At 39.0% G+C, this 69,643-nt stretch overlaps 2 protein-coding genes across 2 annotated transcripts; one reads left to right on the forward strand and one right to left on the reverse strand.

The window, feature by feature from the left end:
• Positions 1-7,533: 7,533 nt before the first annotated feature.
• Positions 7,534-8,853, forward strand: rnf223 (ring finger protein 223; the record flags this gene model as incomplete). The annotated part of the gene is made up of 2 exons (XM_083895416.1): positions 7,534-7,578; positions 8,107-8,853. The coding sequence occupies 2 exons, from the start codon at positions 7,534-7,536 to the stop codon at positions 8,851-8,853; spliced, it is 792 nt and encodes a 263-aa protein (XP_083751542.1).
• Positions 8,854-14,229: 5,376 nt separating this feature from the next.
• On the reverse strand, positions 14,230-33,662 carry ptpn11b (protein tyrosine phosphatase non-receptor type 11b; the record flags this gene model as incomplete). Its single annotated transcript, XM_083895417.1, has 16 exons — positions 14,230-14,347; positions 15,661-15,784; positions 16,454-16,554; positions 17,751-17,902; positions 18,005-18,072; positions 18,932-19,086; positions 19,786-19,917; positions 20,492-20,647; positions 20,950-21,029; positions 21,235-21,331; positions 22,191-22,304; positions 22,417-22,536; positions 22,721-22,913; positions 25,702-25,896; positions 32,861-32,983; positions 33,640-33,662. The coding sequence occupies 15 exons, from the start codon at positions 33,660-33,662 to the stop codon at positions 15,697-15,699; spliced, it is 1,797 nt and encodes a 598-aa protein (XP_083751543.1). The 3' UTR covers positions 14,230-14,347; positions 15,661-15,696.
• Between the last annotated feature and the right edge of the window lie 35,981 nt (positions 33,663-69,643).

The following is a 69,643-nucleotide window of genomic DNA, read 5'->3' on the forward strand; positions in this document are numbered from 1 at the left end:
TCATACTTGATTTTGTCGTCCAAAATTTGACAAAAAACAAGTCATAGGTTAGCATGTTGTCCAAATTGGCAAAAAAGTTTTTTTTAAATAATACGTCCAAAGAATGACAAAAAAGTCATACGTTAGTATGTCATCCAAAATTTTACAAAAAAGTCATACTTTAGTATGTTTTTGTATGTCCTCCAAAAATTTGACAAAAAGTCAAAGGTTAGTATGTCGTCCAAAATTTAACAAATAAATCAAAGGTTAGTATGTCGTCCAAAATTTGACAAAAAAGTTATACTTCAATATGTCGTCCAAAATTTAACAAAAAAAATCAAAGGTTAGTATGTCGTCCAAAGTTTGACAAAAAAGTCATACTTTAGTATATCGTCCAAAATGTGAGAAAAAAGCCACACTCTAGTATGTGGTCCAAAATGTGACAAAAAAGTCAAAGGTTAGTAAGGTGTCCAAAATTTGACAAAAAAGTTTTTTTAATAAATAATACGTTCAACATGACAAAAAAGTCATACTTTAGTATGTTGTCCAAAATTTGACAAAAAAGTCATACCTTAGTATGTCGTCCAAAATTTAACAAAAAAATCATACTTCAATATGTCGTCCAAATTTTGACCAAAAAGTCAAAGGCTAGTATGTCCTCCAAAAATTTGACAAAAAGTCAAAGGTTAGTATGTCGTCCAAAATTTGACAAAAAAAATCAAAGGTTAGTATGTCGTCCAAAATTTGACAAAAAAGTTATACTTAGGTATGTCGTCCAAAATTGCACAAAAGAGTCATACTTTAGTATGTTGTCCAAAATTTGACAAAAAAGTCATACCTTAGTATGTCGTCCAAAATTTGAAAAAAAAAGTCATACTTTAGTATGTCGTTTAAAATTTGACAAAAAAGTCATACTTTAATGTCGTCCAAAATTTGACAAAAAAGTCATACTTTAGTATGTCGTTTAAAATTTGACAAAAAAGTCATACTTTAGTATGTAGTCCAAAATTTTGACAGAAAAGTCATACTTTAGTATGTCGTCCAAAATTTGACAAAAAAGTCATACTTTAGTATGTCGTTTAAAATTTGACAAAAAAGTCCTACTTTAGTATGTCGTTTAAAATTGGACAAAAAAGTCATACTTTAGTATGTCGTTTAAAATTGGACAAAAAAGTCATACTTTAGTATGTCGTTTAAAATTTGACAAAAAAGTCATAGGTTAGTATGTCGTCCGAAATTTGACAAAAAGTCATAGGTAAGTATGTCGTCCAAAATTTTGACAAAAAAGTTTTAGAAAAAATTATACATCCAAGATGTGACAAAAAAGTCATACTTTAGTATGTCGTCCAAAATTTGACAAAAAAGTCATAGGTTAGTATGTTATCCAAATTTTGACGGAAAAGTTTTTTCTTAAATAATATGTCCAAAATATGACAAAAAAGTCATTCTTTAGTATGTCTTACAAAATTTGACAAAAAAGTTATACTTTAGTACAGGGGTGTCAAACTCAAATACAGAGTGGGCCAAAATTTAAAACTGAACAAAGTCGCAGGCCAAGGTTGAACAAATTAACCTTTTAATAGGGACCCAAACAAGTTTTGCATTGAATATTGAACAAGAAAGGCTTATATAACTTTATACTGACATGCAAAATCTAGTTTCAAATAATAATAATAATAATTAAAAAATATCAATGGCATATCAAATAAAATTTAAATAAAAATTGAATGCACCCTAAATACAGGATAAGCGGTAGATAATGGATAGATAAAAATTGAATGCCTCTTTTCTATTTGCAGCCTTCTGAGGTAAATATCAAAATAAACTTTTTCCACAGGCTAATAATAAATTTGAAAATAAATTTACAATAATGAATGAATCAAACATTCAAGCCTTGAAGTAGCAAGAGAAAGTGCATGAATAAAACGTTAATTGAGTTTGCTACACTGATTTGCTTTAACACTGAATATGGAACAAGCAACGCTTATATAACTTAATCGTGCAAAATCAACTTTGAAAAAACTAACGAAAAAACATCAATGGCATATTAAATAAAATTTAAATAAAAAATTGAATGCCTCTTTTCTATTTGCAGCCTTCTGAGGTAAATATCAACATTAACTTTTTCCACAAGCTAATAAATTTGAAAATAAAATAACAATGAATACAAAACAACAGCAGAGCATTATGGGATTTGTAGTATTAGCGGTGAATGCGGTGTTACAACAGCGGTGCCGCTGTATATTACCGGCGGGCCAGCTCTAATGTTAATTTGATATTGCCTCAAGGGCCAAATGAAATTACACGGCGGGCCAAATTTGGCCCGCGGGCCAGAGTTTGACACCCATGCTTTAGTATGTCGTCCAAAATGTGACAAAAAAGTCATACTTTTCTATGTCGTCCATAATATGACAAAAAAAGTCAAAGGTTAGTATGTTGTTTAAAATTTGACAAATAAAATCATACTTTAGTATGTTGTCGGTATTCCTAATGTTGTGGGGACCTAAACCTTTTTAAAGTACTATATTTTAAGGTGAATATATGTTTTAAGGTTAGTAGTAGTAATTATGGTTAAGGTTAGAGTAAGTATCCAGGAAATTAATGTAAGTCAATGTAATGTCCTCTGAATTTATGGAAACTGTGTGTGTGTGTGCGTGTGTGTGCGTGTGTGTGTGTGTGTGTGTGTGTGTGTGTGTGTGTGTGTGTGTGTGTGTGTGTGTGTGTGTGTGTGTGTGTGTGTGTGTGTGTGTGTGTGTGTGTGTTATAGCTGTGGTTTAGACACTTAACTGGTAGAAGGAGGTGAAGAGGGAAAAAAGAGAAATATATCTGTATAAAGGGAAACAGGGAGTGGTGGTGTGTAGTCAGGTGTTTGTATTACTTTCCTTGAAGTGCCCCTCCACACACACACACACACACACACAGTTCCAAGACACTGTTTAAACTCATTTGCATGAAGTGCTAAAAAGGGAGCTGACAGAGCAGAGCAGGTGATACCAACCAACGGATACTGAGGAAGGAGGATCCAGAGAGAGCTAAAACTCAGCCTCTGAGCACACACCCTCCTACACAAACACACACACACACACACACCTGTAACTCCAGCACATTGTTCAGACCAGTCTAGAGAAGGACTTCAGTCTGGGCAGAGACATAATTAAACACCAAAATATCCACATCTTCCCTGTTGGGATCTCAGAAGTCAGTTGGCTTTGACTTCAGAAGACAACAAAATGCATTTCTGACTGGGAGTGAACTGAGTGCTGGGTCCTGCAGAGATACAGAGAAGATCATCTTCTTCACTTACCAGGTAAATTTAACCTTGCTTAATTATCCTGCTTACTTCTTCAAGACATTCAGATCTTTAATTACAACTTATTTAATTTTATTGTGAATAGGCCCTGACAAACACCATATAAGAACGCATACAAACTCACAGAGTGATTCTTGTGAGTTTGTGATAAATGGTGCACTGTCTATACTCTATGTGCCAAACACCTGTAACAGGACAGCCCTGCTGGGTGAGCTCACCATGAGCTGGACAATTGAGCAGCTGCAGCAGCCATGAGCACCTGTCTTTATATTCAGTTAGGACTCTTGAGTGTGTGTGTGTGCGTGTGTGTGTGTGTGTGTGTGTGTGTGTGTGTGTCTGTATAATGTTTCCTGCATTGTCTGCAGTATTTACACATGCTTTCCCTACATGATCAGGTTCAGTTCAGTTAAACCCCCATTACCTGTTCTTTCACACTGAGAACAGGAAGGGCAGCATTGTGCCCGACGGTTGAGTCCAACATATGCTTCATGAAACTCAAATAAACAAAGCGACTGTGGGTAGAAAACTACACCAGAAGGTTTAAAAAAAAAAAAAAAAAAGGCTGTCTAACTGATTAATGATGTCTTGTGAGTGACAAAGTGATATTTGTATGTAGGTCAGTGGTAGAGGTGAAGAAATACATGTGCCGCTGATAACAATAAGAGGACGTAAAGTGGCCCCTGAAGCAAAAAATATTGCAGTCTTAGATAAGATCTCACATTTGAATGCAACTAGTTAATGTTTGTTAATCTGACTTAATCTGCTGTACAGTCTATTCTCCCTCAGGATCCCAAAGCCCTATTGATTTGACTTCCTCACCTGGACTCTGGAGTTACAGAACTTTACATTTTCACATGACAGACTATATATACTGTCATGATGCATAAGTGAATGGCTAATGATTAATACACGAGCAGCCTGTCTGGGTAAACTATGTAAAGCCACAGCAACAAAAACACCAGTACTTAAGGAATCATAAGGACCCATAAGGACCCATAAGGACTCATAGGGACAAGTTGTTTCTTCTTTCTTCGCAACTTTCATTCTATTTTAAGTGTCTTCATCTAGACGAGGGACCAGTTTCACTTTGCACCACAAAAACAATCTCCTCACTAGAGGATTTCTGTTTTTTCATTGTGACGATTTTCCAGAAAGGGAACTCTTTTGCGCACTTATTAACTTGTTCCCAGCACAGTCATGGAGATTAATAGTATCCACTTTACTGCAGGAATAGATCATGTACTTGATGTACAGTAATAAGCATATTTCTTTGCATTTTTAAGCAAGAAAGGGAGCTGTGGGGTGTATCTGTTGTTGATGATGTTCAGTGCACAACCGGTTCCTGTTAAAGTGAGCGTCTGAACTACAGGCAAACGCAGCCTGAGGCCTCAGAAAACTCTCTCCTTCTTGAAGACTTTGAGGTTGATCTGTGTGAACGACACATAACATACACTGATTAACCTATTCATTACCTTGATGTGTGTGATGACTTCACACCTTGTGTAACATGCTAATATGCTAACAGCCACATGACTGTATCAGTAGAGAACAAAAGGCAAATCTAGTCCTGACTGGATGCTGTTTCATTACCCACCTCCCTGCAGTAGCTACATGCTTTGTTTAAACGGTTTTGGCACTAGATATTTGTCGATTGTGTGTTTGTTTGTCGTTTGTGTGGCAATAAGCACACTCCAGCAGCCCCCGTCTGACGCTGAGAAACAACTGTGCAAATATTTGAATGTTTAAGGGACCGCCATGATTTTTTTAGTCACTTGACACAGGTGTTTTTTTTTTTTTTGCCTTCTCTCTTAGTGTTTGAGGACGGTTTGTCACTGTGTCCACACCTGATAACACAACTTTGAGCAATGGGTAAATTGAGCCAGGGATGACACACGAGGGAGCCTTTAAGCTGATAAGACACAGTGTAATAATACAGTCATCATCCCCCTAAAGCATGTTTGAATTCAGCTGAGACTGAGACGGAGCGAGTGTGCGAGTCGGTGTGTGTTGGCGGCGCAAGAATTTCAAGGGCAGATGGAGCGATTAAAACGGAGAACAAGCGTGGACTTTGTGTGGATGAGTGGGCTGGGGGGGGAGAGGGAGGGGGGGCAGCCCCACGGGCACAGAGAGAACACCTGTGCTCTGACCATCCTTCATCCCTGACACACACACACACACAAGGACACACACTTTTCTTCACATTAGTGCCCTTTAATACCTGAACACCAACACCAGCATGCAGGTCATTACCATGTAATATTCTCATCACCCTTAAAGACAAAAACAGAGGAGATGAGAGGCAAGGAGACCTGGTCCTCAGTGTCCTCCTGCATATTTTATACTTTCTAAACCTGGTCTATTAGCTTCTGTGATGTCTAACTTATAATTAACATTAATGAAGAGTGTATAGCCACATACTCACAAAAAAATCATAATCTAAGAATTTTTTTTTTTTTTTTTTTTAAAGCAACCAAAGGCTGCAAAGAAAAGATTCCATAAAAATAGATACACATGCAGCAGACTGTGTGTGTTCCAGAGAGCAGGATCATCATGACTTGACTTGGTTTTGATTCCAGGAGTTTTTATGAGACATGAGTCTGATGAACTAAGGGATCATCTAAGGGTTAGTGACTGTTTCAGGTATGTACAGATTTGTAAACAAGCAGCCATACTTTAAAATGAACCCTGTACTCTTCTGGGAGTCAGTGTGTGTGTCTGTTACCAGCTTTGTGATGTAAGTTTCTTCCAGTACGTTTCAGCTTTTAGCACTTTTTTACTTTTTCATATTTTTACTAGAGCCAAGGATGTCATAAACCACCACTATACACTTTAAATTCACAGAGATGGAACAATTTAGCTCAGACCCTCACAGACTATAATATACAGCACTGCACAAAAGTCTTAATAGACCTTTTTCACAGCAGACATGAAATAGAACAAGCACCAGGTTTGACATTAATTAGGGTTCCACCCTAGGTTGTGTAAGTGTAAAATGCATTACGTCTACCCGTATTCTCTGGATGTGTTCTAATCAAAAGAAATAATTATACTGTATGGTTATTATAGCATTGCTAAAACAGTGGCCTTATACTTTTGTACAGTAATTGTATGTCACCTCTATAATTCCCCAGGGTGCTTTTCATGAAAATGGAAACAGTTGGAGCAGGCATTATTACTGATTTTTAGTATTCAGAGAACTTTATGATGAACTTTTCCTCATCTCACTCCAGAGAACGCTTAGACATTGCAGTAAAAGCATTTAAAATAAACAAGATATTGGCACTAGATACCGGTTCCTATAGATTCCCATCGCTCTGTCATCTCTGCTCCCTTTGATCATGTTTAATGGCAGTGATCCAACTCTGCTGTCTCTGAGGATCTTTAGGAATCCAGCAAAATATTCTAACTTTTGCTTGTCCACGACTGTTTTGGCATCCTGTGGCTGACCATAATCTTCATTTTTTTATGAATACATAGTGGTGACTGCTACGGCTTGATATACGTATGTGGTGTGGTATATGAATCTGTGATGTCAGGTCTATAGCTTCAACAAGAGGACCATAATACACACTTGAGCAAAGTTTGACTGATGTTTGTTTACCTTACATACTTTGACTGTATTTACTTTAGAGCAGGTCTGGCAGAGGGAGCTTCAAATGTCGAAAATGTCCTTTTATCATTGTCTTCACAATGGAGTTCAATTCCATGCCCATGTGTGGGGCCAGCAGAAAAACAGAATCCTTCAGCATGCTTCACATTTACAACCACTGGCTAATTATTAATGGACCCAGTAAGGAAATCAGGTGATCCATTTTACAGCAACTATGACCCTCAGTGAATAACTAGAACACTATGTCATTCACTAATCACATATACAGCTGCTCCAACAGGGGCTTGTCTTCCTGGTCAGATGGAATTAAAGCTGCAGTGTGTAACATTTGATCATTTTTGTTGTTGTTGTTGATGTTATTATAACAATATATAACATCATTTATTGTATTATGCTGCATCCTTTATCTGGAAAAATGGGCTTTGTCAAGCAATACTATCAGATCTGACTGAGGGAGCGTTTGTGCGTATACACTGGCAACCCGAGGGCGGGCGGGGACAAAAGGTGTTAATCCCGTCAAACTCCTGAATGTACTGAGCAGGAGAATTCACTTCTGAAGATTCACATTGTTGTGTTTTCAGTCATAAACAGCCAATCACTTCCTGTGTGCAGCCCAGAAATGTCACCTGGCAATATGCTATCCAAACCCTGCTTTACTGAGAAACACAGAGAGAGCCAGGTAGAGCTGATAGACTTCTTTGCATTATATGAAGTCATTTAACAATGTTTTTAATATGACGCACATTTGTTAATATCCAAAAGCTACGCATTACATTTTTAAGTTTCTGAAGTGCAGCTTGTTATACTGAGCTTGAGTCTTGATTTAAATAACTACAATTCAGTTTTGTGTGTCTGTGTCCCTTCAGAACACTGTGTGTCTGTGTCAATTCAAACAAAAACACTCATCTATCCTGTAAGTGCTTACACACATACGGGGGTGGACAATTTTCTTTTTCAGTTCCCTACTAGCATCACACTGAATCTTTTTTTGTTTATATTACTCAGTGTTTTTCCGCACACCCATGACTTTTTATTGACTGACCAATAGCTCAGCTTTGTATATTTGTATGTGCTCTCTACGTGCAGGTTAAAAAAGCTCAAAGGTCAACAATCAGCTGGACTGTATGACTTCACTGACTTTTAATCATGTGCTTTGTCATCTCAGCCTGAGAATAAAACTCATTTTTAAATGTTTGCCTTATTTCAGAGTGGAGAGTCCAAAGGAGGCTGGACAAAGCAGAGGGAAGGCTCGATTCTGAAAATGGAACACACCGCGCAGATTTGGCGTGTGCAGGAAACAGCTGGCGAGCTCCAGAAGAAGGTGTCGGTGGTGGGCCAGCCAGAGTGCTCCATCTGCTACAACACTTATGACAATGTCTTTAAAACACCAAAGCTGCTGGAGTGCACCCACACCTTCTGCCTGGAGTGCCTCTCCCGCCTCATGGTTGTCTCACAGGACGACAGTGACAGCAGCAGTGGCAGCATGCGCCTCTCCTGCCCCTTCTGCCGCCACCCCACCATCCTCTCCGAGGAGGGACCCCCGGCCTTGGCCACCAGCCGCGAGGTCCTGTGCAAACTTCCCAACCACCAGCAGCAAGAGGAGCCGGTGTGGCTGGAGGGGGAGAAGCTGTGCTACAAAAGCTCCAGGCACAGCACTGGTTTGGACCCTCCTGACAGTCCCACAGGTTTCTGCATCTGCATTGACATTGGAACCGTCAAGACAGCGGACGCACCAATCCAGACACAGTCTAACACGTATGGCCTGCCGGGTCGGCTGACAGAATGGAAGAGGCTGGTGCTCTTCATTGTGCTCATTGTTCTGCTCATTGTCATTGTGCTGTGGCCTATTCAGTGTGCTTTTACCACAGGAAACATGCGCTGTAAACGAGACCCCGTCAACCCCACTATGACGACAACCACCGCGACTTACAACCATTTCACCAGACCGATTTGATACTATATTTGGCTGCATGCTTTTTGAAAGGGCACCTGATTATTACTACACACAGCAGTAATCCATACAACCATTTTTATATACAGTCCTTGAAATCAACAAAGACTATAAACTTTCATCAAAGTTCTATGTTAAAGCCACTATGTGGTGTTTTTTTGTTTTTTTAATGTCTGACTTTATTGCCCCCTAGTGGTAGTTATAGTAACATACAACATACACTCACCAAACATATAAACGCACAAAGAAAAACTTGTAGTTATTGTTATGTGACAAAACAGAGTAACTATCCAAAAATAACATACAACTTTATCAATAAAGTGGCTTTAATTTTAGAGCATTAGGATCAATTTCAAAACTAAAGTCCTGGAGTAATGGCAGGAAGAACACAATGGGGGTCAATGATCCAAGTTCACAAACTTCAATAACGTGTGTCCATCATTAGCCTCACGCAGAGCGGTACCCCAGCGAAGCATGGACATCACCAGGTTGTTGAACGTGGCCTGGAATGATCGTGGAATGATGCACATTCAGTTGTGTTGCCACAGCTGTAACGCTCAACCCAGCACTCAGCATGCCAATGGCACGCTCCCTCATGATTTGTGACATTTGTGGCATAATTGACAATTGACAAAAGTCCACATTTTGGTGTGCCCTTTTATTGACCAGACCATAAGGAGTGTCGCTGTACTAGTCACACATATTGACCACAACTCTGCCATGCTCCATGACTCTCATGAGTTGAAATACTCAATCTGAGATTATAGTCAATAGGAGTGGCCAAGTGACACTGGACTACTGGGTTTGAGCAAAACAAATCATTCCATAAACAAATGCATCAAGAATCTGAGCAAATGTCATGACATTCTATTTTTGTTCACCATTTCAAGTTGTGCGTTTATATTTGTGTTGAGTATATATGGAGACAGCACCAATGATCAGAGGACATGTGTTATATTGTTTGGATAATCACAAACGCTGACACAAGCCAAATGTTTGCACTATAGCCAACACCTGTAGTTTAAAGTTAGAAAACAGGGTTTTAGATCTGTTGGCTGGTGTCATGGAATTTGCTGTATTTTAACATTCATAAAGAAGATCAGTTTTTTTTCTTCTTCTCACGTTTAAAAGTTTAAAATACTGACATTCATTAATGATGTTGTAAATAAGTGGTCAAGGGCTAGTCATGTTTTTAGTGATTACCAAGTAGATCACAAAAGAAAATGTATGTGATCAAAATGTGCCAACCTTTTTTTTGTATTTTTTTTATGACTATGTCCTTGTTTACAGAACTGTAAAGTAAGTTTCCACAACTCAGATCATGTTTTTGAGAAATGAAATCCTTGTGCATGACAACCTCATTACAGTATTTAGAATGACGTACTTCAAAATAAATTTAATCTCATGACGACTGATTGACCGAAAAACAGTCAAGTCATTCCTTGTGTCATTTCCTTCTAATCTGAACCTTGAACCTTGACAGGAAATAGTTTTTATGTATTCCTGGATTAGACTATGATGTTTGCAGTCTGAATTACTCACGTATGACATGGTTGATAAGACCACACTTGAAAGCCAAGCCTTTGTTTAGGAGTAGACATAATAAAAGTAGAACTTCCTGGATATTCTAGTAAACACAGTTAACCATGACATACAGAGTGAATCAGATAAGATTTACACAGTCATGCTTCTGTTGAAATAATAAATTAGTTTAAGTTTAGTTTATTTCATATGATTGAGCAGTTTTGAATATAGCAGAAATAATTTATAAAGACTAAAGAATGGGATCAGAGGAAGAGAAAACACAATGCCTCTTCACCAACAGTGAAGGGAAATGACAAATATTGACGTCTTGTCAGTTTTTTCGTGTCTCGTTAGTTGGTATGATTTTCTGCAGCTTATTCTAACTCAAAACTGTCCGTGTGTTTTATTCAGCGTTGAATTAACAGTCTGTTTTCTTGCAGATAGCAGCTACATGAAACTGTAGACAAATTAATTGCATTTTGTTTGATTTTCTTTCTTCTTTATTATATTGTGAGGAATTATGCACAATATTTAACCATGAAAGCTGTTATTGCTGGTGAAATTAGTTTTTTTTTCTTCTTGAATGCCTTGCTTTTTAACATCAATAGCCTAATTGAAAACTTCAACTGGTGTTTGTTGATATATTTTTGTTTTATTATTCAGTGGAGGACACGTTACTATACAAAGACTCAAGTCGTCCGGGAAGGGCCACACACACACACACACACACACACACACACACACACACACACACACACACACACACACACACACACACACACACACACACACACACACACACACACACACACACACACACACACACACACACACACACACACGTGAGGTTTTCATGACTTAAGGGGACATTGCATTGACTTACATTCATTTCCTTGAGACTTACTCTAAACTTAATCATAATTACTACTGACCTAAGCCTAACCCTAACCGTGACCCTAACCTTACCCTCACTCTAACCTTAAAACATTTCTTCACCTTAAAATAAGGTCATTTACATTATGGCATCCTTTTGTCCCCACAAGGAAGACAAGTCCCCATAATGTGACTGTATAAACTGTTTTAAGTCCCCACAACATTAGTAATACATGGGCACACACGCCCCTTCATATTTTCTGCTGCTACTACACCACAGGAACTATGACAACACAAAACACTACACACAACAGAAAACAACAAGCAATGTTACATACAGTAGTTTTTTATTTATTTATTAAACTATATAATAAACCATTTGATGTCATTTTCTGGCAGCTCATTGCATCAGCAGTTGCCAAAAGCCTGTATAGCATAAAGGCGTTTGTGCAGAGACAGTGCAAGAGAAAGGGGAAGGGGGAAAGGGGAAGATCCTCCACTGAACAACACTGGGAGCAGTCAGTACATCATCACTCACTTCGGCCACACTGCCAACAACAGACTAACAAGGAATTAAAAACAAAACGCTATCAATGTCATGTTCAAGTTAATGTATAATGTAAATGAATATTTGCATGTTACTACTGCACACCTCCAGGTGCACTGGTTCAACTCAGAGCAACAAGGTAACTCATCAACAGTGACATAACAATGATTATAATCATAATCTAAATAATACAAAATGAAATAATGGAACAATCAATCAGAAAAAAACAATAAAAAAAATAATAATCCAACAACACTGATGGCAAAAAATAACTGCACTAACAAAAACACTCCCACAGCCAGTGGACATCCAAACAGCCTGAAGCCAAGTTCACACTTTCAAGTATTGATGTTTCACCAAATCACAACAAAGGCAAAGTGAAATACAAAACAAAAAAAAGAGAATTATTATATCCACAGTGCAAGACAGCTCAGAAACACAGAAACAATACCACTGAACTCATTTATCATTGATCATGATCACAGATCAAACTGGAAAAAAACCAAAGGGATTCACACAGTGTTCAAATTGAGTTCATCAAGATGCGCCGCACGGTACACACACGCACGCACAGACACACACGCACACACACACACACGGGATATACATTAAATAAAACATAGCTCATTCACATGAAGAATCATCCATTAAAATCAAAACCAACTTTTAACAGGGAAAGTTTGAAACCAGGCATAAAACCAAGATAAATCAGAAATTATGAGAAAAAACAGCCTAATAATCAGTTACAGAGTCAAATTAAAGTATTGGTTGGATTTTAAATGACGTCTCTTAAGAGTGCTGAGCTGCAGCAGGAAACTGGCAAATGCATGTCTAAAGAAAACAAGCCAGTCCGGCCTGTGGATGTCCTTGACCAGGTGGGCTGGACACTTATGCTCGTGAAAAAGAGGAATGGTCAGAGCACAAACACCACCAGGGGTCACTCACTGGTCGGTTTTCCTTGATGATCACACATTATCATTATTACAGTATCCTACTGTGAGACAAAATACTTTTTTTTAAACAAGCTGGGCCAGAATTCATCAACCTATCTGCACAGTCAAATATTTTGTTGCTGAATCTGGAGGCTAAAAATAGTGAACAATCTAACAGACAGCAGCAGCAAGCCAAGCGCAACACCGCTGTCTTCCTTATCACATCAATGACGTGGGCTTGCTCCCACCACTATCATCAGGCTTGGATTATGGCCATCTTCTAAATTACTTTTTGGAGACAAATCTATTCTTCAATCTCAGGCAGATGGCCATCTGGCCCACTGTAATCGGCCCCTTTGCCTTATCTCCTTGTGACGATCTTTCCCCCCGACAGATGTTGAACCACATCAGACCTGCTGATTAACAAGAAGAGCCAGACAAATGAAGCCGAGAGACGGCGGTCAGCTAAGCTCACCTCCAACCAAGCCATTCAAGAATCCTCTCAACCTCGTTTCCTGGACTTCAAAATACACACAAATCAAAGACAGTGCTGCGATGGCGATTGTGCTAAAACATGGATATTTTCCACTATTATGCTCTTTTATAAATATAGATATATTTAAAAAATATACATTTCATATGCTACATAACCATGACGCCAACAGCATAAAAAAAACAAAAAAAACACGATATACGAAATAACGATAAGAAGCCCACTAAAGGGAAAATGTGAGACTAGCGGAGGCAAAGATGAGACTGTGACCATGAGGAATGAGTCCAAATGTTCTCATGTTCCATTAAAGAACAAAGACAGAACAGATGTTTGCAACAGAACAGGGGATGACGTTCAACTCATTCACAACCACTCACATCTGCAGAAAACAAGAGTTCATATTTAGACCAAAATATAAAATGAGGAGCAGAAGTGGCTCGCTTGCCCTGCTGCACTTCTGGATCCTGAAGCTGTTATGAAATCGTCCTTACGATCACTCAGGGGTCAAATTAATAACCACCACAGCTGGAGAGAGGGAGAATGGCAAACACAGTCTTAGGTTTTATGTCCAAATGATAGCCAGACAAGACAGAGGAGGAGGGGGGGGGGGAGATATTTCAATAAGCAGACAAAGAACTTAACTTTGACCTCTGCTTCTGTCCTGTTCAGCTCTGTTCATTTCAGGTCAGGAGTAGAATCTGTGTTCAATATTTGCCAGCCCAAAGATAAGTCATACGTTTTTCATTTCATAAGTCATCTTGGGATTCCAGGGATTGAAAAATAGTAACAGTGCAACAGCAGGTTTTGGAAGGGCAGATTACAGACACGTTCTGTGAGAAGGCACTTTCACTGGTTTAAAAGAGAGGCAGAGAGAGGGGGGGGCTGGGGCACAGTGGAGAGAAAGTTGGGGGGACAGAGGCCCTGAGCGCAGACACTATGCTGCAGAGTCCTCGTCTCCATGGAGGTAGAAGTTTTACTCCAGACAGAGAGGATCAGCTGAGCAGGAGTGAGCTTGCCATCTTCACGCCATCCGCTGTGGTGAGGTGCGGTCAGAGCACCACTCCCCACACGGCTCCTCCCCCCTCCAAGAGATTTTCAGGTGATGACGATGCAGCACTTTCACTGAAACTGAAGCAAAGATGCAGACAGGTTGAATTGGACAATAGAGCCTGATGTAGTTCATCATGTGGACACATAGTATGTTAAGAGTTTGTCCGTGTGTTCTCTATTCTTCTGTTGTTCAGTGACTGAAAATAATTTTCAGAAATTCACTTACATTTATAATATCAGTGCATGTTTAAAACAGGGAAAAGGAACTTTGACCAATGATTCATTGAGCAGGGCGTTTGACAGCCTGATTCTGAAGACGATAATGTGTGAAGATGAATGTGCAAATTTCAAAATACACAACAATTATACTGAAACATTAAATCCTTATTTATTCAAGTGTACATTGAGAATTACCGAGTCACACTTGAATACCAAGCAGACAATTTACTGATATGTAAGTGATGACTGAAGATCATCATTGTTCCAAAAATGTGCTTTCTGGAAGCACAGCAACCTTCATCTGTGATATCAAGAATTTAAACCGTTCATTCTTTAGTCTGACGGAAACAAATCATAACAACAATGGTCGTCTGCACAGAGGCATAAAACTTAAACTGGAGCTAAGAAATCTCTTGTCTGTTCTATTAATCACTGTGAGCAAGAAATGAAAGAGAATGTAAGAAGCGGAGTTTCATAAATGGAACCTAAATTAAATCTTTTGATGCTTAAGGGGGAGGCCAGGTTTTCTTTTAAGGAAGCGCAGATACTCCTGGCAACCCTGTAATTCAAACCTTGAAAATAAGAGAACTGTACTCTTGTACGTTCATGAGCAAAATTAATTGGATTTAGTAGAAGAAACTGAACTGTTCTCTCTAACAGTAGAGAAGTTTCAACAGCACAGTGAGAACTGATTTAGCGGCAGATTCAGTTACTATGATACGACCATAAAAACCTCAAGTTTAGAGCTAAATTATGGCTCATATTTTTCAGAAGCTGCACATTTAATCCCAATGGGTTCTGATGTGTAATACCAAACTCTGCAAATAAAGTACTGCTCATTAAAAAAAAGAAAAGAAAAATATATATGGAGAAAGCACCCAGAGAGATAATCTCCACCAAGGCAGAACATTTACCAACAGTGTCAAATTGGATTTCGACCAAGGTACAAAATAACCAACACCTGCACAATATGTGGTACTATAACATGTTTTTCTCTTTCTAAGAAATAATGATTATTTAGCAGAGTTATCATTGAAAATCTGACTTCTTTTGTTCACCTACAGTACATTCACAAATATATCTGCCAATATCAGATGCTGCTTTTAAATCAGAGAGGGTGGTTTGTATTCACACAGAGCAGAGAGAGAAATTAAAACAATTGAAGTACTTACTAAGAGGCAAACAGAAACGTGGCGCTCATGATGGTTTTACCTCCTGGAGTTACTGCTAAAAGACGCCTGCGGGCTTTTAAAGTGTATGTTCTCGTATACACTCGACGAATCGTCGTTTGTCAACCTACGACAACACAGAAAATAATTAGTGACAAAACATCATGACTTCATCAGGGAGACTCACCAAGTTTAACTTTAAGCCTAAAATGTAATTTAATACCACTTTCATGATCAGACTAGTAAAAGAATAACATTTTGATGGCGAATCAGAAAGGATTATTGTCTTATATCAGTGACCAAGCAGTGTTTAAAAATAATTTGTACTGATATCATTGATAAAATGAATGCACCCTGGATCTAGGTGAGCAACAGAAAGTGGATTAAAGGATGAATCAGTACAAATTGATTTATTTATTTTATTTGTCTTATTTAGTTTGTCTTTTGTTAAAGTAGTATTGCCCATGATGAAACAACAAGCTTTCTTCCAATAACACAATACATGTTCATTATCAGCACTCACAGTGTTTGCTGTAGGTCTGACACAAACCACTGATGCATCAGATCTGCTTTACATTTATACACAGTACTAACAATTCCTAATATCCTGCAATCGCATACAATACTACAGAACAATGTTCAAGACTTTTATAATCACAACCTCATAGCTTTAAGGTCTTTTAAAAGTCGACAGATGCCCTGCACTAACCTCATGTCTGCCACGGTTCTGTGATTTTGTGTTTATATATCAGATTAATGATTACTTCACCTTGCCCACAGTACGTGTTGTACTTACACAGAAGAAGAGCGTGAGGATGCAATGCTGGGTTTGGATCGCGAGTTGGTCATCTGGGGATATTTGATATTGGAATATTCCCTTTCCTTCATCTTATTCCGCTGCAAAGTGTGCACATAAATCAGTCAGGTTGAGTTTAAAAGCAGAGATCCTTCATGGAGTTCTCGCACAATGCGCCATGTCAAGGCCTGAATTAAACTTTAAACGGTGCCAGATGGTGTTCACATACAGCAGAGCAGCACTATGGAAACTTGGTGCGATGGTTGCTGTACTGTTGATTGCCTCACTGCTCTAGCTGTTTTAAGACACTGAAGGTTACTGGCTACTGTTTCTGAGGTCAAACCAGAGCTTTTAATTGATTAAAATATTTATTCATTAATGTTTGTACCTCATATAGATATTTTTCAATCTTCTTAAAAAAAAAAATATATATATATATATTATTAACATGAGAGTGGACAAATATGCTTGCTGTACTATGATATTTAAAAAATATTGTTATTGTTATTGTTACATTTCAAATCAATACAAAACTGTCCCAAATATTCTCCAGAATAACAACATTAGTCAATAGCACTGCGTGATCAAAAAAAAATATTCTGACAACATAACGCAAGCCTAACAAACAACAGATGGAAACCCTGACCTGAATGGAACATTACATAGTAACAATAACACTTCTTCAATTACCTAATTACTTCCAAATTAGTGGTAGAGTTATTACCACAAGGTGGCAGCAGCAACACGCACTTGGTTATTGGACTGCGTGTGTGTTTGCAGAAGTGATGAAAGTTATGAGGGTCCCTGAATGCATCTTTTAGCCACTTCTCTAAACTCAACACTGTGGACGCCGCCACATTACTCACACTACCTCTCATGCATAGGTGTTTGTTGTTGTTAGTTTTATTGGAGAAGAGAATTCCTCTCTGACAAAAGTATGTCTGATGTTGAAACATAATTTAACCCCCAGAGGTCAAGGTTAAGCTCTTTGACTTTGACCTCTGCTTCTATCCTGTTCAGCTCTGTTCATTTCAGGTCAGGAGTAGAATCTGTGTTCTGTAAAACAGTCAGCCCAAATAAGAGTTTGAAGGCCATTTCACTGTGTCTTAAAACAGCTGCTTTGGTTTTCAATCATCAGAAGAATTTTCTAATCATGCAACATAAAAGGAATTTCTATTATCGCATTTAACTTGACATCCCTATTATTAAGACTTCATTAATTTGTCAGAGAGTTTTCTTTTTTTATCCCGCCGTTTGAAGCCACACTGACATTTTCAATGAGAGAGCAGTGGAGTACCTGTTCCTCCTCCAGTCTCTTCTGAGCTGTGTCTATGTGCTGCTGCACAGCCATGTAGATGAACTTATACTGGGCCTCTGTTTGCACCATGCCTGATCTCTGCTGCCGTACCTTCTGGATCGTCTTTGGGATGTCAATGTCACAATCTAGACCTAGAACACACACATTGGGACCATTAGCACAGGCACAGTGCAACCATATGAAGGAATATAAAACATCCACTTGGTCAATTTCACATTTCTGTTGTCCTATACCTTGGCGATTAATGATATCGATGAGAATGTCTACGACGATAATGGTTCCTGTCCTGCCAATGCCTGCGCTGTGGGAGAAACAGAGTTGAAAAAGTCAAATAATGTATACATTTAACACATCTGTGCTAGCAAAAAACGTATTTACTCAGTGCATGCCTGATTGATGTAGTTTTTTCAAGTTTTTAAAACATGGAAACAGTGATAGATCTGCAGTCACAGTAGATCACTCTAAGGACTCGATATCATTCTGCCCACAAAAAATTTATTTATCACCAGCCTTCACTCATCACTGAAATAATAAGTCAGTTTGTTTGTGTATAAGTCGCTGGGTATTTTGAAAGATGTGAAGGTAAAATGTGGTTCAAAGTTCAGTTTGTATTCAAAAACTCTCTCAGAGGTGACTACCACCCTGTGTTTTGTTTGGGGTGAAGAATAATTTGTTTTTCTTTTTTCTCTTATTTTCTTTTCTTGGTGTAGATGTTGTTGTGCTCAGGAAGATGATTTTTGTGGCACCACGTGAGTCCTCTTTCATTTTGGTTTTTGTCTAACAAAAATGTGCAGACATAACTTTTGGGGAAAAAAAATGTAACCTCTAAAAAGCTGCACCTGAAGCAAGATTTTATAGAAATTCCTTTGTTAAATAAAAGCATTCACTACATCTATGCACTTGGTGTGCGCAAGTGTGTACACACACAAGGATTTAAGGAACTGTTGATATGTGCTGATGATCTGTGTTGGCAGATCACAGAGCCTTTATTATCAACCTGACCAAGCCAGAGACTCCATCAAATACTTTTTTTGTCTCAACTCTAAGAATTCTAATGTTAAAAAAAGTGTCTCCATCTCTCCTGAACTGAGGGAAAGATAGCGATGTGAGTGGAAAAAAATCTCAATACTTTTTGCCCTCCATTATGCTCCTGATTGTACCTGCAATGGACGACAATAGGACCACTGTCTGGAATGGTGCTTTGTGTGCGATTGACCTCCTCTAGGAACCAGAGCACACCTCCAGGCTCATTGGGGACACCGTGGTCCGGCCAGCTCAGGTACTGATAGTGCCAGATATACCTCAGAGGCTCCTTCTGTCAAGAAGATACAACAAAAAAACAAAAAACAGTGTAATACACAAATATGCATCTGAGAATAATGAGGCTAGTGGATTATGTTCCTCAGTGGTTACAGGAGATTCAGGAATTGGAAACAGTGTGGAGAATTACAGTCGGCAACCATGATCCATTGCCATGTTTATGTCCAATTTAGTCTTTTACTTTTTATTATTTACTTTCTTAAATGTAGCTGTAATTATTTAACTTACACACATTTAGTATCATTTGGAGACAGTCTATTGAAAAAAGTGCCAAGTTGTTTTACAAGGGAGTTTTGAAAAGAATAGAAGAAGATGCAGGAAAGAAGACTTTACCAACAACAAGACTGGATATCCAAAAGTTATGCACCAATTTTAATTTCTCCCGAGTAAAGCATATTGTTTTTAGTGTAAATTTACAACATAAGTGTTGCTTTTATTGAAGGCTTTAGTGCAAGGAAACCCACTGCAAAAAATGTGTGTGAAATTCAGAATCTGCTTATAGTTTTTTTCAGATCGATGTTTTTAAACCTTTTCAATCCTCCTGCAAGCTTGAACACGTGCCAGGGGATTGTGTGTGTGTGTGTGTGTGTGTGTGTGTGTGTGTGTGTGTGTGTGTGTGTGTGTGTGTGAGGTGTTAGATAATCTGACCCCAGGTTAGTGGGTCAGCTCTGACTGAGTACACATCTCTTCCTACCCGGTCCAGACGTGTCACCTCCAGCTTCCTCAGGATATAGTCTTGTGCTGGCCGTTCATCCATGTTCCTCACTAACACCTTCCCAAACTCCTTGGTGGCGTGAAGGTCTGGCCAATAACGAACACATTTGTTCTAAATCAGAGGAAACAGACAGAGAGCGAGAGCGAGAGATAGTATGTGAGAGAGGGAGGGGGGGCATTACACAATCTAAAGAAGCAGCTCATCTCAAGCAGCTTTCAAATCATCTTAACTGTCATTCAATCCTTGTCAGCCGTCTCTCACTGCTCCCCCCCCCCACACACCCACACCCACAACATAAACACACACCATCATCTACAATGCATATCCAATCATCTTCTCTGTGAAAAGTCAGCAAAGGACTTCTTGAAAACACAGAACAAAATGTTTGATGAAACAAGCTAAAGCTGTTTGAGACACATGTTCTCTCAAGGATTTTAAACATGTAATGTCATAGTTTTGTTGTATTGTGTGCTTACTCCAGCAATCTGCTCAAAGCAATGGAACAGTAAAACATGAACAAATTCTACAGAAAACAAATGAAAAAATGCTCTGAAAAAATACATAGATGAATGTATACTTCATCTATGTATGGCATACAGAAGCAACCACTACAATCTACAGTCTTTACTGTACTGTACAGTCTGTACTGCTGAATATTTGCTCAACAGTTGATCCAAATGCTCACCCGTCCTCTCTCTACTTCCTTTGTGGTCATGACGATTACATGTGTGTTCTCCTGATACACCATTTTCCAGAAGTCATTGACTGTGTTCTGAAGGCATCCCTGGGTGGCGATGAAAACTTTGCCCTCGTCCATATGGCGCCCCTCTTCAGGCTTACTCTGTACAGCACAAAACGTTACACAATAAACAAAGGTTATAACATATTTTGAGGTCAAATATCTACAGTATGTATCTCATAAGAAAATGTTTATTGCTGGTTAAAAAGAACAGAAAATATGAGACATATTTTAATAAATGTGTTTCCCTTTGAAGCAAAACGACTAAAAATAATATTATGTCAAGGTGAACTTTCCCTGAAATTTCACTTGCCTTGATTGTTTGCTGAATACAGTGTACCGTAGTGTTATTAATCAAGCATAGATGTTGATGAAAGCTCTTGTATGAAGCTGAAAAGACTCACTCTGATGTAGTTGGCATTCATGTAGTCTGAACCAGGGACATCTGGATCACTTTCCCTGATTTCAACACGAGTTGTGTCAACTGAAAATAACAAACATGCATTAGTGCAACACAAAATGTCAAAAAAATGTCATGTCAAAATGTTCACATGCCAACTGACGGGCTGTGCGTTATCAAACATAAATCTGGAGGCTGTGCTGTGGCCTCAACATTGCCTGTCTAATTGTGTCACAGTTTCCACAGGAAGTTGGAGAGACAGGAAATGGCAGGTTGCTGCACGACTCACAGGGGAGGATATTCTTGTATCTGTTTTTACTCTTGTTTTCTGGCTTCTGGCCTTCTTTCCGGGGATACAGCAGTTTGCACTCCTGTTGCTGAAGTACCTGATATTCAACGATATGAGGAAAATAAGAACAGATCAAAAATAACACATTCTCCAGGCAGATTCAAATGATACAACATCCACTATAGTGTGACCGCTGCGTCTGTGGCTGCAGATAGAGATAAAAATGTAAGTGTTATTAATTACAGTGTGGTACATTTGAGGAAGAAGTTCTTCAAATTCAAATCAGGATATAAAAATCCATCATTAATGGCTAGGATCATATCTGATCTCGAGTTTACAGTTTTCTTGCTGTGATAATTAAAAATGTTGTATGGCATAAATGCAATAAATACAAGGCCAGATAAATGTGTTAATAACTTTGCCCATTAAAATTAATTCAATTTTTTTGAGTGACAAAACACAAACACAGGGAAGTTCCAGTCAAATAATTTAAATTAATTTAAAATATGATCATCAATAAAAGTCAGTAAATCCTGATCCAGTTATTGAAATTTTCAAGGACAGAAATGAAAGAGTGAAACAAAATGAAACAAAATAACTCACCAGAAACACATATAAAAGTTAAGACACCAGGGGACAAAGAGCCTCAGTCATTTAAGATGACTCAATAATTAAACTTGTAAAAACACTGAGCAATGAAACGGTAATCTGTTCTGCAACAGAGTTAATGAAACTGTCATAAATAGAACACTTCTCAGTGACAAAAAATCACCATCTGGGGAAAGAGCATGAATCAAAAAGTTATTGCTTTGACATGTGACTTGAATCATCCAGCTTTTAACCGAGGCATACTTTCATAAAAATGTTAAAAAACGTTGACAAAGAGTATAAGCAGAAATATAAAAACACTAATATTTTACTAATTTTCTGGTGTTCGCAGTTTTGAAGTCACATACCTCAAATTCTTCCCAGAATCCTTGTTTTGGCTTCTCAGAGTTGTCTGCTACTTTGTTGAGCTCCCGCACTCTATTCTCAATGTTTGCAGCATTAATCCTTGTGGCATTAAATGGCTGTCGTTGTTGTGTTGGGACAGAGAAACATTTTTAATTCAAAACCACAAGCAAAAACTACACAATATGTTATTACATTATCATCATTATATTATTATTATCAGCCCAAGACCTGTTTTAGGTGCACTACAATGCCACTCTTCTCCACCATGGGGTTCTTCTTGTAGTGATCCACCAGGTCAGCAAGGGTATCAAACCTCTCTCCTCCACCCACATCATATTTGCCGTCCTGCTGGAGACAAACATCAAAATTCTACTGTGTATCTTAGTCCAGGTAAGTGTTTTAGCTTCATATAAGAATCCATTGAAGTAGACTGGGCTGATGTGCGTTGGCTATTTATTAACTTACTAATCCAACTGAATACAACTGATTAAATGTATGTGCATGGCAAAAGGTCTGAAATCAGTTAGCTCACCTGGTAGCGTATCATAACATGTGTGACCTTGGTCTTGCGATCCAAATTTTCATGTTTCTCTTCATTGGTAAGAACTGAAAGGACAAAGTCGCCTGGTTTACTCTGACTCTCACGTACCAGGAAACTGCCAGCCTTGCCTTTGTCTGTGAGCAGTTTCTCTGCATCTCGCCCAGAGAGGTGCCCGTGGTACCACCTGGAAATGAGTGAAAAAACTGTGATGAATAAATCATTGAATAACAATAATCCAGAAATTTTTTTACAACTTTTTCTCAGAGGGAATTTGAGTCTTCATATTAACTACATAATAATCTACTGTGACTACTAAGGTTAAGCCACAGTACTTAAGGGGCAAGAAAAAAACAAAAAATGCAACTGACAGGACTTGTTGAAAAACACAGAAAATATCAATGTCCATTATTTCAGACTGGCTGCGTACACCATCTGCTTCTCAAACTCCGGTGGGGATGGAGAAGTTCAGCCTCAGGCTAGATGTGGTTTAAGGTAGATGAATTATCAGGGCAAGTGAGAGGAACTGAGGCAGAAACTTGGCCAAATGAGTGGGAGGATAAGAATTATGCTTTCTGCCTCAAGGGGAAAAGTTTTCGATTGGAGGGTGATAGGTTAACATAATGTCTATCTGTATGTGCATTGTGAGAAAGACGTACTCATGAATAAAAGTCTCTTTTGCATTGCTGAATCCTCACAAATGAAAACCTCTATGCCTGCATATTTTTTTTCCTGTGTGGTGAGCAAGAGTGTGTAGGAGGAGGCTCTGACAACAGATGTATGTAGAATGGAAAAACCACATAAACCACAGCCATAGATCACAAGTTGTTTTTAGACCTAAACAGAAACTGACTGAGATACACACGATCTGCAATGTACAGATGTGTAGAAGTGACTGTTTACAGTCCAACACTTTCAGCATGAGAAACGCAGCTGAAAAGTGAGTTGATTTCTGTCTTTTTCACTGCAAATGAATATAGGTTTCCAAAATACTTCCTGTGTGAGTGAGTGCAGACAGATTCCAGGACAACACACCAGCTGTTAGTCTCACATTTCGAATGAGTTGTGTAGGTGTGATGACGTGTTTATCTGCGTCCAACCTGTGTTTATAAGGATGTGTAGCAGTTGAGCAACTAGTGAGCATAAACAAAAACAGCAGTGCCACCCACCTACTTTTTTTTAAGATGCACAAAGGAATATGCCACAATGTATGCATGTTAATGTGAAGTGCACTTAAAGTGAATGTGTGGGTGTGTCATGTGTGTGCACAGAATAAAGTGTCCTCTACATATAGTATGTGTTAACACATCAGAGCAAGTTTTGTTGCATAATTTTTTTATTTTTTTTATATAAATAAATCTGCTTGTGTATGCCAGCCTTTCCCAAACTTGAGTACCAGGGCCCACTTTGAAATATGAAAATCCTCTGATGTCCATCCAAACCTGGAATCACAGCTCGCACGAGACTAGGATCAATAACGCACATACTGTACATATATTTTTGTTTTCATGTGAACATGGGGATACAAACATTCAGTGCAGATTAATAATTTGTCCACTTCCCTTTATATATGCCTATATCATTTAGTGGAAATAGTGTGACTATACCATAGCACAATTGAACATTTTTCAAAATATATGTGAAAGAGATTACCGTATGTCAAATTCTTCCAGCATTGCAATCAAAAATGTATCGATGATCATTTTAAAAGTGTGGATTTCTGTTGTGTTTCTATAGATCTAGGTTTAGTTTAATGTTATAACAGGTATTAACTGTCTGATAATGAAATTGTTGTTTTTAATCTTCATACTGTGACATACACATGGTTCACAAATAATACAAATAAAAGCGGGTGTTACTTTTTTAACATGCTTTGTTTGGAAACACCACATTAAAAGTTAACATCATGTTGCTCATCACAGCCAACTGTCTAACTGTTAAGTAAAACATGGGGAGCTTGAGGTGTTTCATAGACAAAACTTGTTGTTTTGAATGGAGGCATGTGGGGAGAATAAAATAATGGAATGGTTATATCACTGTGTCAAGTGCTCCACATGGTTGTTGATTTGTACGGAAGGAATAATACATAACAACATGTTTATCTGGATGTGTTAACAGTTGTTTACATAGGTACTTTGCAGTAGTTTAGTGCTAATGCTTGCACACTCATAATTGGGTGGCTGGTTAGTGGTAGTTGGCATTCATAATGTCATGTAATAATCAGTACGGTGTCTTGTGTATTGACAATATACAATATGCATCAGTCCTGTAAGCCTTCAAATATTATGTAAAGTGTGAATAAAAACAGGCCTTAAGACAAAACCTAACTGTACAGGGAAATATAAATTCTCTTATTTTGTACTGTGATTACATGAAACAGAGACTCTGGTCTCACTAATTCTTTCATTAATCATAACATATTATTCATTATTTGAGTTTGTTAAGATGTGTATTGCAACATTACAGTGATAATAAAATGTATGATCACTGTAATGTTGCAATACACATCTTAACAATAATGGCCCTGTAGAGACAGTAGGATGGGGATGTGTCATACATATGCAAAATAATTTCTGCAAAAAATGTCACATAAAAATATTAATTTAAAAGTATTGAGTTGCATGATATTAACATAATGGTTGAAAATGCCTCACAAACAGCTGTAAAAGGATTTTGTAACTATACCAGGAGGTAGACTTAGAATTATTCTCAGATTGTTGAGCTGGTTTTCATGGAAACTGCAAGTTCTACATCATCACATCCCTGAAGCTATAGGAATAAAAATAACTGTCTGTGGTCAGGGAGAAGCATACGTACAGTTTTAATGAATTCAAGAAAACAGTGACATTATGAACTGACCTTCAGTATGTTTTATTTGTGTCTGTCTGGCCTGGATTTATCCATGTTGTGTTTAGGCGTATGCAAATGTGAGCATATTGGCTTGTGTGCGCATTAGTGTGTGAGATTGTCAGCACCTCTCTGAGGTAGGGTCCTTGCAGTTTAGAGGGTACTTGAGCTCGATGACATGACCGTTCCTTTCACGCAGGAGATCCTGTTGTTCTGTGTAATACTGCACCAGCTCGGCCAGTGTGGCAAACTTCTCGCCTCCATACAGGTCATAGTAGTCGCCAGAGTTCTGGATTTTAATGTGGGTCACCTCATCGTTACGCCTGTGTAGGAAAAACCACAGAACTCTCTGTTTGTTACCATGCATGTAAACAGTGGTGGACTCACCCCAACAAGGCAGTGTATTTTTCTAGGTTTTTGCTCAAACAGACAAAAACAGTTTATGCTCCCACAAACAAAATCTGAATTTTAAAAAAAAGGCAATCTGCTTCATATATTTTAGGTCTCAGGAAGAAAGCATAGTGTACACATAAGTCAACAAACTTTATAACAGATCATTAAAAGTAAACAATTGATAAAAATGTCTACAGGGATATCTGGGACCCTGTTTCTATTATGGTCACAACTATTGTGTCCATAATATCTGTAACACATTAACATCTTTGCACCATTTAATCTGTTATGCAAAGCTGCAAATATGATAAAGTGCAACTTTGACCCGTTCCACCTGTATCAGAATAAAATTTTGAAGATTGCAGAGCAGCGGTGGGAAGAAAAAAAAATCAAATACCGATAAGAGAAAAAACATTTGCTACCACTTTACATATTCAAAGTTGTCTGGCTGGTTTGAATAGGTGCACGCAAATGCAACTACACACATCATGACATTCTGCTCTATAAGCTATCTATCAGAAGCAAGTGAAGAACAATGAGGTTCAACAGCTTGATTAGTAAATGTTTTTTTCTCTATGTGAATTCACTTTTCCATTTGTACTAAACATGTTTCCTGTGCACAGATGAACAAAACACAATGTGTAAACATATTAGATGTAATGGCACACGGACACATAACTGTTTCAGGGACCAAAGGGGAACTAGCCAGGTTATCAGTATCTGATCTCCAGACTGAGATAAAACAGACGCCTCTCTCCCTTTCAGTGATTATGAGCTAATGGTCATATCAAATGTCACAAATCCTGTTTCAACCCATCATGTTTTTTATTTGAAAAATGTTACATTCCCCTTTTACTTGCTTTTCTATCAATCATACTCAAACTGTAAAATCATCTGCACTAGTCTTTGTATTCATCTGCCCCGTAGTCCACATCTCTCCCTCTCTCACTCCCGCTCCGTATTTCCTGGTAATTGCTTTATGGCTCTATTAGTGGCTGTTGGCAAGGTACAGCAGCTCTGAGGCCATTTTAAAGGCCCTTCCTCATCTCTCAGGCCAAAGCCTCTCTTGTCTCGGTGTTGAACACCATTAAATATTACATTTTCATTCACTTCCTCACTCTCCTTCTCCCAGACATTGATTAACTTTATGTAAGGCAGACTTCCTTCAAGTAGGAATATAGAGAGGAAACTCCAGCATCATGTCTGCTCAGCTTTAGCTCACTATTGTTTAATCCAATACATGGCATATACATACATACAATACATACTTTTTTTTTTGCAATGACCATTATTTATTGCAAAAAAACAAACAGACAAAAAGCCTTGATCGTGTTGTTGATTATCCCACTGACCAATAGAGCCTTGTTTTTGGCTTAATGTGGAATAAAACTGCTCCACATCCAATGCAAGTGCTCTATTTTCTACAACAAACAATCATGCATATATTTGCATATGCAAATATGACAAAACTTTCCGATATTCAGACAGCGTTTAATCCTGTTAATGACACTACATTCAAACTTCAAAGATGAACAGAAATGTAATCTGCATCAATAGCTGGAAAAATTTCACTTTATGAATAAGTTGCTATGAACCAAAAACTCACATGGAAAGTTTTGCAATTTAAAATCATCTATATCTTAGCAGGTGAGGATACAGCATAACATGTAGTAATGGAAATCTGTGAAGAGTCCAAGGGTGTTCCTCCTTACTAAATAAAGTTATGTTCAAACAGACTTTTTGATTATTTCTGCTTCAAATTAATATTTATCTGCCAGCAAATGCTTCATCAATCTAAAATTCTACTCATTAGTTGGATTACCTGATGACAAATGGGATTAATCTGTTTAGCTGTTTTGTTTCACAGCATTAGCACAAAAACCAGGATAATTACATCTTTACCCAAAGAAAAAAAAAAAAAAACTTTGGTTTCACTACAAATTAAACTGTGAATAAATGAAAACGTCTACATGACAGGAAGAGAACCGGGGTATACTACAGTTTATACAAGTTTGTAAATCAAATTCAAGTCAGTCCTCATGCTGTGATTCTGCTTTACAGGAGAAACAAATGCAGAGATAAGCAAGATCATGTTGTCCTTGTTTTATCTATGAACTGCTTTGCATTGACAGGACCAAGTGAACGGAGGCAAAAATGTACATGTTGTCACAATCCATCCAAGCTCTTCTCCATCAGAGCACAGCATTGTTATTCTGCTGCAGCTCACAAACAGCAAACAGATCACATCTATGAGCCGGATTATGAGGCTATTGTTCAACGTGCAAGCCTGAGCAGTGAATCCTGTAAAACTGTATTTTTCTGTAAATAAAATGTAGAGCAGTATGACAACATTGTCTCATACAGTGTACAAACATGGACAACTAGGAAATATATTTCTTGAAAATGCATATCCTTATATAGTGCTTGTTTTACCCTAAAGTCATTCCAAGCAATATTATCGCTCAATACAGCGTGATACCACTGAGAAATCGCTTTCACAGCTCCCAGTCCACTTATCAAATTAAGGCAGATAAAGTTTCACTTTGCATCTGAACAAACTGCGAAACTGTTTTTTAACCTGAATATTAAAAAGAGAAAATTGTCAGAAGACGGTGTTCTGTGCCTCAAGAGCTTGCTCTGAGAGGCAGTGTGAGAAACCAGCATAAATCAAAGTAATCATCACCTAAAAAGATTTTTTTTAACTGTCTATACATTCTCTATTATAGGTGTTTATGATGAAACAAATAGTAAAGACAAAAATATTCTCAATTAAGGTTTACCAATTAACTAAAAAGTAATTTATAGAATCTATGCAGAGGAAAACATCGCACCTCGAACCTCTTCACATTCTACTTTACCAACTATGTCTCTGATTAAGAAACAACATTGTCTATAATGCAGTTTCACTGTCCCAAATACAGATTTCCACCTCCGCTCTCTCACATACACACTGCTTATGCTTAGTTCAAGTGTTATGCGAGAGTGGAAACATGTTACCGTTACATACAGGTGGAAAAATGCTGCCTGGCATAAAGCTCAGTCGTTGCCTCAGGCTTTGTATACTAGCAGTCTCGCAATATAATATAATAATATATTATAATTTAATATAAAACAATAACATAATACAGCTGTCTACAATAATCTATTTTCTTCAGTGTGCAAGTATTTGAAAATATTAGACATGGAAACGAGTGAGCCTTGAGGAAAATAAACTAACAAAAGCAATAAATTATGAGAGAGTACACAGAAGAAGTTTCATTAGACTAATGTCAGTATTATGGACAAACAACATTTGTTTTGCATTAAAAAAGGCAACAAACATGTTTAACAGAAGTGCATCGTGGGTAATATGGATATATAGGAAAAACAGCAACAAATATGATGCATGTTATACAGTTGCTGTTGTTTTCTCTTTGTCCTCACTGACATGCAGATGTAGCTAAAACCTAAAAAAAGTACTGCTTTAACTGTGTTAGAGTGTTCATGATGTGAGAGATTAGATGATTTACAATCCACACAAACTGCTGAAACTGTCAGGAAAATAATATGCAAAAAAAAAGAAAAACAATAATTAACATCTATACTGACAATGCTAAATTGCTCCTTACAAATCTTATAAATTGCTCCTTATAAACCTTGTAAACCTTAAATGGTCTTACTGGAGTGGACACATATCCAAGTAATCCCTTATATAATACAGAGTGAGGAGAAAATCAATTTGCTCTCTGTGGTATTATACCCTGGAAAAATAAATCAAATGGCCCTTAAAATTCCACCTTTAGGATGTGTAAAAATCATTCAAAATGATGGAGAAACCTTAAGCAGATGCTTTTGCATACAACATTGTAATTATTAAGGCTAAAGTTTTGGTCGCCCTACTTTTTCTTTTCCCTCTTTGAGGTTTTACGAAACTACGTCATGATTCAATTTTTAACACTCTAAAAAGCGCTCATTAGCATCTCAACACGTCAGCTTTTGTCAGCTTCTGTACACAGCGTGGACCAGAAGAGAGTGGAGGCGGTGGAGATAAGAAGTGGACAGACATAGAGGAAGATAAGACAGAAGGGGGGGTAAATGATTCCCTCTGTGTCCATTAAATCTGAACATTCACAGTGACAGTCCCACTACTAATGGCCTTGGTAAGATGAAACCTGGCTAATGATGAGCTAATTAGGCTCTCCTCTGCTCTGATAAGACACAAAGTGTGTGTGTGTGTGTGTGAGAGAGAGAGAGAGAGAGAGAGAGAGAGAGAGAGAGAGAGAGAGAGAGAGAGAGAGAGAGAGAGAGAGAGAGAGAGAGAGAGAGAAAGAAGAGAAATGGAAAATGTGTTAGATACAATGATATCCAAGCTAAGAATAGCTTCTATAGATCTGCCAATTATCCCCAGTGTGTTCCAATACTTTCCACATTTCACAGACTTTATTTGGTGCTAAACACAATTGGGAAAGGCCTGTCAGTGATTCTCTCTGCACATCTTATTAGTGTTTAACATGTTTTACATAATAGCTGTATGAGAGCTGGAGGTGTTTCCACATTTATGTCATGACGTCTGTCTACTATTAAACTAGTAAAAAAAAATATTTAAACATTTTCCTCCCCCCTCAGTTCAAAATGACGCGCCACACTGACCACTTGACCTTTGTGTTAGATCTGTGTGTGCTACAGCGCACGTAAATGTTTAAACCTGTCAAGACCACAAACCACAGTTATAACTTAACCCATCAACCTTTTGAGATGCAGACAGACACTACCACACACACACACATACACATATGCACACACATGCACACACACATACATACACAAACCAGTGAAAGTGAAGGTAGAAGCCTTGACAAATCACTCAGTCTTTAATGTAATTTCAGAGCTACTGACTGTTTAACTACCATTTCCTTTACGCTTGTCTCTCCGTTTCAGCTTCATTCCCTCTTTATATTGCTCACTTCCTAACACACAGACACACACATACATACACTGTCCCTACCCATGTCACCATGCAGGCTAGTCACAGAGTAACAAATGCAGTTTTCCATTCTTCAAGGCACTGCTTTTTAGAGATGGTGGTGGATCTCTAAAAAGCTTGTGTTGCCAAGGAAGAGCCACTCTTGTAACCCCCTCTTCTCCTGTGTGCTTCCTGCATATTGTGCTACATCCTACTTCTCAGAAACTGCACTTTCTCTGTAACATACCAGTGCTCCTAATGCAAGAGATTAAGATAAATATTTGTTTAATTTTTATTGACTGACAAATGGGTTACAGTCAGTTGGGCTTGTTCAGCTCAGCCTCATCCTGATGACCACATTAATCTGAATCTTGACAAATACTTGCAGAAACAACTGACACCAAACTCCTGCTAAATGTCACAGAGACAAGCAGACGCGATAAAATCATCAAGTACTGAAATGTCAGACTTAAAGTGCATGTAAAGCACTCCTTTTACACGTGATATGTTATAAAATAGTGGCTGAGGACAAGTGAAAAACATTACAAATGTCGAGTAAAGAATATACACTATGCACAAAAAGTTTGGCTTTTGGAATAAATTTCAGAATGCATCTACAATGCAATATTACCTTTACAGGTGAAATTAAATTAACCTTCTCTAAGCACATGCACATGTCCAATTGTTCAATGTTTCAGTACTTGAAATGATTAACTGCAAAAATCACAACTGTGTGGTGTAGTAGTTCAGTAGTTATCGAACCAATAAAAGTTCTGGTTCAATGACAATTTGTATTCAAACAGTCCTCTTCATCGTGATGTTCACATTTTGACATCATGAGACCAAGACAACACTTTAAAACTGATCAAGTTATTGAGACATGGAGATGTGTTGTTGTAGTATTGCCACCACTGTTGTTAGCTCTTGTTTGAGATTAAGAAATTACCATTGCATCCTTCTACTTAAATGCCCTGCTTTCATGGTAGAACATCACTGTAGCATGAACTTTTCATAGGGGTCAAATAATCTAACTTTTTGTGAGTAGTGTATATATAGAGAGAGTGAAGAATAATAACAATTCACCATTTACTCTTGAATAACTGCACCTGCCCATACACTATTGCATTTGGTTAGCTTGCTTGCTGAGATGTATTTGTCCTGCAAATGTGTCTTATCATCAAAAACGCAGTGAAAAGCTCTGTCACCTGATGAGATGAAGTGGAGAAGAATTACAAAAAGAGGAGCAGACTCTCGTGCCTTGAGTCTGTAGGTACCACTGATAGAGAAGCGAGCAAGTGATGGCAGGACTGCAGCTAAACCAGCTCTCCGTGTACAGCTCGGACCAAAATTGTCAAACTGTCACTTCTCTACATGTTTGTTAAACAGCTTGTTTGACACCTTTTTTTTAAAAATGTTGTTGTTTTTAAACACATTTGGCAAGATAGCTAGTAACACATTTTCCCGAGGGTGTCAACGTCAGAATATACATTTGTCTTGCTTAATACACACTTAACACCTAACCTACTCCAGAAAGAGGTCATTCACCATTCTAGGATTCCAAACAAACAAAATCCACAGATTATCATTTGCACTCTCGTAAGTTTTGGTCTGACAGGCATTTAGGCAAATGCAGTATTATATACAGCAGTTTAACTACCGAGACCAATTTGACAATGAATCAAAACCATCATAACTTAGTTTTGATCTTTTGCTGCATTGCAGATTCATGAAAAGTGTTATTTGCAAAGATGTTTGCCTCATTTTCACACATCAGCTAAGTTATCACTGTCCATGCAGACACCAAGACCTTTTTCACCTACAGCTGTGCACTCTGACACGCAAAAACTTCTCTTTCACATTTTAATCTGTATGCACTACACATACAGTGATGCTGATAGTGAACGATGCAAACTACATGGCGAAGAACGGAGGAATTGTCAATCAGGTATTACCTGACAGAAAGGGTAAAGTCCCCTGGATTGCTCTTGCTAGGCCGGGCCAAGAAACTGCCGTGGGCTCCCCGGGTTAACAGAAGCTGTTCTGCCTCGAATCCGGTAATGTTGGGGTGGAACCACCTGAAAAACAAGGGCAAAAAAACCCCATTGAAACCAGGTTTGTGCACATCCATCATAATACAACTGGGGTCTATTGTATTGGAAGGGACAGTGCATGTTAATGAAGATTTCAAGAATATAAACACGGCAGAATATTTTCCATCTGCTGTCCCCGAAGATGTTAACAGAAATAAAACAAACAAACACATTCAGTATCATTATTATTATTTAAATGCTGCAGTGATAGTTGTCGTTACTTCTTTTTGTATTGTTGAATGTCTGACTACTGTGTTGTTGTCAGTATTGTTACTGCGTTTGTGTCTGCACTTTGTATTGCTCTTTTTAAATTATGCCCATGACACATAGTTTGCACTGTGTTTTATGTTGCACCTTTGTCACAGTGAATTTGTGTTTCACTTCACTGTGTACTGCGAATATGGGTGAAATGACAATTAAAATACTACTACTACTACTATGTGTCCAGGTTTGAAGAATCTATTCTATCTTTATCCCATAACACACCAGCTTATGTGCCTATATAGATGAAACAAAGATATTTATGTTCAGTATTTTGACATATCTTATACACAACACAACACAAATGAATTCATGCAGCCACAAATATGTAGACAGGGACACCCTTTCTATTGTTCTGGCTCTCTACTCCAGTGCAGTACATTGGAAACACCATCAGCACCATCGCCCATGGCCTTAATGTTGTTGATTGAAGTACCAGCCCAAAAGAAGGACGGGGTTCAATTAGAGTAGTTGGCTAGACCTGGGACTTTAAAAAAATACTTCAAATGAACAAACTAGTCACTGAGATGAATGAAAGAATGAACAAAACCTTTACTGTCCCAAAAGGAAATGCGTCATGAACTGAGAGCATAAAAACATGAAATACTTTAACAGTCATGAAACATAATAGACATAATTCAACATACATGACTGAGTGAAATAAATGCATCATTAAGGCCTGACATGTCAATAAGGAGTGTCAGTGAACCAATCTCATGGTGTAATATCAGATGCTTGTTAGGGAGCTGAATGATCTGTTGGACAACTAATCCTGTGCATACTGTACCTGTGCCACGAGTTTATTAAGGGAAAACAACAAAATGATTTAAGGGGTGGGAAGAAGTACGACTTATTTAATCCCACCATTCTCAAAAAAGTATTAACAACAATTATCAATAAAAAATCTTCCTCTTCCTCTTACATAACAATTTTATTGTTTCTATGTACCGATTTGTCCATTATATTGCTTCCTATTATGACTTCCTTGTCCAGTTAGTTTTTAATTTTGTATAGACAATGATAAGGATCAAAACTGGAGACAAATGGGTTAGGACACTGTAAAGATCAAGATGATAGATATATGTTACAGCTGTAGAATCAGATTAGATCAGAACCCTGGATTTTACTGGCACATACGATGATAACTGTTGGTTTCATGTCATTTGAGTGTAGGTACAGAGGTATTCCCACTTTTTAGGGCTTTGCTGATCAGTGTTTGGTTTCAGATTGTGAAATAACAACAGCGACAGCACCAGTTGCTTGAAGTTTGATAGATGAGAGATAAAAATGGAATGCTATGACTTGTTCCACTTTTAATCGTTATCGAAAATGTAAAGTATACCAAACAAAGGGCCTCACAGATTTGATGCTCAAGTTTACAGCAGTGCAAAGCCAATGCTAATAATTACATGTTAGTTCCTCTGTTGCTAAACACTCTAGGAAAATATTTATACATTTCACTTCTACAGATTATCTGGGTTGTGCACCCTTACCAGAGTGTTTGCAGTGTGACTTGCCAAAAACCCTATACATTAGATATTATTCAGAAGACATAAGCCGTGTACATCTGCACAGTGGCACACAGTGGCCTGCTCGTGTTGCGTAACCTAACAACTGTGTTTAATGTCTGACAGACTATATTAGTCTTGAAGAGTAGGCAGAGCAGGAATGTCCCATTGAATGGCTGTGTGTCAGCTGTGTGGATTTACAGCTCATGTTTAAACAGGGTTCAGTGGGTTAAACCTCTGCAACTACTGTTTGCCATCACTGGTTAATCCAGTGCATCATTAGCTACCCAGAGCCCCGTTTGTGTGTCAAAGCAAGGAAGGGGGGGGGGTGTTATTCACAAAAGAAACGGCACACTATAGAATATAGCAATATACAGTGGAACCTCTATTGTCTATAAGTGGTATAACCACCATTACTGCAGCTAATGCACAAAACTAGATCAGTTTGATCTAGAGTAATTACTTATTACAAGAAATATTTTATTGCACATAGCTCTTTAAATAATTATAATTATTTAATATTGTGTAGATATACAGAAAATTCAAATAATGCTTTTTCTTTTACTGAAAAAGACATGCAATTGTAGTCTAAACATTTTGTATGGTAAATCTTTCATCATTAAAAATCACACAAGCGCTTTTACTTCTCTTGATTTATGACAGCTTGTAGCTGCCAAGTACAGTACTTGTGCTATTCTGAATCAGTGATGAAGAAACTTGGCTACAGTGCAGAGTTGTCAGTGTTGACAAATCTACTTTAGTCAACTTGGATGAGGTCTATTCTATAAAAAAAAACTATTTCATGTGACAGAACAAGAACATACACTTTCCAACTTTTGAAAAAAGAAAATAATACATTAAGAAGACTCATGACAAATTACTTACTACAAGATCAAATATTATAGGTAGTTATATCAAATATTTAAGAGTACTATGAACAGCTGCAGATTATCACATTAAGGTAACAAATTGTCTCCAAATTACACAAATACCAAAATAACCTTTACTTGCAGCCTTTGTAAATGTCAATGATTCCACAGACAGTTTTGTGATCATGGAAATTATGCATTTCACATTCTTAATTGTAGCCTTTCATTACAACCCTGACACACTGCAAAGAGACTTATTATTGATAACATATCCCAGTAGAGAGCAGGCAGCAGACAACACGAGTGCCTCAATGATCAAGCTCATGTTGAGAGGATTACATCTGAAAGCTAAAACAATGGATAAGCATTTAGATGGAACCGTTTTTGTACAATGTAAGACAAGCCCATACCGGTAAAATCAATATATTACTCATGTGTTGGCTCATTTGATCTAATGTCACTTCAGAGCAGCAAATACAAGTCCAAACACTGTTGTGATCCCCGTGGACAAAGGTCTGAGTCTTGGCTCGGTGCGTGACAAAATTCATCTTATTAAGTTAGCAAATCACAAAAACAAGAATACAATCACTGTGTAACAAGAAAATCTAGACTTGACATTGATATTTACTGACATATTTACTTTACTTGACAGTGAAAGTTACTGCAATAAATTGAAAGAGGCTACTGTAAACTTTCTGTAAACAGTCATCATGAAGCATACGACAAAGGACTCAAAGTGGAACGGTCAATCACAAAGTAGCTCAGCTTATTTTGACTTTGAGTGAGCGGAAACATGAGACCAGTGAAAGCAGAGACAGGTGAAGTGAGAGGCAGGCACTGCAGGACAGTAAGTAATGATGCTAAATACGTGATGGATTAGTACAGAAGGGAGCGGTAAATGACATTTAGAGCAACACAAGACACTATACTGCCCTGTTGCTGCCATTGTTGTTATTAATTATTTTGTTTTTTGTCAAAGACAATACATATATGGAGGTCTACTGCTGCCACTTTGAAGTGACACTTGTTCCTGCAAGTTTTTGCCACATGATTGTTTGTTTGTCAGTGTTTTTATCTGTCTTTTTTTCTACTTGTACAGCGACCTTGGGTTTCATGAAAGGCGCTTTATAAATCATTATTATTATTATTGCCATGCCAGAAAAATAAAATGAACCAGTATCACACCATGACTTAAAAGATGTCATGTTATAAAAATACATGTATATTATGTAAAGATATGTGTATGTGATGTAACATGATACATTAACACATTATGCCATTTCCAATACCATGTACATGAATAAAATATTATTTGGAGGTTAACCACAGGTCAGGACAAATAAACAGGCTGAGTTGACTGATGACAGAACCATAGCCATAAACAGGACCACAACACAACAGACAGACAGACAAACAACACCAGAACAGAGATTTGACCCAGACCTCACTTGGAAGCAAATCCGATCAGAGGTGCTTGTACTCTCATGACAAAAGCTGAGGGAGCAGATTAAAGGAGCAATTTCACAAATAGTAAACTGTAACTGATAACTGGGAGACAAATGCATGTGCAGAGGAGAGTGTGATCTGGACAAGGCCCTCCCTGTGACATCAGAGAACTGTCTAGAAGTCTAGCAGGGAGATTGGCTTATGAAGGACCATGGAGACAAACAGGAAATGATTCAAATGCACTTAAGAGAGTGATAAATGTATTATACACACTGCTCAAAGTGGATCCATAGGAGATACTGCACTATAGATAAGTGGCACAGTAAAAATGCACTGCTGATATGTTGGTTAAGTGTACGAAGACAAACTTACAGTATTTACTTTGTCAGACAATCTAATCTCCATACTGGAAAATAGTGTTTTGATGTTTTTCCTTTTTATTTTTTGGTAAATATGTCATTTGCCTACTGTTTATGTGCTATTGTTGTTTTAATTTCTAGTATAATTTAAGCACAGATTACGATAGGTATTCAAAACTGTGGACCATGACACACATGTCCAGTCTGTAAAGTTTTTAAATATTTAAATATTTTTTAAATATTACACCTGTTGTGTACAATAAAACTCAATCTAGTCACTATATTTGGGTTACTGTAGTGGGGAACCATTGACAGATTGAACAGATGGACAGATTACTTGGGGTATCTATAAAGCAAGTCAGCATCCTTCTTCATGGTCTTTTCATGCTTTCCACCTGTTCCCCTACAGCACTGGATCCAGTGTTGTTATATTAATCAGATTACAGAAAAATTAAAGGCATTTTGGAATAAAGAGGAGGGGTTAAAAGAAGTGCAATGTCCTGCAGCAGGAAACTGGCTGAAGATGAATGGTACTTGTTTCTGCCCTACCTCACCATTCTGGTCGAAGCCTGCAACAGCCGCTTGCCTCAGCAGCGTCAGATCTCAGTAATCCAGCACTGTGCACTGTTACACAAGGGAGGATCAGCACGAGCAAGGAAGATATAGAGACTAAAGGGGGAGGGTGCGGGTGTTTGCAGAAGTGTTACTGGGTTAGACAGAATAGGACAGAGACAGTGAGTGAAATAAAGGAGAAATGGTTGCTTTGACAGTGTTAGCGAGAAAGAGAGTAAGTGTGGGATGGGAGGGAGAGCGAGCCAGGGGCGGAGGCTTTTTAATCTGGGATTTGGTCAAGCGTGAGCAGGCCTGATACCAGCACTCATCAGTGCTATCAGACGTCCCGTCCCCCCTCTTGGTAGGTCCACCACCCTTTACTTGTCTCCATCAGTCTCACCTTCTCTCTCTAAGAGGTCAGTGGCTGTCCAGTGGCTGTGCCCCAAAGCCAACTCTGTGATCTAAATGCTAACAGAGCTTTTTTTGGCTGGAACACAGACCAGGCCAAGCCAGATCTGGGTGCCATGTCTCTGGGAGCTGCACAGTCCATGTTACCTTGTCAGAGGCTAAAAGCAACAGCTGTGTTGCCAATGCCTGCAGATTACACTTAATCATTCATGGCATAGTTACACCAGATCATAGTTAGCTCTTGCAAACCTAAACCCTCCAATCCAGCCAATTCAGCAATATGGTATTAGGCACATACAGTATTTATGCAGGGGTGGGTTAGTGGGAGTATAAAATACAAAAAGAAAATAACAAATGTACAATTGGAAAAGATACATGTAATGAAACCTGGATTTATCAACTATGTCAAATGATGGCAATTCATTAATTCTTCCTCTTCATGAATCTGAATACAAATCAATAGTTTGTCATCCCACATCCTTTTTTGTTAGTTACTACCCACTTCTACACCAATCTAGACAATCAGATGTCTAATAATTTAGAGCCAACAGCCTTAGTTGAGTGAGTTTGTGCATATTGACTTCACAATTCTATTAGATTACAATTATCACTTCAACAATTCAGTTAAATTTGACTCCCCGATGCATCACGCTCCACCGCATCCTTCATTTTCTATACTAATGCAAATGGCTACTTTTTCTATCAATACAGGCTGTGATATGAATACAAACTCTCCTGTTATTTATACATTTCTTTACAAATTAAATTGAAATGTTCCATCCTCAAAAACAAATGCCCAAAATGTACAAGAATCATCCATGTCTGTATCACAATGTATCTTAGAAAAATGTATTTCAACATCACTAATGTTAATGGATCTGTGCATCTATGTGTTTTACTTTAGAGATGATGTTGTCAGTATTTCAGTCAGTATTTTTTTATAGCAATCATTAAGTAGTTGTTGACCTAACACCTGGTAGTGCTGGAAAGCCACTGAGTCATTAGGGTTGACCTAACACCTTCTATCTGATAGTTGTTAAGATACATGGAGCCTACTTGGTGAACTGACCAAGCAAACAAATACTGAACAGACCATCATTCATTTGTATCACAAGAGCCATGCCTCCAGTGTTGCTAAAAATATTATGAGTAACTACAAAGTGTAGTGTAAACTACATAAACCACAATGTCTTAAGTTGTGTTTGAATTGAATACAGCAAACAAGAATGTTTTCTCTGTTCAATCACTTCATAAAACTGTGGCCTGATATGAAAATGCTTGGCCTCCTCCCTGTAAGCCTCACAACAGCTCCAGCATTGTCACAGGAGAAGGTAAATGATCACCACCACACAAAGATTTTACACCACAAAGCTTCCTATTGTCCCCCAAAAATAGGGGACTTTTCCCCATTTCTGTCTTCTACTTTGGTGAGAAGAACAAGAAACTGGAAGTTTGTTTAAGTTTCTCAAACCTTCAATCCATAACCTTTAATACTGACATTCTGGTGTAGTACTTACAGCGATACTTCAATGCACTATTTGGTTTTTGGCTTTGGTTTCAGTTCTGTCCTTTTCACACAAGACAAATCAAAGAGGACATGTTATTTTTAATTTTGAAGCTCAGTTTCTCTAAATGTCACTTATGCAATCCTGGCTGCAAATCTGCTTTTTTTTCCCAAGCAGCATTTATGAGATGTGCAGTGAATCATTTGGCTGTCTGCACTGTCTCTGCTCAGGACAGAATACATTTGCTCTTCCTGTTAGTGTGTGTTGCTCTGTTTAATAATTAACTTTTAGGGCATTACTCACTGAGACAAGCGAGCAGATACAGGCCTGCGACTTGCTACTTGAGTCTTGAACGGCTTGTTTGTTTATTTAAGTTCAAGTGTTAATCTTAAATATATTAATGCAAGTTGTTGTTGATTTAATGACATTATTGTGTTGATTTTCCTATAAGCATAAGCTTATGCTGCCTGGAATCAATTAAAAGCTAGAAGGGTATACAATTTGAAATGTTGCATTATTGAATGAAAAGTAACTGCTACTCCCCGTTTTTGGGTCTTTGGCTTTAAATTTTGTCACGATGTTGCTCAATTGTCAAACAGTATATTAACAAAACTTTAACCGATAAACTTCATAGATGTTTAGTATGCACAGGAAGTACAAGAACCCTTAATAGAAGTTACTACAATACTTGACAAACACTGCTACTGATGTTTCAAAATATATCTACAGGCCAAGCAATTTAAAATAATGTTTATCTTTATAATATAAGCAATATTAAAAACCTGTTAATGACAAAAGTATATACAGCGGACTTGATTTTGATTTTTTTTTTAAAGGAGATATGATCAACATGCCCCTCCAATAAAACCCTATCCATAACTGCTCCCTACCTCGCCTCCTCAGAACATGACCACAGCAGCAGGAGTGACTCAGGGCTTTCCAAGAATAGGATTCCCTTTGAAAACTACCAGACGCCCTATATTTCCCTTTCTCTGGCCTTGGCAGTGAGAAAGACAGAGACATGTTTAAAGAAGGGGGGATTTCAGGGAACCAGGTTCTGTCTGATGAGACAGGAAAAGGGAGAATATCCTGGATGTATAGCAGGAGTCACACACTCCTGCTTTACATCCAGGATATTCCCCCTTTGCAGCTGAGAGCTGCAGGTTGGGCCCCAGGCTGGTCGAGGGGAGACAGGCCCAATATGCATCCAGCCACAACTCTATCCCTTTACATAATGTCTCAAGTTCAATATAGCTCCAGTTGGCTATTTAAAGCCCTCCTGTCTCAGCCCACTGACAAAAAGGTGATATACTTAGTAGCTGCAGTGCAGCATGAAAGCCTCAGTGAGGGATATATCGGTCACAGGCAAGTCCTGGGGTGTGGGCTGTTGCTCATATTTTTAGCCCAGTTGACAATTCAGGGTATTCAGGGTCCAAATCTTGCACACACCCCATCACTGAATATTTTACTTCTATGTGTTGCACCAACTTAGTAGAATAAGGTAAACAACTGACATACAGTAAGCACTAGTCAATGCACATTGTACATGTAGTATGTAAAAGATAACTGACTGATGCTTACAGGCTAGTTAGACAGTTCTAAAAAAACCTAAAGAAGCCACTAGCACAAGAAATAGTTCCATAGTTTTTGACTCTTTTGAATTATTTACACAGGGTCAACAGGACAGAAGAGTAGAATTATTGATAGTAAGTGACTACTGTGTATTTTCAAAAACTCACCCAGATAACGTGAAAAACAAAACTTTATGGAAAAAGTGACACAAAAATTTTGCCCAGAATGTCAAACTCAGATAAGGAAACAAGCTGCAGTAATCCCTTGATAAGTGTTCATCATTTTGACTGCTTTAGAAAGCAAATTTGTCACACAAGAAAGTCATTTTTTGGAAAATGCAATCCTTTGCACTTTTGCCTAGCCACACATAGAAGTATGCATAAGATTAAAATAATGAAATAATCCCTTTTTCATTTTGGATTAAAGGCTGCACTGAAAAAAAAAACATTTAAGTATATTAAACATAAAAATAATATGTTTTACTTTTGTTAAACAATGATGTATGGTTCAAAGCTCTTGTTCTCACACACACAACTGGGACTTTACAGCCTTTAAGGGACAGCACATTTTAGCTGTGGTTAAGTTAGATATCGATGGGAAATGTGTTAGTTATTACAATTATATTAACAGTAAATCCAAGGGGATATTTTGTGTAAGATTTTCCTTTTTTTTTTTTTTACTATGCGAAACTAATGAAATATTGCGTTATACATTTGTGAAGATGAAATCCCCAGAAGGTGAAATCATAATTTTCTCTGAAGCTTTTGGGACTGCCCCAATTATCATTCATTAAAGATAAACATTCCTGTGGCTTCTCTCGTGTATTAGACATTAACTTAACAGAAAACTTTGATTTATCTTGATACAAAGACACAGAAGTAGTCTCTTGTTCCTGGAGGCAGGCCTTAATTTGCACATGGGCCACCCTGTCGCACACAAGCAGTTAATCTCAAAGACAACTGACAGATTCCTTAATAGAGACATTAACAATGCAAATGGTATGGATATAATTTGCCTACAAAATGTAAATGTTAATTATTTTATCATTGAAAATGTCATTTCATTCAAGTTTGATAATTTTTCAGAGCAACTTTAAAATGATTGACAGCTACAGTAGCTATAGCTGCTAACCAATATCAATTTTGTTCAAAAGTGTTGAATAAAAGTACATTCCTCTAAATATTGAGATGCCTCATGTTAAAGGAATGTGTGTGCTCATTACTGTGAACAAATGTACTGTAGTTATTCACGTCTTTGTGTCTGCAGCTACATCCAAACTGTATGCTAAAGCTAGTTTTTGTCTCATACAGCCTGCAGGGTAAGTCCATTACAGGGTCACATAGAGAGACAAGCAACCATTTACTCTCACATTCACACCTACGGGGAAATTACAGTCCAATTAACCTCTGCACGTTTTTCGGACATGTGAGAGAAAACCCAAGCGCACACTTCTTGCTGTGAGGCAATGGCGCTAGCAACAAGCACCACTGTGTGGACCACTGTGTGGCCCACTAATAACATTGGTAATGGTAAAATCTGTACTTGTTTTTACTTTTTACTCTCCAAAAGAAGAAGAATCACATAAAAGTAAATAGTTTCATAAGCTTGAGTATTGAGTTCAATGTACTTTAATTATATAAGCCTGAATGTGTAAAAATATATTAATTAAATTTAAAAGTACTTTCTCATGATTTATGATCTGTGTATGGTTACATTAAAAATACAAAAATGTTATTACAAGTTGAATACATACATGTTGAATACCAGATAAATTTGAATATTTGTTCTTTTCCACATTTTATTCAGGATCTGCTACCCCTCTAAGGTTTTTTGAACTTTTTTTTGTTTGAAACTTATATCTGTAGCATTTAATATCACACTAGCATCTATTTCAAAGCACCACTTTCTGTTACAAACTACACTGTATGTAAACACTGACCTGTCAGCACGGAGAAGTTATTAGTCAGTGGGACATCACTCGGTTCCTGTTTTTCAACCTACTCATTTCACTAGTCAAGACCGAGAGAACAGCACTTTTCACGTAATCAAACCTACAACTTTCATATCAAAGTCAGTTTCCATAGAGAAGGGCCAGAGTCAACAGCAAATGTTCCAGTGTTAACCTAACAAAAGCTTAAGCTTAGATTTACATGGCTCAGTCTGAGAGCAATGCCATTCGACTGTATTTTACCTCCAATATTTGACATTTACCAAGTTAAGCAGGTCCTGTCTTCAATCAGAAGTACTTTTCCCTTTAACATTTAGCATTAAAGACCGTGTAAAGCAAAGACCAAGTTTGTCCTCTTCACACATAAGATAGAAAATAGGTGCTGTGAACCTGTAAAATAAATGACTATGGAGTAAAGACTGAAAACCGTTTCTCTCCAGTCTTCTGTTGACAATTTTTCAGGTGCGTCTACAAATATGACTTGAAGCACCGGAGACAGTTATCGTAACACATTCTCAAATACTGTAATGATATACAAACCCTCAGCGCACTTTATCAGCAGTTTACCATTCACTTCACCTGCTCCGACACTAGTGCCTTGACACTTTATATTAAATGTGTAAAGATCAGGAAATGAAGTAGAGAAGAAGAATAGAAGAGCAGACTCCTGCTAGGAGGTACCACTGATAAAGTGGTGAGAAAGAGAGAGAGAGAGACCAGGACAGTCACTGTGTGTGTTCGAACCCTACAGCAGACAAACCCACAAAGTTTAATCATTCAACTTTGGCAAGTGAGTAGCACATTAACCTGTGGGGAGATATTTTTCAACAATTTAAATGGTAACACTCAGTGGTCATGGACATGTGGAGAAGCCTACATTTCAAAGCTGTGTTACAATTCAGGATGAATGAAAAAAAAAAAACGAAAGCAAAACAAGTATCTGGAACAGTTGGTTCAGTCCTGGAAATGTTGCCAGTTATCTTATTCCTCCACATGGGCTGTTGTTTTCCTGTTGGCTTATCGAAAATACTGACTCACTCTTCTCAGCTGGTCAAATGAGTTTCAGTGACAGATGACGTGTGCTCCATAAACAAAGGGGAGAAGAGGTGGTTTCCAATAGTGGAAAGTGTGTGATACTACAAAGATCAACAGGCAGTGTGAAAAGGGAACAGCAGCCTAAAGTGATTGTCCATCAATACCCGTTTCTCTGGGCCAGCAGTTATAATGCTTAACAACTGCTACTGCTACAACAGACAATACAAACCCCTTCCTTTGTGACTAAGCAACCACAATATTCTGCTATAAAAAAATTGGAAATTCCAGCCCTTCTCAACATTATTAGGTGCCTGCACCGCAATGCATTTAGGGCCTCAACTCTAGTAGAACTAGAGTTCAGGCCTAAATGCATTGCGGAGCAAGCATCTCTTATAATTCGATGCGTTTATTCCGCTTATTTTTCCTCTTCCGCCAAAAGTTTGCCGCGTAACTCGTCCCGCAGCTTTGAGAAAACCCTGACACAAGTTATATCAAAACGTGCGGTTTCATCGGGAATCGTGTGCTATGACTTTTATAAGGGTTTCGCGTAACCATGGCGACACAAATCGCGAAAAACCCTTAACGAGTTCCACATAGACATGAATGGGAAACGGACGGAACAAGTCGACAAAACCAAGCCCGCTTTGGAGCCTCACAGTGTCGTCATACTTTCACGTAGAAACGTGATTTTAACTTTAAACGGGTCACAAGACTTGGGACTTTTATCACCTAAGTCACGGTTTCGATACAAATTACGTTTTTTCCACAATCGCAGTTTAAGTTTTGCAAAAAAAAATTACGTTTTTAATTTTTATAATGGGTGTGTATTGCGTGCGTGGGCGGTAGCTAGAGTGTACACTGTAGTGAGAAGTAGAACATTATTCACTTAAAATCTCCAAACAAACTCCTCTCCTGCCCACAATTTCCAACTTAAACAGACATTTTTTACATCAAAATGTTGCTATGGTTGTTGGCTAACCCTGTGTCTTGTTTTTATTTTCATACGACTTGCGGTTTCTCTTCAAATCACCTAATTGCGCAAAGAGTTCCGGTCAACGTCCCCATTGACTGCCATGTTAAAAATTTAGATTTGGACTTTTTGAAAAGTCAAGTTCAGGACATTTTAAAACTGTCATTTCTCGGTCAATTCTCACCCGTTTCTTACGAAATTAAATGTGGACACTGCTCAGAGCCTTGTGACGCTCACAAACCAAGAATTTAAGCTCTATCATTTACCGTTCATGAGATATGACAACTTTAAAAGAGCCTGTTTTCTCTGTTGTCTGAGGTTTTCGACAGAGACACAGGTGCGTGTGTGCGTGAGGTAAGGAGGGGGAGGGGCTAGGGGGGGCTTGTCAGTCTCCAACTATCTAAATGTACTTCTCCACCACAAACTTTGACACTCAACTCCTCCCACAGTTTTGGGAAAAACCCCACACATCCTATATCAAAATGTGCTGTTTGATCGAGAAAGGTGTGCTATGACTTTTCTAAGTGTTCCGAGTAACCATGGCGACAAAAATCCCCAAAAACTGTGCAACCATTTCCACATACACATACATGAGAAATGGTCAACAACATGATCAGGACCCAGTCCACTTTAGAACCTCACAGTGTCGTAATACTTTAACGTAGAGACCTCAAACTTTATATGTGAGACCAGAGACCCGCCCTGAACATGTCTGCAAAAGGTGAACTCACTACAGGAAGTGGAACACCCGAAACAGGAAGTTAAATGTAACGTTGCCAAACATTGACCGATCTGCACGAAACATCATATGTAAGACAAGGGACCCGTCCTGAACATGTTTAGGGACACGCCCTTAACCCAACAGGAAGTCGGCCCATTTTAACGGCAAGTGCCCACATATTTGCTGTACAACTTTACCAGCAAAGGTCCTGCACGCGGCGACACATGCCGAAAGCTGCAGGCACCATCGAAATTACGCCGGCGGAATTTTCTAGTTAGGTGCCTGCACCGCAATGCATTTAGGGCCTCAACTCTAGTAGAACTAGAGTTCAGGCCTAAATGCATTGCGGAGCAAGCACATCTTATAATCCTTCGTGTTTATTCCGCTTGAAAATCCTCATCCTCCCGTTTTTCGCCGCGTAACTCGTCCCGCAGCTTTGATAAAACCCTGACACAAGTTATATCAAAACGTGCGGTTTGATCGGGAATGGTGTGCTATGACTTTTATAAGGGTTTCGCGTAACCATGGCGACAAAAATCGCGAAAAACCCTTAACGAGTTCCACATAGACATGAATGGGAAACGGACGGAACAAGTCGACAAAACCAAGCCTGCTTTGGAGCCTCACAGTGTCGTCATACTTTCACGTAGAAACGTGATTTTAACTTTAAACGGGTCACAAGACTTGGGACTTTTATCACCTAAGTCACGGTTTCGATACATATTACGGTTTTTCCACAATCGCAGTTTAAGTTTTGCAAAAAAAAACTAAGTTTTTAAATTTTATAATGGGTGTGTATTGCGTGCGTGGGCGGTAGCTAGAGTGTACACTGTAGTGAAAAGGAGAACATTATTCACTTAAAATCTCCAAACAAACTCCTCTCCTGCCCACAATTTCCAACTTAAACAGACATTTTTTCATCAAAATGTTGCTATGGTTGTTGGCTAACCCTGTGTGTTGTTTTTATTTTCATACGATTTGCGGTTTTTCTTCAAATCACCTAATTGCGCAGAGAGTTCCGGTCAACGTCCCCATCGACTGCCATGTTAAAAATTTAGATTTGGACTTTTTGAAAAGTCAAGTTCAGGACATTTTAAAACTGTCATTACTCGGTCAATTCTCACCCGTTTCTTACTAAATTAAATGTGGACGCTGCTCAGAGCCTTGTGGCGCTCACAAACCAAGAATTTTAGCTCTATCATTTACCGTTCATGAGATATGACAACTTTAAAAGGGCCTATTTTCTCTGTTGTCTGAGGTTTTCGACAGAGACACAGGTGCGTGTGTGCGTGAGGTAAGGAGGGGGAGGGGCTAGGGGGGGCTTGTCAGTCTCCAACTATCTAAATGTACTTCTCCACCACAAACTTTGACACTCAACTCCTCCCACAGTTTTGGGAAAAACCCCACACATCCTATATCAAAACGTACGGTTTGATCGGGAAAGGTGTGCTATGACTTTTCTAAGTGTTTCGAGTAACCATGGCGACAAAAATCCCCAAAAACTGTGCAACCATTTCCACATACACATACATGAGAAATGGTCAACAACATGATCAGGACCCAGTCCACTTTAGAACCTCACAGTGTCGTCATACTTTAACGTAGAGACCTCAAACTTTATATGTGAGACCAGAGACCCGTCCTGAACATGTCTGCAGAAGGTGAACTCACTACAGGAAGTGGAACACCCGAAACAGGAAGTTAAATGTAACTTTGCCTTACATTGAGAGATGTGCACGAAACACCATATGTGAGACAAAGGACCTTCCATGGACATGTTTAGGGACACGCCCTTGACCCAGCAGGAAGTCGGCCATTTTAAACAGCAAGTGCCCACATATTTGCTGTAAATTGACCGGTGTGCACGAAACAGGATATATGAGACCAGGGATCCGGCCTGAACATGTCTAGAAAAGGTGAGCTCACTACAGGAAGTGCAACACCCGAAACAGGAAGTAAAGTCTAACATTGTCCGATCTGCATGAAACTTGACAGATGTGACGAGGGAACTTCCCTGAACTCGGACGTTGCCCGAAAACTCGACATGCCGGAAGCTGAAGGCACCATCGAAATTACGCCGGCGGAATTTTCTAGTTAGGTGCCTGCACCGCAATGCATTTAGGGCCTCAACTCTAGTAGAACTAGAGTTCAGGCCTAAATGCATTGCGGAGCAAGCATCTCTTATAATTCGATGCGTTTATTAGGTGCCTGCACCCCAATGCATTTAGGGCCTCAACTCTAGTAGAACTAGAGTTCAGGCCTAAATGCATTGCGGAGCAAGCACATCTTATAATCCTTCGCGCTTTTTCCGCTTGATTTTCCTCTTCCGCCAAAAGTTTGCCGCGTAACTCGTCCCGCAGCTTTGAGAAAACCCTGACACAAGTTATATCAAAACGTGCGGTTTGATCGGGAATCGTGTGCTATGACTTTTATAAGGGATTCGTGTAACCATGGCGACAAAAATCGCGAAAAACCCTTAACGAGTTCCACATAGACATGAATGGGAAACGGACAGGACAAGTCGACAAAACCAAGCCCGCTTTGGAGCCTCACAGTGTCGTCATACTTTCACGTAGAAACGTGATTTTAACTTTAAACGGGTTACGAGACTTGGGACTTTTATCACCTAAGTCACGGTTTCGATACATATTACGGTTTTTCCACAATCGCAGTTTAAGTTTTGCCAAAATAAAATTACGTTTTTAATTTTTATAATGGGTGTGTATTGCGTGCGTGGGCGGTAGCTAGAGTGTACACTGTAGTGAGAAGTAGAACATTATTGACTTAAAATCTCCAAACAAACTCCTCTCCTGCCCACAATTTCCAACTTAAACAGACATTTTTTACATAAAAATGTTGCTATGGTTGTTGGCTAACCCCGTGTGTTGTTTTTATTTTCATACGACTTGCGGGTTTTTTTCAAATCACCTAATTGCGCAGAGAGTTCCGGTCAAGGTCCCCATTGACTGCCATGTTAAAAATTTAGATTTGGACTTTTTGAAAAGTCAAGTTCAGGACATTTTAAAACTGTCATTACTTGGTCAATTCTCACCCGTTTCTTACGACATTAAATGTGGACGCTGCTCAAAGCCTTGTGACGCTCACAAACCAAGAATTTTAGCTCTATCATTTACCGTTCATGAGATATGACAACTTTAAAAGGGCCTGTTTTCTCTGTTGTCTGAGGTTTTCCACAGAGACACAGGTGCGTGTGTGCGTGAGGTGAGGAGGAGGGGGGGAGGGGCTAGGGGGGCTTGTCACTCTCCAACTATCTAAATGTACTTCTCCACCACAAACTTTGACACTCAACTCCTCCCACAGTTTTGGGAAAAACCCCACACATCCTATATCAAAATGTGCGGTTTGATCGGGAAAGGTGTGCTATGACTTTTCTAAGTGTTCCGAGTAACCATGGCGACAAAAATCCCCAAAAACTGTGCAACCATTTCCACATACACATACATGAGAAATGGTCAACAACATGATCAGAACCCAGTCCACTTTAGAACCTCACAGTGTCGTCATACTTTAACGTAGAGACCTCAAACTTTATATGTGAGACCAGAGACCCGCCCTGAACATGTCTGCAGAAGGTGAACTCACTACAGAAAGTGGAACACCCGAAACAGGAAGTTAAATGTAACGTTGCCATACATTGACCGATCTGCACGAAACATCATATGTAAGACAAGGGACCCGTCCTGAACATGTTTAGGGACACGCCCTTGACCCAACAGGAAGTCGGCCATTTTAAACAGCAAGTGCCCGCATATTTGCTGTACAACTTTACCAGCAAAGGTCCTGCACGTGACGACACATGCCGGAAGCTGCAGGCACCATCGAAATTACGCCGGCGGAATTTTCTAGTTCCGCTTCCTCTTCCGGCAAAAGTTTGCCGCGTAACTTGTCCCGCAGCTTTGAGAAAACCCTGACACAAGTTATATCAAAACGTGCGGTTTGACCGGGAATCGTGTGCTATGACTTTTATAAGGATTTCGCGTAACCATGGCGACAAAAATCGCGAAAAACCCTTAACGAGTTCCACATAGACATGAATGGGAAACGGACGGCAAAAGTCGACAAACCAAGCCCGCTTTGGAGCCTCACAGTGTCGCCATACTTGAACGTAGAAACGTGATTTTAACTTTAAACGGGTCACAAGACTTGGGACTTTTATCACCTAAGTCACGGTTTCGATACATATGACGGTTTTTCCACAATCGCAGTTTAAGTTTTGCAAAAAAAAAGTTAAGTTTTTTTATTTTATAATGGGTGTGTATTGCGTGCGTGGGCGGTAGCTAGAGTGTACACTGTAGTGAGAAGTAGAACATTATTCACTTAAAATCTCCAAACAAACTCCTCTCCTGCCCACAATTTCCAACTTAAACAGACATTTTTTACATCAAAATGTTGCTATGGTTGTTGGCTAACCCTGTGTGTTGTTTTTATTTTCATACGACTTGCGGTTTTTCTTCAAATCACCTAATTGCGCAGAGAGTTCCGGTCAACGTCCCCATTGACTGCCATGTTAAAAATTTAGATTTGGACTTTTTGAAAAGTCAAGTTCAGGACATTTTAAAACTGTCATTACTCGGTCAATTCTCACCCGTTTCTTACAAAATTAAATGTGGACGCTGCTCAGAGCCTTATGACGCTCACAAACTAAGAATTATAGCTCTATCATTTACCGTTCATGAGATATGACAACTTTAAAAGGGCCTGTTTTCTCTGTTGTCTGAGGTTTTCGACAGAGACACAGGTGCGTGTGTGCGTGAGGTAAGGAGGAGGGGGAGGGGGAGGGGCTAGGGGGGGCTTGTCAGTCTCCAACTATCTAAATGTACTTCTCCACCACAAACTTTGACACTCAACTCCTCCCACAGTTTTGGGAAAAAACCCACACATCCTATATCAAAATGTGCGGTTTGATCGGGAAAGGTGTGCTATGACTTTTCTAAGCGTTTCGAGTAACCATGGCAACAAAAATCCCAAAAAACTGTCCAATCATTTCCACATACACATGCATGGGAAATGGTCAACAACATGATCAGGACCAAGTCCTCTTTAGAACCTCACAGTGTCGAAATACTTTAATGTAGAGACCTGAAACTTTATATGTGACACCAGAGACCCATCCTGAAAATGTCTGCCGAAGGTGACCTCACTACAGGAAGTGGAACACCCGAAACAGGAAGTTTAATGTAACTTTGCCATACATTGACCGATCTGCACGAAACATCGTATGTGAGACAAGGGACCCGTCCTGAACATGTTTAGGGACACGCCCTTGACCCAACAGAAAGTCGGCCATTCTAAACAGGAAGTGCCCACTAACTTTGCTGTAAATTGACCGGTGTGCACGAAACAGGATATATGAGACCAGGGATCCGTCCTGAACATGTCTAGAAAAGGTGACCTCACTACAGGAAGTGCAACACCCGAAACAGGAAGTAAAGTCAAACATTGTTCGATCTGCACGAAACTTGACAAATGTGACGAGGGAACTTCCCTGAACTCGGACGTTGCCCGAGAACTCGACATGCCGGAAGCTGCAGGCACCATCGAAATTACGCCGGCGGAATTTTCTAGTTAGGTGCCTGCACCGCAATGCATTTAGGGCCTGAACTCTAGTAGAACTAGAGTTCAGGCCTAAATGCATTGCGGAGCAAGCATCTCTTATAATTCGATGCGTTTATTCCGCTTCCTCTTCCGGCAAAAGTTTGCCGCGTAACTTGTCCCGCAGCTTTGAGAAAACCCTGACACAAGTTATATCAAAACGTGCGGTTTGACCGGGAATCGTGTGCTATGACTTTTATAAGGATTTCGCGTAACCATGGCGACAAAAATCGCGAAAAACCCTTAACGAGTTCCACATAGACATGAATGGGAAACGGACGGCAAAAGTCGACAAACCAAGCCCGCTTTGGAGCCTCACAGTGTCGCCATACTTGAACGTAGAAACGTGATTTTAACTTTAAACGGGTCACAAGACTTGGGACTTTTATCACCTAAGTCACGGTTTCGATACATATGACGGTTTTTCCACAATCGCAGTTTAAGTTTTGCAAAAAAAAAGTTACGTTTTTTTATTTTATAATGGGTGTGTATTGCGTGCGTGGGCGGTAGCTAGAGTGTACACTGTAGTGAGAAGTAGAACATTATTCACTTAAAATCTCTAAACAAACTCCTCTCCTGCCCACAATTTCCAACTTAAACAGACATTTTTTACATCGAAAAGTTACTGTGGTTGTTGGCTAACCCTGTGTGTTGTTTTTATTTTCATACGACTTGCGGTTTTTCTTCAAATCACCTAATTGCGCAGAGAGTTCCGGTCAACGTCCCCATTGACTGCCATGTTAAACATTTAGATTTGGACTTTTTGAAAAGTCAAGTTCAGGACATTTTAAAACTGTCATTACTCGGTCAATTCTCACCCGTTTCTTACTAAATTAAATGTGGACGCTGCTCAGAGCCTTGTGGCGCTCACAATCCAAGAATTTTAACTCTATCATTTACCGTTCATGAGATATGACAACTTTAAAAGGGCCTGTTTTCTCTGTTGTCTGAGGTTTTCGACAGAGACACAGGTGCGTGTGTGCGTGAGGTAAGGAGGAGGAGGAGGAGGGGGAGGGGCTTGTCAGTCTCCAACTATCTAAATGTACTTCTCCACCACAAACTTTGACACTCAACTCCTCCCACAGTTTTGGGAAAAACCCCACACATCCTATATCAAAATGTGCGGTTTGATCGGGAAAGGTGTGCTATGACTTTTCTAAGTGTTTCGAGTAACCATGGCGACAAAAATCCCCAAAAACTGTGCAACCATTTCCACATACACATACATGAGAAATGGTCAACAACATGATCAGGACCCAGTCCACTTTAGAACCTCACAGTGTCGTCATACTTTAACGTAGAGACCTCAAACTTTATATGTGAGACCAGAGACCCGTCCTGAACATGTCTGCAGAAGGAGACCTCACTACAGGAAGTGGAACACCCGAAACAGGAAGTTAAATGTAACTTTGCCATACATTGACCGATCTGCACAAAACATCATATTTGAGACAAGGGACCCGTCCTGAACATGTTTAGGGACACGCCCTTGACCCAACAGGAAGTCGGCCATTTTACACAGCAAGTGCCCACTAACTTTGCTGTACATTGACCGATGTGCACGAAAGAGGATATATAAGACCAGGGATCCGTCCTGAACATGTCTAGAAAAGGTGACCTCACTACAGGAAGTGCAACACCCGAAACAGGAAGTAAAGTCTAACATAACTCGACATGCCGGAAGCTGCAGGCACCATCGAAATTACGCCGTCGGAATTTTCTAGTTAGGTGCCTGCACCGCAATGCATTTAGGCCTCAACTCTAGTAGAACTAGAGTTCAGGCCTAAATGCATTGCGGAGCAAGCATCTCTTATAATTCGACGCGTTTATTCTTCTTCCTCTTCCGCCAAAGTTTGCCGCGTAACTTGTCCCGCAGCTTTGAGAAAACCCTGACACAAGTTATATCAAAACGTGCGGTTTGACCGGGAATCGTGTGCTATGACTTTTATAAGGATTTCGCGTAACCATGGCGACAAAAATCGCGAAAAACCCTTAACGAGTTCCACATAGACATGAATGGGAAACGGACGGCAAAAGTCGACAAACCAAGCCCGCTTTGGAGCCTCACAGTGTCGTCATACTTTAACGTAGAAACGTGATTATAACTTTAAACGGGTCACAAGACTTGGGACTTTTATCACCTAAGTCACGGTTTCGATACATATTACGGTTTTTCCACAATCGCAGTTTAAGTTTTGCAAAAAAAATTTAAGTTTTTAATTTTTATAATGGGTGTGTATTGCGTGCGTGGGCGGTAGCTAGAGTGTACACTGTAGTGAGAAGTAGAACATTATTCACTTAAAATCTCCAAACAAACTCCTCTCCTGCCCACAATTTCCAACTTAAACAGACATTTTTTACATCAAAATGTTGCTATGGTTGTTGGCTAACCCTGTGTGTTGTTTTTATTTTCATACGACTTGCGGTTTTTCTTCAAATCACCTAATTGCGCAGAGAGTTCCGGTCAACGTCCCCATTGACTGCCATGTTAAAAATTTAGATTTGGACTTTTTGAAAAGTCAAGTTCAGGACATTTTAAAACTGTCATTACTCGGTCAATTCTCACCCGTTTCTTACGAAATTAAATGTGGACGCTGCTCAGAGCCTTGTGACGCTCACAAATCAAGCATTTTAGCTCTATCATTTACCGTTCATGAGATATGACAACTTTAAACGGTGCTGATTTCGCTGTTGTCTGAGGTTTTCGACAGAGACACAGGTGCGTGTGTGCGTGAGGTGAGGAGGAGGGGGAGGGGCTTGTCAGTCAAATGTACTTCTCCACCACAAACTTTGACTCTCAACTCCTCCCACAGTTTTGAGAAAACCCCCACACATCCTATGTCAAAACGTGCGGTTGGATCGGGAATAGCCGGCTATGTCTTTTCTAAGCGTTTCGAGTAACCATGGCAACTAAAATCCCCAGAAACTGTGCAATCATTTCCACATACACATACATGGGAAACGGTCAACAACATGATCAGGACCTCACTACAGGAAGTGGAACACCCGAAACAGGAAGTTAAATGTAACTTTGCCTTACATTGAGAGATCTGCACCAAACACCATATGTGAGACAATGGACCTTCCATGGACATGTTTAGGGACACGCCCTTGACCCAGCAGGAAGTCGGCCATCTTAACCAGGAAGTGCCGACTTACTTTGCTGTACATTGACCGATCTGCATGAAACTTTATATCTGTAATGTCTAATGTAAACAACACATTACTTCCTGCTTCTCCTATGTACCTCTCGTACCTCCTACAGCACACACACACACACAGCTCCTCGCTCGCGCACACACACATGCACACACACACACAGCTCCTCGCTCGCGCACACACACATGCACACAAACACACAGCTCCTCGCTTGCGCACACATGCAGCTCCTCGCTCGCGCACACACACACACACACAGCTCCTCGCTCGCGCACACACACACGCACGCACACACACACACACACACACAGCTCCTCGCTTGCGCACACACGCACGCACACACACACACACACATAATTGTGCAGCTATTCTTCTTAGGACAGTGAACACTTCCATTATCAATGTTTAGTCTGTAACAGATTAGTTTGTCTGCCAGGGTGGTTCAGTCTTTAGAATAAAATGTGTAATAATCTAATAATTCATCTAAAATTATATTTTGTCTTGAACAAATACTATATTATAAATATTGTGTCTTGAAATTGCAGTAACTTGTATTGCAATTTAGATTTATTGTTCAGCCCTACACTACAGTATATGCCAAAATATGCAAATAACATTTACACAACGCAAGCCAATACACTTTTCTATGTTAATAAGAGTATTAAAATGAGGAAAAATAAGACATAGCCGGCTATTCCCGATCCAACCGCACGTTTTGACATAGGATGTGTGGGGGTTTTCTCAAAACTGTGGGAGGAGTTGAGAGTCAAAGTTTGTGGTGGAGAAGTACATTTGACTGACAAGCCCCTCCTCCTCCTCCTCACCTCACGCACACACGCACCTGTGTCTCTGTCGAAAACCTCAGACATTGCAGTAACTTGTATTGCAATTTAGATTTATTGTTCAGCCCTACACTACAGTATATGCCAAAATATGCAAATAACATTTACACAACGCAAGCCAATACACTTTTCTATGTTAATAAGAGTATTAAAATGAGGAAAAATAATGGTACAAAAAGAAATCAAGGAACATTTAGAATAGATAAAAATGTGAGATTAATTGCGATTAATCGCGAGTTAAATATGACATAATGCGATTAATCGCGATTAAATATTTTAATCGTTTGACAGCACTAGTATTTATGCTTTATACAAGATGCTTTATGTATTAATAATGCTTACAACTCATTATGCTTTATACAATAACAAGGTCAAAAACAATGACTTTGGCCAGATTCAATCCAGCAACCTTCTAGACATTAGTTTACCTACTTAACCACTGCACTATCAGCAGTTATTGTAATTTGGAGGTGTAGAACTTTCCATAATGAGTACATCAGAAAATGAAGATGTACGCTGTACAACCCTAATTCAAATACAAAGTTTATGGTTTTACTGTGATTTGAAGCATGTAGTGGCTGATTTGAGCATTCAACTGGCACAATTTCGGGAAAAAAACCTGAAAATCCCTCATTTTGAAAAAAAAAAAAAATATATATATATATATATATATATATATATATATATCAATTTATTTACTCGTTTTGCGCTGGGCTGGGAGAAATATTTTGAATTACCTGATTCTAGTGATACTGCATCACTAACTCTAACCCGGTGGAAATGCGCCAAAAGATGTTAAAAAAAAAAAAAAAAAAAAAAAAAAAAAAAAATATTGTGAAAAGTAAAGTGGAGGTTTCTTACTACTTCCTCCCCAGCTCACGTGTGGTAAATTGACACAGACACCACAGAGTCACGGTCAGTGCATGTGCTGCACCTGCCATTGGTCAGAGAACAATGGTCTGTCATCCAGGTGAGCTCTGATTGGTCCGTGACATTCTAACGTGTCTGGACGACGTCTCTTCTTCAGACTGGCATTTTTTCTGGTGAGTAAACGACGTGTTTCTGTTCGCTCTGTGTAGTTGTCTGCTCGTTAACATGTTTAAACAACCACAGCTCAACTTTTTCATTATCAAACTGTGTTATTGTACTGTTAATGTGAATGTGATAATGTCAGAAAGTTGTTTCGTCGATATTAAACTTGTGTTTGTACGGGCTGTTCGTGTTGCTTGTTAGCCTTAGCTCGTTAGCGTTAGCTTATTAGCGTTAGCATATGTGCCCGTGGCCTTGTGATTCACTTGGTTTTCCAGGGGTACTTTTTAGAGGAAAATATTTTACTGTACACCGGTGTGTAAATATGTATATTTTTCATGCCTGTGGTGAAGTGGGTGGCATTTTTTATGTGTTTGCGTGGCGTGGCGTGGAGCTGTGTGTGTGTGTGTGTGTGAGCGCGCGCACATTATTTCATCTGGAAATGTTTGCTTCGAGAAACATGTCTGTGCTGTTGTACATTAACCAAACAAAGCTTTTTGTAAGGATTAATTTAAAGCTATGAGTGAGTTTTTATGGTTTCTGTCTTCCATGCTGAGGCCCGGGCTATTTTTAGACTGTGTGCGCGTACGCTGCTCGTTTCTTCGTCACTTTTAAACACTTATGGTTATTTTATATATAATATTATACGGTATGTTAACGTGGCCGTTGTATCTGACAAGGTTCGAATAATTTGGGGAGATGGTGTATTTTTACTGTAAGGCGTGTTTCCCGGGATTACAATCCACGTTTATCTTAAATGTGTTGTTTATTAAAGGAGGTCTGGTTCTTTTTTAGTAAGGATTAATTTAAAGTCCAGGTGTAGCTCATTAAGAGTTAGGCTGTGTGTGTGTGCGCGTGTCTGACGTTGTTAATGTCCTTGGTATGAAGCGGAACTGTTCAGAGAAAGTTATTTTACTGTACAGAAAATGTGTAAATTGGTATATTTTTCATTCCTGTGATATGCGTGGTTGTGACAGAATTTGCTGGCTTCCCGTGTGTGTGTGTGTGTGTGTGTGTGTGTGTGTGCCCGATGCGGTTAATTGTTAAAGAAAGTTGTTTAACTGTATAAAAATGTGTAGAGTGGTATATTTATGTGTGTCTGTCTGTCTATAAGTGTGTGCGTATTAGAGGCTTACGGTTCATTCACGTGCTTATTGAGCAGAACATTGTAAACTGTTATTTTACTGTATAGAAGTGTGTAAAGTGGTATATTTCTGTCTGTGTGTGTGTGTACACATACGCTCGCTATTTCTCTGCTCCTTAAGACTTTTAAACAATTATGGCTATTGTATATTATATTATACAGTATGTTAACATGACCGTTTTATCTGAGATGGCTTGAATAATGTGGGGAGACTATATATTTTCAATTTAAGGTGTGTTTTGGAAGATTATAATCCACGTTTATCTTTAATGTGTTGTTTATTGAAGGAGATCTGGTGGTCTATGTTATGTTTAGACTGTGAGACACACTGTGTGTATGTAAAGCGTGTTTTATATTTGGGGATTACAATCCAAGTTTATCTTAAATGTGTTGTTCATAGAAGAAGGTCTGATTCTTTTGTGTAAGGGTTAATTTAAAGCCATGATGTAGCTCATGGGTGTCAAACTTTGGCCCGCCGTGTAATTTCATTTGGCCCTTGAGGCAATATCAAATTAGCATTAGAGCTGGCCCGCCGGTATTATACAGCGGCACTGCCGCTGTAACACCGCATTCACCGCTAATACTACAAATCCCATAATGCTCTGCTGTTGTTTTGTATTCATTGTTATTTTATTTTCAAATTTATTAGCTTGTGGAAAAAGTTAATGTTGATATTTACCTCAGAAGGCTGCAAATAGAAAAGAGGCATTCCATTTTTTATTTAAATTTGATTTAATATGCCATTGATGTTTTTTCGTTTGTTTTTTGAAAGTTGATTTTGCACTATTAAGTTATATAAGCCTTGCTTGTTCAATATTCAATGCAAAACTTGTTTGGGTCCCTATTAAAAGGTTAATTTGTTCAACCTTGGCCCGCGGCTTTGATCAGTTTAAAATTTTGGCCCACTCTGTATTTGAGTTTGACACCCCTGATGTAGCTCATTAAGCGTTAGGCTGTGTGTGTGTGTGTCTGACGTTAATGTCCTTGGTATGAAGTGGAAATGTGTACATTGGTATATTTTTAATTCCTGTGATATGCATGTTTGTGACTGATTTTGCAGGCTTCGTGTGTGTGTGTGTGTCTGATGCGGTTAATTGTTAAAGAAAGTTGTTTAACTGTATAAAAATGTGTGGAGTGGTATATTTCTGTGTGTCTGTCTGTCTATAAGTGTTTGTGTGTGAGATGCGTATGATACATTCACATGCTTATTCAGCAGAACATTGTAAACCGTTATTTTACTGTATAGAAATGTGTAAAGTGGTATATTTCTGTGTGTGTGTACACATACACTCACTATTTCTCTGCTCCTTAAGACTTTTAATAATAATGTGGGGAGACTGTATTTTCATTTTAAGGCGTGTTTCGGAAGATTATAATCTTAAAAAACAAAAATGTGTTTATTGAAGGAGATCTGGTGGTCTATGCTATGTTTAGACTGTGAGACACACTATGTAAAGCCTGTTTTATATTTGGGGATTACAATCCAAGTTTATCTTAAATTTGTTGTTCATAGAAGGAGGTCTGGTTCTTTTGTGTAAGGGTTAATTTAAAGCCATGATGTAGCTCATTAAGCGTTAGGCCGTGTGTGTGTGTGTGTCTGACATTGTTAATGTCCTTGGTATGAAGCGGAACTTTTTAGAGAAAGTTCTTATACTGTACAGAAATCACCTCCTTATTCAGCTGAACATTTTAAAGTAGAAAGTTACAAAAGTGGAAATGAATGAGGAGGTGTTTTTTGTGGAAAGTCCTGTTGAACCACTGTTACAAGCTGTAAAATATATCTTTATTTTGTTGGGTTTTTTTAAATGACGTCTTGATTGTATATTTGGTGGAGACCTTTTTTATGATGTAATATTGAGTAAATGGTTAGAAACCTATCACAAGAATTAAGGCCGTGTCATTACCTGTGACAGTGTGATGTGTCATCTTTCTGCTCTCTGTAAATGTTTGCTGTATCCACGACATAATCTTTCCTGTTTTTCCCTCTGTCTCTTTTTTCATGTTTGAAGACTTTCAGATTGCAATACCAGTTTACCTTTGCCTCTTTTGGCTGGCTTGAGCTTCTGGCGAGAGACTACAACAGAGACTTCATCGAGGATCTTCTTCATCACCTACATCACCTACACATCATCTTCATCACCTACACCTACACATCACATTCATCACCTACACATCATCTTCATCACCTACACCTACACATCACCTTCATCACCTACACATACACATCACCTTCATCACCTACACATCACCTTCATCACCTACACCTACACATCACCTTCATCACCTACACCTCCACATCACCTTCATCACCTACACATCACCTTCATCACCTACACCTACACATCACATTCATCACCTACACATACACATCACCTTCATCACCTACACATCACCTTCATCACCTACACCTCCACATCACCTTCATCACCTACACATCATCTTCATCACCTACACCTCCACATCATCTTCATCACCTACACATCACCTACACATCACCTACACATCACCTTCATCACCTCCACATCACCTTCATCACCTACACATCATCTTCATCACCTTCACCTACACATCACCTTCATCACCTACACCCTACACATTATCACATTTTGTTTGTCTAGTATTATTATAGCACTTGTTTTAGCAGTTAAGCAGTTAGATTAGTGTTTGTATTAGGTTAGATTAGATTATTTAGTTTAGTTAAGATTATTTAGTTTAGTTTAGATTATTTAGATTGTACAAGCTCATTGTATTATCTACTAACTTTGTTAGGGTTAGGGTAAGCGGTTAAGCAGTTAGAGTAGTGTTTGTATTAGGTTAGATTAGATTATTTAGTTTAGTTTACATTAGATTAGTTTAGTTAAGTTTAGATTATTTAGTTTAGTTTAGATTGTTTAGATTATTTAGTTTAGTTAAGATTATTTAGTTTAGTTTAGATTGTTTAGATTAGATTATTTAGTTTAGTTTAGATTATTTAGTTTAGTTTAGATTGTTTAGATTGTACAAGCTCATTGTATTATCTACTAACTTTGTTTCTGCGAGTCTATTCTCTCCTTGTCTGCTTTCTCCCAGCTTTTTCTCCCAGTTTTTTCCCAGGATGCCGCGGAAGGGGAAGCGTTCCCAGGCCCAGAAGCTGCGCTGGACGAAGCTGCACCTTGACGGACTCCAGGAAGGGGCTCCACCTGCCAGGCCCACTGTTTTGGATGATGCACCTTCCCATAACTGTATGTAACCTATTTCTGTGGAGGGTTTATGTGATTATTTGTCTTTCATTGTTGTCTTTATATAAATAATGTTTACTAGTTAAACAGCCCTTTTTTTTCTCTCTTCTTCCTCGTTTCTAAATAGGTCACGGGACTGGTCATCGTAAGCGAGTGCAACCATGGCCAGTTTCAGACTTCACTGGCCTGCAACACAAAAAGGTTGTACCAGCCGAGTCACCAAACAAAAAGGTATGTCTTTCTGTATCATTTATGCTCAGAGCTTTTTATTCTATGAATTATTTGTGACACTTGTTCTAAAACATTTCTTCTCATGTTGCAGTTTGTGTTGGTCATTGGTGACTCCCATCTACGAGGCTTCGTAGATGGAGTGTGTCAGAAGGTTGAAGAAAAGTACTCCTTTGGCTACATGTCAACACCGGGGGCCACTGCAGAGCAGTTGAGGACTGAGGTCAGGAACGTTAAACTGGATCGGATCCCTGACTTGGTCTGTCTTTTGGCCCCTGGCAACAACCTGACAGCCAAAAACACCACCATCACCCAATCAGGGAAAGACTTCAACAATCTTCTGACTACTATCCGTAGTCGCTGGCCTCAGGTGAATTTCTTGTGTTTTAAAATGTACATTTTTTTTTTAAAAGCGATATTTCTTTCATTTCAATGGCTATGATGTGACTTCTTATTTTCACAGCTGTCTGTCGTGGAGTTTGTTCCGAGACTGAACGTTGAGGTTGGCATGCAAGAACTCCTGAGGCAGGAGTATCATCGTGTGGCAGCAAAAATGGGTATGTACACATGGAATGAATTTGAAGTGCAGGTACCTGTCGAATGTCCTCAATGTTGTTAAACCTGATAAAATGAATCAGTCATTACTCAAATGCTGAAAGTTGCAGTAATTAATTGTTTGATCGATGAATGTTTGTTTGTTTGTTTGAAGGTGTCCCGTACCTGTCCACTTTTGAGCACTTTAAGTTTTCTGAGCCTTGGCTGTGGTGCAGAGACGATGTAAGTAGAATGTTGAGGCAAAGGGCACATGTAATGTTTAATATCAAGTTTGGCCAGTTCTTGGACATAAATTAACTGTAATTGCACATTCTTGCAGGTGCACCTCAGTGACAAGCAAGGGATGAGCACCCTGGCGGGGTTGTTGTGGCGTGCTGCGTACAACTACTTCGACAGAACTGATCCAGTGCAACAGGTTTCGCCTCCACCACAAGTTTCGCCTCCACCATCCTCCTCTCCGAGACGCTTCTCCCCAAGACTGGTGGTGACCGGAGAAGCAACTGTCCCTCGCATAACAAACCCCTTTGAGTGGACAGTTGTTGGACCAGACAGGAAGGTAAAGGTTTCACACACTGTATCCTGATGACCCTGAAGCTGTGTTGATGTTTGCCATTTTGACAAGGAAAGTAACCACCACTTCACATTTTACACGTCTCTTTTACAGGGACAGCCAGCCATGTCACAGGCTCGTCCCATTCCAGTGAATCCTGAGATCTTCTCCAGCGATGTCTTAGATGCGATGGATCAGTTTGCTCCATCACAGCTTGACATCGCTGTCAGCCCTCCTACTCCAAAGGTACTGTACAGTTAATACTTTGTGTCTTAACTGTTTTTTAACAAGTTATAGTTGTTTTCATTGTTATACAGACTTCCTTCCTTTCATATGCAATCTAAAATTGCCAATATTGTCAGAGTCCATATGCATCACTGTTGTAAGTGATCACTTTCCCAGATATGGCTAATGAAAGGTTTTGTTTCTGTTGTCTGCAGAGAACCGGAAGCAAGAGAACACGAAGCAAGGTTGCTCCTTTTAACATAACCTTTCTTTACATTTTTTTTCTTACCTCTTTAACTTTGCTTGTTTGTTTAATATCAACTGAGTATACCGGTAACAAAAAGCCTTTTGGTTTGTTGTGTTTGTAGGTGACAGCTGCACAAACCAGAGAGCCCAGAACACCTGCAGCGTCCTGCTCACACTCTACTGTTGAGCAAGTATGTTCCTTCTGACAGTTTAGTCATTTAAAACACTTGCAGCATACTGGACACATTTTCCTTTGAACAAAGCATAACGTATTAAAAGAAAACACAAGGTGGCGAGCTTCATTTTACTGACATTTAACATCATGTGTTTACAGGTGCCTAGGACACCTTCACCCACCAGACGCAACTGGATGACTGGACTTGCACCTAGCCCCACACAGTCTCCGGCTGCAAAGGTACGTTTCCCACCTCCTGCTTAGCGAGATCACTGTGTCACTTGAAGATTTTCTAAACTTGCTGCTGTGTACCCTCAGATCGTGAAAATTATGAGATCGCCAGTCAAAACTTCCCTGACCCTCGACGATGAACCCTCGTTCTCCCACCACCCAGTTGGAATGGTACGTTTTAGTTTGACACACAAAATTCACAAATCCCCTATTCTGTGGAGGTGCCAAAATTTCATCCCTGATAGCACTATTAAATAATTGCATGAATGTGTCAATCATTGATTAAAATTGGAATTAAATACACGTGTCGTTCGTTAAAACACACGATTGAATAATGATTAGAATTATAATGTATTGAGCAGTGTAGCTCACAAAACGGTATCTGTGCCGAGAGGTGTGGTTTCTCTTTTTGGCCACAAGGTGGAGTAGCTGCTATGGTAATGTATATTATAGTCATTAATTAAATGCATTCATCTCTTTTTGGCCACAAGGTGGAGTAGCTGCTATGGTAATGTATATTATAGTCATTAATTAAATGCATTCATGTGCCATTAATTACTTAAAACACGCAAAAAAATTATTTCCTCTCTGTGATTAATTCAGAAAAATCTGAATGAATGACATAACTTTCTAAATGAATGACACTACTAAATAATTACTCGATTGTGTCACAATTCCAGTGATTTATTTATTGTATTTTTTTAAACATGTATTCCAGTTTGTTGCAGTTTTATTTGTAATTGGATAATTCTGTGTGCCTGCATGGGTATGAACAGCCTACTTTGTATTCCATATTCAACATACACGTTTTAAAGGTGTAGAAAGAATTAAAGTGCAGAAAAACATACAACTCATTCAGCTACTTGATTTTTTTGTTTTGTTTTTCCAAGGTGGAGCTGGACAAGGAGTGGCCCCTACCAACCAGGCCAGTGGTGGTAAGGAAATTATGTTTCAAGACATACAGTCGGGTCCATAACTATTGAGACATCGACACGATTCTCTTCTTTTCGGCTCTATACAACACTACAATGGATTCGACATGAAACAAACATGTGGTTTAACCGCAGCTTTAATTGGAGGGTATTTACATCCAAATCAGTTGAAAACCAAGTATTAAACAGTGAAAGTTTGATTTATGATTGTTCAGTTTTTCCCATTACCTTTGGTCCCCTAAAAAGTGGGAGGCACATGTCGAAAATGTTGTAATTCCTACACCATTCATTTGATTTGGATGTAAGTAATGTAAAATTTTGAGCCTAAAACAAAGTAGTGCTCTGTAGAATAGTTTCCACCCCCAATATATATGGACCTGACTTTAATCTCATTGTTTTTTTTAATTTGTTTTTAAATATCAAGTTATATCAATGTTATATTATATCAGTCATTTCTGTCCATGATTAAGTTTGCTGAATACATATTTTCATCAGATGGGGAGAACTGTCAAACCACCAGCAAAACCCTCCATCACGGTGGAAACTGCACCCACCTGCTCCTACTACCCTGTTGGAATGGTACGTATTCATGTCACACACACACACACACACTAATTCATTCTTCTATGTAGGTGCCAAAATTACATAAAAAAACACTATCAAATTATTGCTTGCATTTGTCAATCATTCATTAAAATCCACCATTAAATAATGATTAGAATTATAATGTATTGATCTGTTCAGCTCACAAAAAGGTTTCTGGGATAAGTAGTACACAGAGAGGTCTGGTTTCTCTTTTTGGTCACTATGGTAATTAATTAAATACTCTCGTGTCAATAATTATTCAAAACACACCATTAAAGGATTTTTATCTGTGTCCGTTCATAAAAATTGTAATTAAATACATGTATGTCATTAATTAAGAATCACTGGATGACGCTTGAGCATGAAACTTAAAAAAACAACAAAACAATTTAAATACTACTGGTGAAAATGACTTTGTTATATTGTATTGACTGTTCTTTTTCTAAAAGTACATGTTGAAGTACTTGAATCTTGATCTCATTTGTTGTACTAGTCCCTAAACTTGTCGTATGGTGTGACATGAAAGTTATTGCAACTATTCAACTGCAACTATTTTAATAATAATTGATTAATCTGTGGCTATTTTCTCGATTTATGGTTTGGTCCATGAAATGTCTGAAAATGTGTGTTTGTCAAACCTGAAAATGATGACCTTCCCCAATGTTCTTGTTTTGTCCACAAACCAAAATGATTCAGATGTAATGATTTCTTTGTTATATGGAGCAAAGAAGTCAGGAAATATTCACATTTAAGAAGCTAAGATGATCAGAAATCTTGTTTTAACTATGAAAAAATCTTCCAACCCATTAATCGCTTATCATAATAGCTGACAATTCATTTAGTAATCGATTAATTTTTTTCAGCTCAATTGTATATAAAATAAAAATGGGGTTTAACTTTATTAAGTCATTGGCTTTATCATAATTCTTTGTCATCACCACCAGTGGATCCTGCATTTCCTTGTTCAGATCTGTTACATTTTTCTTTGTGCAAAGTAACATATATGCAACATATTTTAGATTCATTCTGACAAATGCCATCATAAATAAATTCTTGTGACACTTGGTGATACTATTTTCCATGTGTTCCATTGAGAATTTTAGGATTTATCACGACATGGTCAACTATTTTGACAATCGATTAGAAGCATTTTTTCATTTTTACAACAAGATTTCTGATTGTTTTAGCTTCTTAAATGTAAATATTTTCTGTGTTTCTTTGCTTGGCATGACAAAGACATCATTAAAACTGAATCATTTTGGTTTGTGGACAAAACAAGACGGTTTCTTAGGCAAAATGTTTTTGAGCAGACTTGAATAAAAAATATAATTACATCTGTATTATCATTCAGTACTTTAGTGAGGGGAGAGCTGCATACATTTTTGAGCTTTTACATGTTTGGTTGAAATTGGTGAAATAGTGACTAATGTGTAACGACTGAATGACAATGCCAGTTCATTTTATGTAAAAAACAAATATATATATATATATATATATATATATAAGTATTTCACTATTTAATCAGTTATTTCATGGTCCTGCGTTCACGGGGGTTATCCTTCTGTGTTTTAGGTGTTGGTGGCAGATTTTTCTTAATTTCAAATGCTAAGAGGTTATTATCTGCATTTTTTTGTGTATTGCTCTGTGTAGCAGTGTAGTTCACAAAATAGTATCTGTGCTCCGATTTGTGTTGTTGAAAAAATTGGCACACAGGTGTGATTTCTCCTGGGCACAAGGTGGAGTATCTGCTAAAGTGAGCACTGCTCAGGAGTAAAGAACGCAAGCACATGTGTATGACAACAGTTTCCTCCTGGTTCCATAGCGACAGCACACCAGAGAAATGTATATTATACTGTTGTTGTTTTTTCTCTCTGTGACAAATACAATACAAATGCAACTAAAAGGAGGGCAAAAACAGCAAACGCATTAATTTTATATTGTGACATATTGATTTATTTCTTTACCTTGTATTCCAGTTTGTTGCAGTTTTACCTTTAATTGGATAAATATGTGTGGGCATGAACAACATGTAGTGTTTGTTGCCATGACATCAATCATATTCCACATTCAATGTGTTTTTAAAGGGGGAGACGCAATTATACAAGAGACTATTAGGGCTGTGTGTTAAAAAACAACAAAACAAACGGCATGAATTCTGAGATATTTTTTGTTTTTTACATTTCGCACTATTACTCTTCTGCAGAGTGAAACAATGTCAGCTTGGGTCCATGAAAACAAGACATTTCACACATTCAGTTACACTAATAAAAGGAAAAAAATGAATGCAAAGAAACTTCTGTGTAAAGCTATATAATAAAGCACTTTTGAAAATCACAATGACTTGAATAAAAAATGTGTTGGCCATTCAACTAAAAGTTAATTCAACTTTGAACAATGCATGATAAGTGTAATAACAATTCTCTCTCTTTATTTTCAGGCTTCGGCCGGACGGCAGGAGCGTTCTCTCAGGGCAAGTCACTCTCAGAACGATACAAGGTACACAACCTTCTCTAGAAACCATCAGTGTACCTGTATCGCTTTAACCTTCCTGGCCTTTCAAAATGAGGGCCTTCACTTCAGCACAATTGACCTTGACAGAGTGCTTGAAAATGGAGATTCTCTCTATGTTGCCATCAAGCAACAGCTCCTGGTTGACAAGAGATTCCAAAGCAACCACTTGACTGTAGAGGAACTGCCAACCCAAGTTCTAACCGATGGAAATATCTACAGTGTACGCCTGTCAGATGTGAGATGTGGCTATCTGAAAAAAAAAGTGAGCAGCCCATCAAGAAGTCAATGGTTTCTGCCCCTGGCTGCCCAACTGGACTGTCTGTCAAGTGATGTCAACCTTGCTTTGCTCCTCGTCACCCCCGAGTGCTTTGCAGTGTTTCGCACTAGATCAGGCCAGTATGGAATCTTTGACTCTCACTCAAGGAATGCAAGAGGCTTGCCTTACCAAAACGGAAGAGCAGTTATGCTGACTTTCAATCATCTCCGTGGATTGACTGACCACCTCAACAAGCTCTTCAAACAGCGCGGCCCTGATGCTAGCTACGAACTTGTGCCCGTTTCTTTTGAAAGAGCAGTGGCCTCACCAGCACCCCCACAGAGCAACGTAACAGCAGATGTTACAGAGAGCAATGTGGACGACTCTCCACAACCTGCAACACCCACAGTGTGTGTGGAGAAGTCACCACACCCTGCAACACCCACAGGGTGTGTCGGGGAGTCACCACAGCCTGCAACACCCACAGTGTGTGTTGAGGACTTCCCACAACCTGCAACACCCACAGTGTGTGTGGAGGCCCATGACCAACAGAGCAGCATGTGTAAACAGCCAGAAAACACAGATGTCAATGTGACGCATGTGAAAAACAAAACATTAAAGGCTGCAACTAATGTCGCCAAAATCAGTAAACAACGGCGACAAAAAGCCAGACGCAGAGCGTTCAAAGAAGGCCAAGAGGAACAAGCACAACCTCAACAAAAGTCCACAGTTCGGACAAAAAGTCAAAGTGAAAAAAACAAATATGCCACCTGCCCAGAGGTGCGAGCAAAAAAAAAGAACGCTATGAAAACCAAGTATGTGGAAGACCGTCACTACCACAAACGGAGACTGTTCTCATACAAGAGGTATTATGCCAAGCCTCATGTTCAAACACAAAAGAAAGCACAAATGGTCCGAAGATACAAAACCAATCCTGACGTCAGTGAGAGCAAGAAGGCATACAACACATCAAAGTATGCACATGACCAGAAGTACAGGCTAAAAAAGAAGCAAACTGTTCACACCAGATACCACAGTGACCCTGACTTCAGACTGCACCAAATACAGAGCTGTGCCCAAAACAGAAGGAACAAGTTGGCTTCAAATGCAACCTTCCAAATCCATTACAGGTTGCAGCGTGCACAGAGAATAAAAGAGAAGTACAGACACTTGATGAAGCGCCAGCAGAAAACTCCAAAGCCTGTCGTGAACCCTGTGATGCAAGCGGCCACATTTGCATTCCGAGAGACGACTCGCAAGGGACCCACATGTCCCTGCACAAGCTGCCACCGTGTTCTCTTTCCCAATCAAGTCAAGCCGTGCAACAGATCCAAATATGTCAGAAACCCCGACGTGGCATCTGCTTGTTTGACTGGAAAATACGTTCACGTTTGTCACGATGAATGCTCAACTCCTTGTACTGTTCCGAAAGAGAGACTGCAGGAGTGGATCTGCCCCACTTGTGACACTCACGTGATGAGAGGAGAGATGCCATCCATCGCAGTAGCAAACAGCCTGGAGTTAGCAGACATCCCCCCAGAGCTCGCTGAGCTCAATGTGCTCGAGAGACAGTTGATTGCCAAAATTCTGCCTTTCGCAAAGATCGTCGCGTTGCCCAAAGGACAGCAAAGAGCAGTACGCGGCGCTGTCGTGTGTGTGCCATCAGAGGTGGAATCGACTGTAAACTGTCTCCCAAGACCCAACGCTGAAGCTCAGCTGCTGCAGGTAAAGCTGAAAAGACGCATCAACTACAAAGGTCATCAATTCTTCTACACCGTCAACATGAAGAATGTGCTCGCCGCACTTGCGACACTTAAGGAGATGCACTCTGAATACGAAGACATCGAAATAGACCAGAGTGCTACTTTTGAAAGTGTCCAAGACGACCACGAAGAGGACACGGAGCAGGTTGATCAGTCTGACGACGCTGCACAGCCCCAGCAGAGCACCACTGCAGAGGGAGAAAAGGAAGCCACTGCACCCACTTCCACG

This window comes from Microchirus variegatus, assembly GCF_963457635.1.
Source record: "Microchirus variegatus genome assembly, chromosome: 9".
Taxonomy (NCBI): domain Eukaryota; kingdom Metazoa; phylum Chordata; class Actinopteri; order Pleuronectiformes; family Soleidae; genus Microchirus; species Microchirus variegatus.